Source organism: Lynx rufus, unplaced genomic scaffold, assembly GCF_022079265.1.
Source record: "Lynx rufus isolate CCGP_SWC_20201006 ecotype Redwood Valley unplaced genomic scaffold, mLynRuf1.p SCAF_10, whole genome shotgun sequence".
NCBI classification, from domain to species: Eukaryota; Metazoa; Chordata; class Mammalia; order Carnivora; family Felidae; genus Lynx; species Lynx rufus.
Window position 1 is genome coordinate 3,327,764 of NW_025814824.1, and position 69,895 is coordinate 3,397,658.

Genomic DNA, 69,895 nt, shown 5'->3' on the forward strand with positions numbered 1-69,895 from the left:
CTAACGACTTCATTTGATCGAAAGGAACATAGAGTCCTGGGGATATTTTAGACAAGTGGTTTGTCAGTCCCAATAGTTAATGGCTAGGTCAATGCTATGATTCTATTTTATAATCCATCCTAATTTACGGAGCTTTGAAATAAAAATAGAAGTAAGGTAGTGAAGAACTACCCACCACTAAGTCAAGAGGTTTTAACCGGAGGCAAATAGACCTCCAGGTAGCTGAGAAATTGTGTGCAAAAATTCGAGGGGGAGGTACACATGTTAATCACCAATTACTTCATGTGGCAGAGACTGTAATCTGCCCATCCAGTACCCAAGTACCCACCTGCTTTTCTGCCGTGGACACAGAACCTTTATTTTATTGGGAATAGCAATGACTCCAGCTACAAAATCCAACGTTCTCAGCCTCTATTGAAATAGGTGTGTCTGTGTCTGAATTCTGGCCACTTAGTTAAGCAGCAGGTGTTGGATGGGGCTTTCAGGAAAACACCTTAAAAGAGGGAAGGACGGGCACGTTCTCTCTTGCCCTCTCACCTTTATCCTTCTTCCTACGTGGAATGCAGACATGATGGCTGTGCTCCAGCAGTCATCTTGGACCAGGAGGTGGCCTCGCGGTTGGAAGCCACCTACCAAAGTAGGTGAAATAGGACTTTAAAAGGAGCCTGGCACTGCCTTCTTAGGTCCTGTTTATGCAAGATAAGAAGTCATCCTTGTCCTTAAGCCGTTGTCATGTGACTTCTATTGTATGCGGTTGAACCAGATACATCCCACTCAAGCCCAAGAAATGTCACATCTTTTTCTAAATCAATGAAAAAATGAAATTCAAATCCCACTAAGCTGACTGGTAAGAAATTCCGTCTCAGCCAGGGGTACAGGATGTTTGTGAATATCTCTGGGCTTCCTGTTATGCCCAGAAAATGTGGTGAAGGCCTCTAACGTGTGGTTCATCGGCATGGCTGCTAAGAGGCTCAACCAAAAGGAGGAAGAAATTATCTCAGAGTTGCCGGGCCTGGTGTGGGCACTGGGGTCTCGGGCCAGGCATGCAGTGGGGCAACTTGATCCAGAGCCCATGGGTGCACGGAGCACCCATGCTTGTCTGCCCCTGTCAATCCCTGGGGTTTTCTCCGGGCCCCAGGGCTGATCTGCACCACCCCAAGACCTCGCAACTCACGCCCCTCCCTAGAATTGGGGGTCCCCCAGCCCCTGGACAGCCCTCTGCCTGCCTCCCTCCAAGTTTTCCCCTTCCCTTTCCCTCCTGGAAGACCCCACATTGTCACCCTCGGGGACAGCGGTTTTGAGCCACAAGCTGGACCTCTTCCCTGATGGTGGGCAGGCCCGGAGAGGGACAGGCTCACCCTCCAAAGGGGCTTCTCACCTTCTCCTGCTCACTCAATGGGGAGCGCTTCCTGGGAAGGGAGTCTTTCCACTTTCTCTGGATTCACAGAGGAGGTCGGGCATCCCGGACAGGACCTGACATTGCCTTCAGCATTTCCGTGAACATCCACACCCACACCCTTGATCACGTCTGTTCTCGTCTGCACAAAACGTAGAATAGCTGTAAGGCGGAAGAGCCTAGAAAATTGAAGGACGAAGCAAGGACAGCAAGGAAGGTAAAGCGGAAAACCAACAAGGTTAAAACGGAAGGACTTTGATCTTCGTGCGGGAGAAAGGGGGAACTCGGTCCCTCCTGTGTGGGTCCACAGCCCGTGCCCTCACACAGTGACAGCAGCAGCCTGAATGAATGACGGCCTGAGCCAGACATTGGTGCCCTTTTGTGATAACTTCTATTATTGAGGGGGCGCCTGGGGGCTCCGTCGGTTAAGCGTCCTTGAATTCAGCTCAGGTCACGACCTCACAGTTCGTGCGGGCTCTGCACTGACAGCACGGAGCCTGCTCGGGATCCTCTCTCTCCCTCTCTCTCTGCCCCTCCCCTGCTCTCAGCCACGCGCGACATCTCGCTCCCCCTCTCGAAATGAATAAATACACATTAAAAAAGTAAGTCGCGTTATTCAATATTCTATGCCACCACCGTTGTACGAAGCAGCAAACGTCAGACATAAGCAGATCCGAGAGTCCTTGCGATCTGCAGTCACGGATGATGTGGAGTTTGGGGTGAGGCGTCCTTGCACGCCGGTCCTTACACAAATCCAGCAGCGGCCTCTCACTCGAAATTGAGAAAGAGGCTTTCTTCCCCAAATATTCGAAACCACTGCTGGGTCTGGCCTGGGGTTCCTTTTGTCCCCATTTCTTATCATCCTAATGCAACTGACCGTTTTTCTTCAGAGAACTCTGCCTTGGTTTTCCCATCTGCAGAACGGGTCACCCTAAAGAGCCCGGGCCAGCGCCGTGCCTTCTGGAGGCCGACTTGGTTACTGCTGTGTGCACAGCGGTGGCGACTGTCCGGGGGCCTGGGCGAGGCGGCTCACGTGCTGACGGGCCGGCTCCCTGGAACAGCGCCTGCCCCGGGGAGCGGGTGATGGGGTTCAGGCCTGTTTGGGTGCGCAGCGCATAATGACGGGGTCCCAACAGCTTGTGTTGCTGGATGCAGAGCTCGGTTTTGGGCGTTCGCCATCTGAGTAATGTGCCCGTCTGACTCACTCGCCCGTCTAGAGAGAGGCAAGAACCGAGTCTGAAGCACAAGAAACTTAAATCCCCCCCCCTTTTTTTCCCCCCGCAGGCAAACCAATCCAAAGGCCTTCTTTTCTCTAAGTGGTACCTGCGGTCACGTCGAAAGGAAGCCCAGGCGTGCCTGCCCGAGTCAGCCGCCTCACCCTCCCGTTTCTTCGCTTTTGCAATCTTTTGCACAAAAAGACAATTAGTCCACGGAAGGAGCTCGCTCACACGGAACCCGGGGAGGTCGCGAGACAAGTCACGGATGAGTCGGGAAATGATCTTAAAGCAGCACTTTCGGATGGGGGACAAATACGTTCAAAGAGAAGGCCCTTGGGGCGCCTGGGTGGCGCAGTCGGTTAAGCGTCCGACTTCAGCCGGGTCACGATCTCGCGGTCCGTGGGTTCGAGCCCCGCGTCGGGCTCTGGGCTGATGGCTCAGAGCCTGGAGCCTGTTTCCCATTCTGTGTCTCCCTCTTTCTCTGCCCCTCCCCCGTTCATGCTCTGTCTCTCTCTGTCCCAAAAAAATAAATAAACGTTGAAAAATTAACAAAAAAAAAAAAAAAAAAAAAAAAAAAAAGAGAAGGCCCTTGATCTGCACAAACCGAGCCTGAGTTTTCAGACTCGGGTGGACGCCCGGGACCGTGGGCGGCGAGAGGGCCGAGAGGGGCCAGGAGCCAGCAGGAGAGTGGCCGCCCGCTGACCCCGCGCAGGCCCCTTCCCCACGCCGAAGGCGGACTGTGGGCTGTGGCAGGCACCCGGCCTCCGGGCTGCGCGCCCCGGAACGCAGAAGGACGTGGGACAGCTGGCCGCTTTGGGGCCTGCCACTCGGGGGATTCCGGGCTTGGTTCTTCCCTCTGCGGATGTGGGGTTCGTCTCCCTCACGGAGGGGGCCGTGCCGGAGTGAGACGGCGCAGAGGGGCCGCGGGAAGGCGGGCGGGTGGGACGGAGGCCAGTGCCCCTTGGGGATCCTGCAAGCGGGCCCGGGACGAAGGGGGGGGAGGGCCACTGGAGGTCGCTCTCAGCGGAGGCTGCCGTGGCCTGCCCGCAGCTCCTGACTCAGGTCTGTGTTCTCTGATGCAGGATTCCCTGGGGTCTGAATGAGTCAGATCACGTGTTCCAGAAGGTTCCCCGGCAGGTAACCTGCTCAGGAGGGGCCCTTCCAAGCAGGCAAATGCTGATGAAACCTCAACAACGGGCTGTCCAGGAAAACACAGAGGCCCTGAGTGTCGCATCTGTCGGTGTCCACTGTGCGAACGTGCCGCCCCGGGGATCCTCACCAGGTACCCCCCGCGGGGTCGGGACAGAGAGAGAGCATGAGCAGGGGAGGGGCAGAAAGACAGAGGGAGAGAGAGAATCCCAAGCAGGCTCTGAGCTGACAGCCCCCTGACCCTGACTCGAGGCTCAATCCCACAACCGTGAGATCATGACCTGAGCCGAAACCGAGAATCGGGCGCTTAACTGACTGAGCCACCCAGGCGCCCCGACAGGCCTTTGTTTTGATGTAATTTACTTAATTGTCGGTTAACATAATCTAAGTCTATCAGGTTTGCTTCGGGCCAAGGCTGCTCCCGGCAGGCGGCCTGCAGAGAGCAGAGAGACCCGGGGGGGCTGCACCCACACTGCGGCCTGGGGGACCTCGGGCCCGGTGCCACCCATACCGTGCGGTCTTTCCACAGTCGGCGGTGTGGCCCCTCCCGACTCCTGAGACCCCGCCCCTGCCCGTGTCTCCTTTCCTAGACGTGAGCGGTGGCCTGTCCTCCTGAGTGGCCGGGACCACCTGAGGGCCGCTGAGCCGCCCACGCCTGGCGCACGTTGGTGCTTCCAGCAGCGAGCACAGCCACGGAGCCCTGCCTCCGTGTGCCCCAGGCTCGGGACAAGTGTCAGCGTGTGTGTGCAAGGGTGTAGGTGTGTGTGCGTGTGTGTGTGTGTGTGTGTGTGCATGAACGTGTGTGTGTGTGAACTCTGCCCGGGTCCCAGCGGCTGGCTCGGGCTTGGATGGGTTGCTGAAAGAAACGGAGAACCACACGATCTCGCTGCTCAGGGGTGGGGCGTGGGGGGAGGCCGGGAGCAGGTCAGCACCCCTGTTACCCCGGAAAGGGAGCAGGGACCCCGTGCTAAGCAGGGAGCCTGTTCTGCAGAGAAGGGGGTCGGGCTGTGTCAGCTGCTTCCCGGGGTCTTCAGCCCCGCAGGAACCCGGGCTCGTACAGCCCCTCGCCACGTGAGAGCCACTGTGGTCAGCATGTGGTCAGGACGTCGTGTCTCTGGAGGGGGTGCTGACTTCTCTGCGGGGAGGGGGCGCAGCACGGATGAGATGGGACCCGAGAAGGAGCCAGGTCCCGTGCCGAATCCCACCCCACCCATGCCTGTCCCGCCCTGGGCCGTCAGCTCTGTTCCGGCACGCTGTCCTTGCTCAGGACCCGCGACTGCAGGAGCCCTGACCCCAGGGGAGTCCTCAGCCCAGCTCGCCAGCTGCCCTGCAGGGAAGGGACAGGCCCAGGGTGCAGTGTGGTCCTGACTTCTGAAGGCGTCTGTGCCACATGGGAGGCTCTGCCCCAGCCTCTCAGTGGGGTGTGGAGGGGCTGCAGGGACAGTCCCACCCGTGCTGCCTGCCTCGCCGGGGCCCAGAGCTGTCCCGTCCTGTCCTCAGCCCTTCCTGAGATGCTCTAATGGCATTTCATAAATGCTTTTCCTGCTGCGTCAGCTGGAGCGAGGAGGGGGTGTGCGCAGATGAGGCCCCAGCAAACTCCCGTGCTGCTGAGGGGCCCCTGGGGTCCCAGCACGAAACACCGCCTGGGTGGTGGCCTGGGGGCAAAGGGCAGGCTGGGTTTCATTCGGTCACTCAGCTCAGCTGGGGGCAGCGTCGGGGCTGGGCCATTCAGATGCCTCAAGGGTGCTCACTTAGGAAGATTTCCCTGGAAATCTTGTGTCCTGGAGAGGGCTGGATCCCACGGGCTTGGAGAGGCACGTGATGCTTTGTCACATTAACAAAAACCAGTACCTTGAGTACCGACTATGTGCCAGGCACGTGACGTTGCATCACTGGGAAACTAACAAAAAGGCCGTTAGTGTCCCCGGGGTCCACCCAGTGCCCCTAACTTATGTAATCTCGGGCACACAAGGGTAACAAAGCTGAGGGGTGGGGGGGCGGTATTGCCTGAAGGTGGCCCCCTTCCAAAGTTCCCCTTTGGGACTCCCGGGGGAGGGGCACGGCGTCGGCATTGTGACCCCAGAGGGTCGCCTGACCTCAGTTGGAGAACCCCTGCTCAGTGTGGAGCCCCCGATCATCACATTGCAGACCTGCTTTATTCCAAAGCACGCCCCCTGCGTCTGGCTTCTGAGGGTGTAGGCAGCGGGGATCCTGCCCGGCCCCCCCCGAGCTGGGCAAGCTCCCCCCGCCAGCCCGTCTGGAACCCTCTGGGGTGCTCTGGGCTTTCTTCAGCCCTCCTCGGGGTGCGTCGCCTGCACGCTTGTCTCTCAGGCTGCGTGGTTGCGGGAACCTTGACGAAGTCAGTGCGCCCCCGAGCACGTCCCCGGCTGTCCGCAACCGGTAAGAGGGAAGCCGGCCCGGGCTGGGACAGCCGCTCCATTTGGACCCGGCACACAGAACGCTCAGCAGAAAACGGTCAGCAGCTGATGGCACCGTTTGTTTTGCGCCCGGACTGAAAGGAACAGACCTGCAGGGACAGCCGTGTCGTTTGGGACAAAAACAAGCTGTGGCTGAGACCTTCAAATGCTACCTGATTGTGATTTCCAGGGACTGTTGTGCCCTGGTTCTGTTTGTGAAAGTCCCCGTTTTCTGGATGGAAAACGCGTCTTCCAGCCCGCCTTCCCTGGTGGGGGAGAAAACACACTTTAGACGTGTAGTTTATGGCCACTGTACGGACGGCAGTCAGCAGCTCGGGCCTGGGTGCTGAGAGCCGCAGCCCCCGTCCTGCTGCACGCTTTCCGTGCGGGGAGTGTCAGGGGCCTCTCTGGTAGCACAGCCTCTCCCCATCGGCTTTACTATTTTGTTCTGTTTCGTTTATGTGTCCTCTCCCAGCTCCCTTGGGCCAACTGCTTCTGAGTGCATGCTCGACTGGGGTCCCCACGCAGGGGCAGGGCCGGCTGGGGTCCCGTGGGTCCAGAGTGGCCCCGGTCATGGGATGGCCTCACCTTCCCTTGCGGGTCCTGCCTTTCCGCCCCGGGCCCTGGATGTTCCTCGCGTGAGGGGCTCAGCAGGAGGCCCGCTAAGGCTGGGGCCCGGGCATCGTGGGAGCAGGCCGGAGCGGGGACCCTGGGGACCCCTGGGACCCTGGGGGTGTGGGCCGGACACAGGGGAGGGGAGGGAGGGGTGGGCTGAGGCTTTCCGGACCTTGCAGAGCCCCTCTGTAGTGATGGATGGGAGGGGAAGTTTCTGGGGCCTGCTGGGCAGTGGGGAGGGCTGGGGGGCTGTCTTCCAAAGTCAGGCCGGAGATAGCGGGGGCCCCCTTGACTGAATGGCGGCAGACCCAGGGCTCTGTCTGTCCCTGCCCTAGTTCTGGACCACGATTCCCGGTTCTCCAACACCAGCTGCGCGTCCAGTGATTCGGCTCAATTCCGACACAAATTAAGAGTCAGCACAGGCTTTGCAGGTCAAGGGCTCAGCGCCGCAAGGCTGTGCTCCCGGCCGATGCTGGTCACAAGTCCCAGGGGCCACCGTTCTTCTGATCTGCCAACCACAGGTTCGGGGCTCCCAAGACGCTTCCCTGGGTTCGGTGGTTCACAAGATCAAGTCACAGAGGCCACAGAACTGCTTTCCTTACTATTTCTGGTTTCTGGTAAAGGATCGAGTTGCAAACAGCCATACGGAGGGGAGGTGTGGCAGGGGTGAGGGTGGGGGTGGCGCGGGGCATCCCAGCCCTCTCGGGCACACTTCCTGCCAGCACACGATATGCTCGCCAGCGTGGAAGCTCTCAGAACCCTATGGTTGAGGGGATCTTCTGAAGGTTTCATCACGTAGACGTGATTGATCAACTCATTGGCCGTCGTCACATAACTCAACATCCACCTGTCCTATTTTCTCGCTCCCTGTTGTACCACAGCGCGACTTCCAAACAGAGATCGGGACACCAGTAAGCACGAGAACCGCCTTGCTACCTGGAGCCTGACATCCCCAGAGGACAGTATGACCAAGAAGGAGCCCAGCAGGGTTGGGTGCCGGGGGTGGGGGGGCTGGGCAGACGCACCCTCATTTCCAGGCGAAGCAGACATCACGAGTTGCAAGGGGTGCCGGGAGGGGGAGGGGGCTTGCAGCCCTGCTGCCCACCCCGGGGGAGCTGGGTTGGGAACGGCTGCCTTCCTGCCCCATCACAGGGGCCCTCAGAGCTGGGACCAGCCCTCCTGTGGACCCGGCCACGTCTTGGCCTCCCCCAGCCCTGGACTGGGCTCTGGGCCGGCCCACACATCCCCTTTCTAAAGTGGTGGCCGAGACGCCTAACTTGGAGCACCGCCCAAGGTCTAAAGTCAGGGAGACCGCCTCGAAAAATGCTTGGGTGCCACGTGTTCATCTTCAGTGGCCAGTGGGGTCCTGGTCCTGTGTGTGCACGTATATGCGCGTGTACATGCATGTGTGCGCGTGCGTAGGTGGGAAGGTGCCTCGTTTGTGATGTTCGCCGGTTTCCGCGGAGAAAATCCCGCACGTGGCCCGGGTCTAGCTCCCGGCACGGTGCCGAACCCGAGCTGGGAAGAGGAGTGTGGCAGCGACCATCTCTGCCGGACGGATACCGCAGACACGGACGACCTGAAGACCCCAGGTGACAGCAGCTCGTGAGACAGCGGGTGATGATTATGCGTATTTATCACTTGGATTTTAATATGACTTTTTTAACCGTCAGTGTATACGTTTTAATTCCTAACAACGGCCACGCCTGACCACCAGACCCCATTTGTTAGGGTCGGCTCCCACAAATGGACACAAGGCAGCCCAAGCCTCCGCGGGGTCTCCCTGGCGGGCCGTGGCGGTGAACCGCCAGTGCTGGCCTCTGCCCTGACGAAACCAGGGGGTGGCGGGAGGTGAGGGAGACCGTTTCTCTGGGGCCCCCAGGGGGAAATGTGCAAGGGAGTGACGGGGGCGCCCGTGGGGATCCAGCGGTTTTGGGTGCGGCTTAGTACTCAGTTGGGAAATTGTCCTCCGGCGGTCGTGGCTGAGGTCCCACGTACAGTCTGAGTTTTAATATGGTGATAGTAATTTATACCATCCACTGCTTATCCCGTTAACAGCATTAAAAGGAGCAGAGCACGGACGTAATGGAGGGGAGCCTTAGTTCTTCCATCCACGTGAAGGCACGCGCGCGTGTGTGTGTGTGGCCACGTGCGCGCATCTCACGTGGGGTCTCGTGGACGCGTCAGGCAGAGCCAGAGAAGGCAAAGCTGAATCCCTTTGTGTAGGAATGTGCACAGGTAACCATCCGACGAGGACAGGTAGGCAAGCGGTGGTCAGGACACGCGGCCTGGAGGTCCGTGGGGAGGGAGGGGGGTGTGGCCTGGGGGGTGCCCGCGGGGCGCCTGGGGGCTTTGTCACAGGTCACGGGCGGTGGTTACGAGCCCGTGTGCCTGGCGGGACAACTTCCGCCCGGGTCACGATCTCGCAGTTCGTGGGTTTGACAGGAACCCACGTGTCAGCCTGGAGCCTGCTTCACATTCTGTCTCCCTCTCTCCCTGCCCCTCCTCTGCTCACACCCTATGTCTCTCGGTCTCTCAAAAATAAAGAAACATTAAAAAAAATTGTGAGACGTACATATACCCACGCGTATGTGCAGATACACGCATATGCCTCTATATGTGTGCCCTGTGTCTGTGCACACTCACACTATAAATAACACACTGTCTCTTTTCCATCTCAGTTGGCAAAGGTCTTGCTTCGGGGATCTGCTGGGAGAACCTGTCTGTCCAGTTATGCCAGCCTGTGCCTCGATGCCTGCTTTGACCCGGAGCCCTGCCGGGCCTGGCAGGCGCTCCCGGGCTAGGACTGGCCCCCCTGCTCCCCTTTCAAAGGGCACCCTACCGCTCCGGGAGGAAGTCAGAGCGGGCTTCTCGGAAGGGGAAGTGGCTCGGCTCAGCGCTGCCGTGCGCCTCCCCGGCCGCGGGGTCACCCCAGGGGCCCTGCGGGAGCTCGGGAGCGAGCCAGTCTGAGCCGGGCTGCCCAGCCTGAAGGCGGGTCCGAAGTCAAGCAGGTGCAAGGGGACAGGCTGGGAGCTGCTTCGGCAGCTCCCGCCAGGTGGCCCAGAGTGTCCCTCATCCCGGGGAAGGGCCAGCGGGGCTCTGGGAGGAGCTCCAGAGATAGAGCACGAGTGTCTGCGGCCGCTTCCTAGCAAAGGGGTCTGGGGTGAAGGAAGCCACAGGCTTGTTCCTGTGGGGACAGCGATGTTCTTAAAAGCACGCGTTCACTTTCTAGGCCCGGCCGGGCCCTGTGTCTGGGGCCTCCTGCCCGAGGAGTAAAGATGATTGAGAAGGGCCGGGAGTCCCTGGAAACCCCACAGAAGGCTCAGATCCAGAAATCGCATTAGAGCCCCGAGGGGGACCCCTGGGAGCACCGGGTGGGCGGCCCTGAGCTCTCGGCCCCTGTCCCCTCCCGGCCACCGCGGCACGAGGCAGCACCAGGGACTCCGGTCTATCAGAAGCCACATGTGAACTTGGGTCTGAGGTTTGCGTCTTCCTGAGTGTGGTTTCTGCTGCCAGTTTCTCGCAAAGGGCAGTCCGGTGCTGCTCGGACTTTTGTCTTAAAGGCGAAGTGAATCACGCCTTTGTTGTTTGAAGACGTCACGGTATTTACAGTGCGTTTCTTTAAAAATTTTTTTTGGTTGGTTTACGTCACCTGTGATTCTGAAGGTGAATAATTTTCTGCTATTTCCCCGTCATGTGGGCCAGAGTTTTGTTTGGCTTAGTTTGGCTTCTGGAAGCAGAAGGGAACCGGTTTGTACGGAGGGCTCTCCTGGGGGCTGTGCCCCCATTTCTTTTTCTTTTATTTAATTAAATGTTTGTCCGCTTTTGAAAAAGAGTGGGGGGAGGGGCAGAGAGAGGGACACAGAGGCTCCAAAGCAGGCTCCGTGCTCACTGCAGAGAGCCCGACGCAGGGCTCGAACCCACGACCCGTGAGATCACGACCTGATCCAAAGTCGGACACTTGACCAACTGAGCCCCCCGGGGGCCCATTTATGTAAGAATTTCTGTAAAAATAATACAGGATAAATGGTGGTTCTCAATGGATCTTTTGCAGAATAATAATAATGTGATTTCTTACTTGATTGGTGGTTACAGGACATATCAGGATCTTGAAAGTGTGTTAAGAGTTCACGGGCCTCGGAGCAGCGTTTCGGCTGCTGTCTCTTCTGACTGTTGAACTTTAAGTATTTTGCACGGAAGAAAAGGGCAGGCAGGTTGCTCCGCGTGGGGTCAGAGAATTGTCAGGGAATGCAGACCACATTCTCCTCAACGTGTCGTCCCCAGAAGTGTTATGAGATGCCTTTCAACCCCACGTTCCCGCGTTATACTTTCAGTCAATATTTGAAGGCCTACTCGTGTAGATATCAGGACCGGTCAGGGCTCTCCAGCAGCAGGAAACCCGACCCCCCAAATGGACCGTGATAAGCAGGCAGGGCCAAAATAACAAACCGGCTTCCTGGAACATGCTTGCTCAGAACCGTCAGGAGAAGCCCTAGAAACGTCAGCCTGACCTCTGCCTCCTTGCACGCACTGCCTGACCTTCGAAGATTAAACAAATACAGCCTTCCTCCTGGTCGTAGCTCCCTGGTGTCACCAGAGGGCCAACCACGGGTTCTTCTGCAGAGGTGGCTCGCCGTGCTGGCCCAGGAGCCCAGGGGTTCTGGCGCGGTGAACCGCCGACTTTCACCTGGGTTTGGCTTCGCCAAAGTAAAGTCAAATAGAGGCTTAAACACCTCATAAAAGGTCTCATTTCCTTATATGGAATTAAAGATACACAGAGGAGGGGAGCAACGTAATTGAAAAGACAGGGCCCTCCTGGTGTTCATACTAATAAATAATAGTAACAAAAATAAAGATCGAATGGACAGGCTGTGCTGTCCCCTGCTCCGGGTGACACATCCCTGACAACATAGAAGCCAGAGGAGTGGGCGTGTGTCGTGGGGGGGAGGGGTGTCCCAGGCGGCAGAGAGAAGCCTCTGACATTTTGACTTTTGTTTTGTTTTTGTTTTTTTTTTTTTTTGGTGTTTTGCATCAGCCACGAACCTGGGGGCTACCGTCAGGATCATTTCTCACAGGGTTGTGGCTCGTGAGTCTTTCTGACCCCAAGGCCACTCTGGGTTTTCCGTGTCTCCATCAGGACAGACGAGATGCCGATATCACCCGCTCATAACCTCAGCGCCTTGTGGTCGACGATCTTGGCCCCTACTGCCCTGCTTTTGCCTGCGACACGGACGGAAGAGGCTCCCAGGTTCTGTTATAAAAGAAATGCTTTGGGAAAACGTCCATGAAGAAAGTAATCTGACCAAGATTCCAACAATGGTAGAAAAGAAAAAAAAAAATTGGTCTGGCTGCTGAGACCAGCGGACCATCTGGGCATCACCCACCCCCTGGCCTCTCGCCCGCGCCCTTCGCCGCCTGCCTTTCTGTGTGGCGGCACGCTCCTCCCTGGAAGGTGCCGTGGGTGCTAAGCGCCTAAACACTCAGCCATTTCATCCCGGGGGTGGGGCCCTCCTCTGCCGTGGCCCCCCATGCCAGAGCGAAGCGAGCAGGTGGTCTCCCGGCATGGGACGGGGATGCGGTAACTGCTTGTCCTTACAGTGAACATCGTTGCCATAGAAACCCCGCGGAGAGCCCACCGGGAGCCTGGCCGACGCAGGCAAATGAATGTTCCCCTCTTAGCGCCTGCGGTGTCTTTCTGCCGAAGCGGCGGGCGCTGTAACGAAGCTCGCTGATCACCCTGTCCCCACGCGCCAGACTGACAAGGACCCCTGTGTCTGTCAGTAGGGGCCGGCTGCCCAACGGCACCCACAGCTGCGGCCCCATTGCACCTGCCTGCTCAGAACAGGTGTTGTGTTTTAGGACCCAGACCCAGAACCTGCATTTACGGGGGGGGGCCAGCTGCTTAACTTGGGGTTGGCTGTGTTTCCTCTGGGGAGTGGTGCCCCTCTGGAGACATTGGGGCATTTGAAACCTTACCCGCACCCAAAAAATCCTGCCAGCATTTGCCTTTTGCCGGCAAGAAGGATAAGGAAAGGATTTAGGCCACTTGCGTCAGCTTTTGGACCAAAATGTCAAACAGACCAGGCCAGTGTGTGAGCTTCTGGTACGTCAGGAATGCAGGAGCTAAGAATCCGAGTGCCGGATGCATCGGCCAGCAGAGCGGAGTTAGCCCAGCTGCCAGACCGTGGGGCAGAAACGCACGGCGGCAAGTAGAAGCTTGCTTTTTCTGCCCAACTTCACATAACACGGTGCCTTAGCTTCAAAATATCAGCCGTGAGCCTTGCCATGCAAATGTACCTCCCAAGAAAAACACTGTGGGCAGTTTCTATTCTGGGAGGAACTTGTGACGGGCAAAAGCCTCATTCCGTGCTACTCATCATGATACTTAAGTCAAGGGGGAGTGTTTGAATAGCAAAAACGTGGCGTTCTGCTCATTCTTCCCCGTGCCCGCTGGTGGGGCTCTTGGCAAGATGTGATGCATGCATGCCACTTGGAACACAGCCGACCCTCAGACTCTGGGGTCCCATCTGCGTGGGCCGATTTACACACAGATTCTTTTGGATCAACGCGAGACGGTACTGTAAATGTATTTTCTCCTCCTTACGATTTTCTTCCCGTTTTTCTCCAGCGTATTTTATTTTGAGAATGCAGTGTATAATACCCAGACCATGAAAAACATGCGTTCAACTGTTTCTGGTAGGAGTAAAGCGTTCGGTCGTGGGCTCTCAGTAGTTAAATTCGGGGGGAGGCAAAAGTAGGCCTGCGTCGGCCAGAGCCATCTTGACAGAGAGCAAAGCTGGACGTGTCACAGTCCCAGACTTTGAGATACGCTACAAAGCTATAATAATCTAATCCGTGTGGTACTGGCACAAAAATAAGGCCGCGAATCAATGGAACAGAACAGAGGGCCCAGAAATGAACCCACACACTTATGGGAGATTAATCTGTGACGAAGGAGGCAAGAATATCCAGTGTGGAAAAGGCTGTCTCTTCCACAAATGGTGTTGGGAAGGCTGGACAGTTACGTGCAAAGTACAAAGTAGTGGAACTGGACCACTTTCCTACACCCTCCCCCGAAATAAAGTCAAAATGCACTGAGGACCTAAATAGGAGACCCGCAACCATAAAGTTCCTCAAAGAAAAACATAGGCGAAAATCTCTTAGACATTGGCTTCAGCGTCATATCTGTGGGTGTGGCTCCCAAGGCATAGGCAACAAATGACCTATTCCGTGAGGGATTAGCATCCAAGATATATAAAGGTAGACATAACTCACAGCAAACTCACAACTCACACCAAAACAATCAGCTGAAGAATGGGCAGAGGACCTGAACAGATGCTGCACCCAGTGGGTCTGGGCCTGGTCACCAGTGGCTGGCGGGGGGGGGGGGGCGGGGGTGCAGGCCAGAAGGATCTTGGGGGCCCAGGTCCCAGAGAGAAAGCTGCCCTCCACGCGGGCTCCCCCACACTGAGGGTGGCACGACGCCTGACGCCCAGGGGGATTAGAGAGCAGGTGCACAGCCCCAGCTCAGCCCCAGGCCTGCCGAGCTGGACGAACGGCTTACGTCCGGCTCTCTGCCTGGGTGTCTGTCCACGTGGCCCAGGCTGACCGCTGGGGCTCCTGCCGCCCTGCCCTCATGCTCTGTCTTCCGGTGTCCCCTTCCCGTCGACGGCGGCTTCCCGTGGCTTCTGCTCTCACCCCTCACCCCTGCGACCCCTGAGTCCTTCGAGCTCCCCCCAGACCCCCACCGCAGGATACACCAGGACCCACCCACCCCCACCTCCCACCGCACCTGGATTCCGGCACCGCGCTCCTTTGCCCAAACTCCGGAACAGCTCCCTCTCGACAAACCTATAAAGCTGGCTCCCTGCTCCCGGTTCTCCGTCCCCGGATCTGCGTCAGGTCTGTGGCTCCCTTGGCCGATAAAAGACAGCAGAGGTGAGGCCGTGATGCTTCCGGACTCAGCCTGGGGGAGGACTGGCAGCTTCTGCTTGTTCTCGCAAGGACCAGCGGCCTGAGGAACGACCTTTCCCGGAGCCCAGCGTCCTTTCCGTGGGGGGGCTCCAGCCTCACGCCAAGGCCACAGGCGTGCCTCCCCTCGGCAGCCCGCATCACAGCGGCCGTGGGAGCGGGCCCCGTCAGACACCCACGCCGGTGGCCCCCCACGGTGCCTGGAGAACTGCCCAGCTGAGCCGGGTGACCCACTGAATCACCGGAGGGGATAATATGGCCTTTTTTCTTTTAATCCACCAAGTTTTCAGGTGTTTGTCGTGCGGCCACAACTGAGGTGAATAGCATGTGATTTGTGTCTAGATTATGGTTATTGTTTATCACCTGTTTCCCCTTGTCCCTTGCCACAGAGAGGACACAATCCCCGCAGGGCAGCGGCGTGCTCACTGATGTGTCCTGAGCCCCTGTGGGGACACCTGCAGCCTTTTTAATGGGTTTATGTATTTATGGACTGACGGGGCACACTGTTCGTTTGAACTAATAAGGTAGACTCCCTATATATAGACTCCCGATAGATGGTCGACTCCCTATAATATTGCATATTTTTTAGAAGTATGATTCAATATCAAATTTATTTTTTTCAAAATTTATATGCCGTTCTACTTATTACTGTGGGTATTATATTAAGACACTTCCTAAGCTTATGTATCCAGTATATACCTGATACTCTTCAAAGGTTATATTTATAATGAGCTACATAATGTGACCTTCTTTTTTTTGTAGGATTCTTACGTGTTCTTTTTTTTTTATTAAAAGAGTCTATATTTATCTTCCCACTGTGGAAAATAGTTCGCTGCACATTGTTAGAGCTTGGGGCTGAGGCCGCTGGCTGGCCGATGAACTCACAGGGCAGGTAGTGCGCTACAGGAGGGGCGAGACTTCTGCTAACCCCACAAGGGGCCTCAGGCCCAATGAGTGGAGTTTGACAGCAATTCTTGCTACAAGTAAGAAAAAACAGTTTGGTGTGAGTTGATTTCTTTTACTTTTACCTGTGTAAAATATACACATGTAGCATTGGAAGAAGAAGAAAGAGGAGGAGAAGAAGAAAAAGGAGAAGAAGGAGGAGGGGGGAGAAGAAGAGGGGGAGGAGGAGGAGGAGGGGGTGAGGAAAGAGAAGGCCAGAAGAAAAGGAGGAAGGGGGAGGAGGAGGAAGGGGAGGGGGAGGACGAGGGAGAGGGGGAGGGGGTGAGGAAAGAGAAGGCCAAGAAGAAAAGGAGGAAGAGAAGGAAGGAGAGGAGGAGGGGAAGAAGGAAGGGGAGGGGGAAGGGGAGGGGGAGGAGGAGGGAGAGGGGGAGGGGGTGAGGAAAGAGAAGGCCAAGAAGAAAAGGAGGAAGAGGAGGAAGGAGAGGAGGGGGAAGAGGGGGAGGAGGAGGAGGAGGGGAAGAGCGGAAGAGGAGGGAAAGGAGGAGGAGGGATGGGAAGGGGAGGAGGAGGGAGAGGGGGAGGGGGTGAGGAAAGAAGGCTAGGAAGAAAGAGAGGAAGAGGAGGAAGGAGAGGAGGAGGGGAAGAAGGAGGGGGAGGGGGAGGGGAGGGGGAGGAGGGGGAAATAGGACAAAGAACCCAAGCAGCTCGCTCAGCAGCAGTGAAGGGCAGAGCTGCAACTGGAGTATTTCCTTGAATGAGCTGTTCTGGGAACGAGCCCTTCTCTGAAGATGATTCTCGAGAAGTGTCACAAATATGCCAGCTGCTATCAAATGACAGAATCAAGTGCATTTCTTTCAAAGGATCGTGCAGATACGACACAGGCCAGAACGTAGGAGGAAGATTGTCCTTGACCACGGCTCACTTTGCCCGTTGGTTTCAGAATAAGGAAAGAGGGGCGTGTCCCCACGGCTCCCGTGGCCAGAAGCCATGGGGAAGATCTGGGAACCCCCTCTCCCCGTGGGGCTGAGAGGGGCGTTTGGCGGCTGCACCTCCCGCTGTACAGACTGCCTGGGGACGAATATCGCCGTTGAACGACAGCTTTACCTTGGGGGGATTAACGTCCAAAGCGTTGCTTCCACACCTGCGAAATGGCGGTGGCCACGGTACCTGCCCACGGGCCTCCGATGAGACTTGTCTACAGGGCGTGCTCAGCCCCGATGCTGACCCTTCATACGTATTTAGGAGCTGTTACGAATTTTATACCTGGTCATGGTTCCATTTTCCCATGCTTTCCGCAAAGGTTAGGAATGGTACTCGAAGGGAGAGGGTTTTGATAGTCTCTCTGATGAACGTTTAGATTCTCTAACTAGAAAACAAAAGCGCACGTGAACACGAACTTCTAGATTCATTTCAGACGTCCCAATCCCATGTTGACATCCATCGCCGGGTAAACTCCCGGTTCCCTCCCCAGGTACCTAAGACGTGGTTCTCAGGTATAGAATGATGGGGGCACCTGGGCTCACTTCCCTGGAAACCGAACCTGGAACAAGTGTCTCAGTGTTTCTGACGCTTACGGAGAGCCCGGCTTTTTGTTCCTCCCGTCTCTGCCCCCTGCCCTCGATTCCCTCGGGCTGTGCTTCCGTTGTTTATTTGTATTTTATTCTCGCCGGAGATGCTGCGTGTAAGCCATCCTGAATCTTTTTCTGGGGGCGGGAGGGCTCACTGGGAGCCGTGCACGTGGGGCTCACACATGCCGCTGCACGCCGCTGGTGGGCCTGTGGGGCTGCAGCTGTTAGATCTTGGAGCTTCGGTGATTCCAGAAGGTTTTTCTCCACCACCTGCTTGGATGACATCACACCGGAGTTACGGAGCAGTGTGCTTGCCTCACGGCCCACAGGGGATTTGTGATCTGTCTTCAGAGTTAGGCCCTGTTGACTCTCCTGTGGTTCCTGGGTCTCTGGTTCTACGTGTGTCCCTGGGCGAGCACATCCGGGCCAGATGCCATCATGACTCCTGTCATGGGTGTCCACCGGTCCGGCCAGGGCAGAGAGCCCCAGGGGCCACCGTGCTGGCTGGCCGGGGAGAATCCCTAGGCCCTGTCTTCCCTCCCTCCTTGCGAAGTCTTTCCTCCCAGGTTCCGGCATCACTCGGTTCAAAAATCCTTAACGGCTCCCTTTGGCCACAGAGTTAAGTGTTAATGTAATACAAACCCACTTGGCTCTTTAGAACCATGTGGGGCTCCGGCCTCATAATCACTATACTGTTCACATTCCTGGTGGGCCCGACGCCCCCTTTCTTGATCATTCCCCCCTCTGCTCCTACTCACTTATAACCTGCGAGTGTGCGGGTGGACGTTTAACACCGTCGTTTAGGACCCTGGCTTGGGGTCGTTGCTGAAGTCGTTAGTTTTTCGGAGCTGCCAGCTTCCAGAGGCTTCCAGAGCACAGTCACTTCTTGCAATGCCTTGGGGCTCCCTTTCCCTCAGGAGGGACCCTTCCAGAACCAGCCCCAAGGTTTCGAGGATGCTTCTGTGTCAACGGCAGGCCTCTGTCCCCACCTTGTCCACATCCGTCACGAGTCTCCACGCTCCTCGTGCAGAAGGAACTGTTTAAACAATGCTCAGATTTACTTGTGTGGACATTTTTCTCATCTATCGATATCAACCCAGGCACAGATGGGACCGGATTTCTTGCCTAAACAAGTTCGTCACATAGGAACCAACCTTTCCTTGGAGATGAGATGTTGGAATTGACTTGGCCTCTTCCAGACGCCGCCAGATGGGAAACGGATTTGGAAGGTGTCCCATGGAGGGACAGCCCTTGGCTTCTCCCCTGGGGACTGGTGTGTGATCCGGGAGGGTTGGAAAGGGTGGGCTGGTGAACACAGTGGTGTGGAGTCGAGCACCAGAGCTGGAGCGCCGAGGAGACCGTCGGGTTGGGCGTGAGCGGCTGTCACAGGCACAGCTGTGCTCAGTCCGAGGGTCAGCAGAGAAAGAACGGCGACAGCTCCCGCCAGGTGGGCACCCATGACCCCACCTCCCTGAAGCTCACCTCCCTCCGTGAGCAAAGCAGGTGCCGTGTGTCGCTTCACAAAACACATTTGAAGAGAGCTGCTGCTCAAATTTCCCCCCTACCTTTTATTATACACATTTTCAAATATGCCAAAAGTTGAAATAGTTCCACAGCACACACCCATCTCCCCGCACCCAAACCAACATTCGGCCCTACGGTGGTGGCTCTGTCACAAGCCTGCCCTGCCCTCTGTCCACAGTTTGACACAGACATGAGTTAGTCTGTTTTCAATCATGGTATTTGATTCATTTTAAAATTTCAAAAGTAATTTAAAAAGGGCATGGGATCTTATCATTATCAAAAGGGCACACATTGAAACAAAATGAAGCTGAAGGCTGAGAGGGGCCATCCTCACAGAAGACAGGGTGACCGAAGAAACACCACGGAGGTGGCCACTCTGAGCTACACAAGTCTGCAGGTCAGCAGGTCAGCAGAGCCTTGGGCCATGTGCTGGGGGGTTGTGGTGGACCAGACAGGGGAGAAAAGGCATGAGGCCCAGAGACAGAAATGCAAGCTGGAAACCAGGCTGATGGTCCCCCGGGGGTTTCTCCCTGAAGGGAGTGGACAGACAATGCAAGGCTGGCTTGGGGAGGCATGAGAAAGAGAGCCTTGTACCACACGAGGGGCCAAGGTAAGCAAAGGACTAGGAGGAGCCCAGGTGCTCTGGACTGGCCATCCAGTCCCTGTCAACCCCCACAGTCCACGAGCCAGCTCCCGGTGACACACGTGGGCCCTGCGCATGGGGGGAGTGGATGCTTTACTGTGTGGTGATGAGCTGGGTCTGGGGTGACAGCATGACCCGTTAGTGGCATAGGGCACATTCATTCATCGACCCATCCATCCATCCATCCACCCACCCATCCACTTGCCCGTCCATCCATCCATCCATCTATCCATCCATCCATCCGCCATCCACCCACCCACCCATCTGTTTGTCCATCCATCCATCCACCCATCCGTCCACCCATCCACCTGTCCATCCACCCACCCATCCACCTGTCCATCCATCCATCCACTTGTCCATCCATCCACATATCCATCCATCCATCCCCCATCCACCCACCCATCCACCACCCACCCATCCATCCACCCATCCACTTGTCCATCCATCCGTCCATCTGTCCACCTGTCCATCCGTCCATCCACCCACCCATCCATCCATCCATCCACCCATCCACTTGTCCATCCATCCATCCATCCGTCTACCTGTCCATCCACCATCCACCCACCCACCCACCCACCCAACCATCCATCCACCCACCCATCCATCCATCCATCCATCCATCTGTCCGTCCATCCATCACAGAGACCTTGTCACAAGGGAAAGTTCTGATAAATGACTATATACTGTGAGATTATGTTATCAACTCATGGCCTTAGATACTCTTACTTTTCTTCTTTACTTTGTTTTGAGGTCTTAAGATGAAACATCCTGTAGGTGTCTTTCCCAGAAGCGAGCAGGGGAAGAAGAGGTGAGCTCTCATCCCGTGCAAAAGCCAGGGATGGGGAAGAAGACTGGGGTCACCCTGAATGTGGTTGGGGGAGTTTTGTGTGTCCCCATCTCATGTTGCCAAAAAGCACGCCAAGCTGGCAGACGTCATTCCTTGTATCTAATTGTGACTAAATCAACATTTGTTCCCTAAACAAACGATGCTTCCAGAATACATAAAGTTGCTTTGTGTGTGGCCATTATTAAAGTACCATGAAAACTTGCCTTTGTTGTCTTGGATGTGCAAAGCCAATATAGCTTATTTTTTTAGTAACCTATTGGGAGGTCCTTATGGGATCCTACCTCAGTGGGTAAAGGGGAGATGGGTTCTTTTTAAAGTTTATTTATTTATTTTGAGAGGGAGACTAGGGGAGGGGCAGAGAGAGGAGAGAGAGAATCCCAAGGAAGAGAAAGAAAAGTCGGCATGGAGCCTGACGCGGGGCTCGATCCCACATCCTAGGATCGTGACCTGAGCCGAAATCAAGGGTTGGACACTTAACCGACAGAGCCTCCGAGGTGCCCCGGGGAGATGGGTGTTAATCATCGTGCTCAGGTTGCCCAGAAGAAAACTCAGAAGCAAGGAGGGGAGAGCAGGTAGTTTATTTGAGAAGTGATCCAGGAAGGTGGGAAAGGCAGGCGCCAGGGGACCGTGTGCTGCCAACGCCTTAAACTTCGTGGGTCCTAGAGCTCAGCCCCTTGGGGGAGCTCTGCTCCAGCTACCCCTCCTGGCCTTGGAGGGGGCTGGGGCGTAAATCCGAGGACATGCCCGCCCCGCTGAGCGCCGCGGACGCTTCCTGCCCCCTCCACGTGTGCTCACAGTGAGCCCCGCCCCCGCACCGCAGGAGGGGACGCGAGCAGGATGTGCTGACAAAGCCTACCGCACTGGCACATTACGATGCAAGTTCACAATGTCAGCATCCCGTTAGATAAGCTAGGCCGTGTTGACGAAGGTCTTTTTGAGAAAGTGCTTCTGGATTTCTGCTCTTTTCCCTGCTTCTCTCCGATACGACAGCGAGGCAGGTACATTTTTGAGGGCTCCTGCTAAAGGAGACAGGGCATTGGATCTGGTGCCCTTGAAGTCCCGCCTGGTTTCTCCTTCTCATGTGGCTTGTCTGTGGACGCTGGTCCCGTCTGGCTTCCTGGGGGTGTGTCCACACCTCCCGCTGCTGTCCTCGGTTCCAGCCTTTTGTGCTGCCCCCTCCCCCTCTCCCCAGGCCCTGACATCCCAGAACATCGCTGGCTGGTCTCTGGGGTCCACTGTGCTTGACTGCATCCCTTCTCCAGGACACACGGGAACCTCTGGGCACCTTGGGGACACACAGGGACACTGCATCAGGCTGGTTCATCTCTGCATCATCATTCACCAAAGCGACTCTGTTTCACTGCTTCACTGGTGCACAGCGCTGGGGTTCTAAGTGGGGGACGTGTCCTGCGTCCACGCTTTCTCTTTCCACCACCTAGCCTGCCTCCTCGTGTCCCTGAGGGCCTGGGGAGAATGATGGGACTCATTTGCCTCTCTGCCCACGTCCTCCCTCTCTTTCTCTCTCTCTCTGTCTTTACAGGAACCTGGAACGATGGAGGTTGCTTTATATCCTGTTCTCTCCAGCCCTGGCTAATGCTAAACCCGAAGGGTGCGTTGCCAAGGTCAGACTCTCAACGGAAACTTAAAAGAAAAAAAAAGAGCATCCTTGGCTTACAAAACGAGTGCTTTGCTGCAAATCCTTTTCTGGATGCCGAGCGTAAGATTGAACCGTTCTTCCTATTTGTCTAGTGGCAGACCTGACTATCCTTGAAGCAAATGAATGCCTCCACCAGAGAAAGGACCTGTCAGTACAAACCGATGAGGGCAAGACACCGACATCAATATATTTCAGCAGCACTATTCCCGTTTCATTTCGCACCTAATTTTTATTTTTTTATTTTTTAGTGTTTGTTGTTGAGAGGGGGCGAGGGGCAGAGAGAGAGGGAGACACAGACTCCGAAGCAGGCTCCAGGCTCCGAGCTGTCAGCACAGAGCCCGATGCGGGGTCGAACCCACAAACGGTGAGATCATGACCTGAGTTGTTTTTTTTTTTTTTTTTTTTTTGTAAGTGCAAGACCATGGTCAGAAAATAAATTCCATCAACCTGGCTGATTCTGTCTTCCATTTTCTCCAGGTGTCACTTGCCCTTTCTATATTTTCAGTTTGGAAAGTCGATGGCAGTCAGAACGCTGGTCTCCTCGAGGAAGAGAAAACCGAGTCGAGCTGGTCTGTCCCAGCTCCAGGAACGCAGCTGCGGCCCCTCCACGGAACCACAGGACGCGCTTCTCTCTGTCTCTGTCTTGGCCGTCAGCGGCCTCCCTCGGGGCCGGCGTGGCTCTGGTCCTTCCAGGCACCACATCCAGACAGGGCAACTTCCAGAGGGAGAGGGGGACGTTGTTCCGCGGCACCTCCCCCTCAAGCGTGAGGGGTGTGCCGCGGACCCTGGGGTGTGCACCCGGGCACTTCTTTTCAGGAGGGGAACCTCACTTTCCAGCTGCCCGGAGTGTTGACCGGTGAGGTCTCACCGCCCAGGCCCTCCCCAGGGATCGCACTTGTCCGAGGGGGGCCCGTTTCTCGACAGCCTGCCCCTCCCTGGGTCCGAGCCCTGGGACGTCCCCTCCGCAGTGACTGGCCCAGGGGATAGACTGGCATCTGTGCTTCCCACCCCGCCTGGTCTTGTTTTCCTCTCTCCTCCGCGGGTTGCGTACTTGGGAGCGCTCCCCGATAAACCTCTTGCGCACAAAACTCGGTTTCGGAATCTCCCTCCCACGGAACTCACTCGGAAAGAATTCGCACGAGGAGCCGTCCTGAGAAGCTGATTCACAACACCGTTCGGGGCAGAGACCCCCTGGCCCCCAGCTGGCCATGAGGACCCACCCGTGGGACTGGCCCTTGCGGGTCTGTGGCAGTGCAGTTGGGAGAAGCGTTACCAGTGACACAGTAGAACAGAGGAACCAGGGGAGAGAGTGCAGGGCAGCTTGCCTCTCCCGTCCTCCTGGCCGCCAGACCAGTGACGGGGGTCAGGCACAGGTCACGCATGAGCCTGATGGAATCAGCCGCCACCAACCAAGGCTGACACGGCTTCTGTCGCCGCAGAAACCTGCCTGATGCTTGCACACGGCGTATCCCTCGGACGAACCTGCCGCTTGGTGGCGAGTTCATTACGTTGGATCCCTTCCACCCTCGAAGGGGACAAACTCATCTTGACTGAAATGGACTTCTATTCTAGTTAAAGGTTTGACTTCCTCGTCTGTGAAGCCTCAGCTTCGGATGCCTTACCGAAAAGTCTCAGACCGAGGGGCCCTCTTGACAACAGGCGAGGTGCCTTGGCGGTGGGCACACAAGCGTGGCAAGGCTTGGCACTCGCCGCATCACCGGGAGCAGATGGCCCGATGGAACCGTCACCAAGGCTCGGGAAGGCCCAGCAGGGGTACCAGCTCGGACATGACGCCCTGCAGGGATGGGGCGCCACCCTCCAGGACGCATAATCGGTGCGCGGCGCTGGGTCCCCGGCGGTTGGAGCACGTGTCTGGGAACCAAGGGGGATAGCAAGCACGCACCTGTTCGCCATGAGTCCCGTGGCCCACCTGGGGAGTAGTCTGGGTTTCTGTTCCCAGCACCTTCAGGTTGTGTGGTTCTGGGCATCGTATTCCCAGAGGAGAGGTGTCCACCCGGGGTCATAGCACCCCGGCAGGGTCGCTGGCCCTGACCATCAGGAGGTAGGCTGCTTCACGTGTGGAGGCGGGCAGAAACCAGGTATGTACCCGGGGCATCCCCTGGGGCGCCACTGGGTGCTGCCTCACCTAACTTTGATGGCAGGTAGACAGACGTGGCACCCGTGGCCCCAGCAGGTCTTGGCGGGAGAAGCTCAAACCCTCAGGGAAGCGGGTCTGGGTCACTGCACGGCGCCTGGCCCTCGGACTGGCAGAGGTGGTAGCCGGGAGCGGGGGCGGGGGGTCTCGGATGGCTCGTGGAGGAGGGAGATTTAAGTATCGGTTGTGGCTGGGAGGCAAGTCGCAGTGTCTGGACTACGGCACCTCCCGCCGATTTTCTTGGGGCATTTTCCCCAGGAGGGAGATAAGCCGGAGAACACGGGAGTCCCGGCTCCCGGGTGGGTGGGTTACTACATGAGCTAGTGATCTGAGCCGTGCCGGGCACAGTGTCGTAGACGGTCGTGGGCGTCCCGACGACCCCGTGTGACCGAGGCTCTCCTTCTGTGCTGCCTGTGGCTCACCGCCCAGAAAGGGGTCACGAAGCCGGTGGCGCCCGCTCCCCGGGGACAGCCCACAGCAGTGACCGGGTGGCCTCCGAGGGCTCACCTCAGTCACACAGCGCCCCTGGGGTTGCCTGAGGTCTGTGTGAGGATTGCACCCCGGCCGAACTCCCCGGGGCCAGTTCTGACTCCCTCACTTTCTCGTAGTTGCTGTTCCCAAGAACGCTCCTCGATAAATCACCTACACACGAGCCTCCCTCCCTGAGTTCTTTTCCAGGGAACCCGCCGAAGCCATAACTCGTGCCCGGAAATGTCCCCAAGGCAGCACCTCTCCAGCCTGACTGGATAGAATTGAGTGTTGCGCCTGTGCAACTGATCATTTGGGGGTGGGAGGGATGTCGGGGACAACCAAATGGCCACTCTCCGTGGGATGTGGGGAGTTGGTGACCAGCACGTAGACCTCCCAGAGATGCCCCCAGAGCTGCGTCTGCACAGAGATGGGCAGGATGGGGTGCTTGTGGCACGGAGCCTGCGGGCTGGCACCTGCTTCCCGGAGGAACAGAGCAGCAGCTGCTGTGGTCAGCGTGTGACACAAGGCTCTCTGGCCTGGCCCCATTTCGGAAGCCCCAAAACACGTGCGGGGGGATGTTGGCATTTCTAAGGGCTATCGTCACCCTCTGTAAAAATTAACCTCAAATCTTCGGTGCTTTCTTTTGTGAAGGACTTCCATTACATTTAATTCGAAAAGTCCCAGGCAAACCCCGGGCTCGGGGCTCCTTCTGAATGAGAACTTGACTCTCGCGTTGGGATTCTAAGGGCACGGAGCGGGCAGTACTGCGTGTACCCTGGGACTCGAGTTCGAAGGATGTAATAACAGTTGTAGGAAAATAAAGCAAGGGATCTGCGGCCAAGTACATTCGGAAATGGCGTGGTTGACAAGGGAGAGAGGTCTCTCTTTTCCACGGGCTCTCGTCGCTACCTGTCCCACACAGCCCTGGGTGGGGGGGGGGGACTGCCGGTGACCTCAGGGCACCTCTGGTGGCCACGGCGGTGTTCTCTTTTTGCAAGTTTGCAAGTGCTTATCAGCAACTGACGGCACGCAGCCTGGTGCGGGCTGCGCGGGCCATTCTCCCCGTGGTGCACAACACAATTGAGTTTTGTACCCCCGGTGTGAGCAGGAGAACCCCGGAGTAACAGAAACCCCCACCGGGTACTTCCTGCCAGACGGTGGGTTTGCAGCTCTCCTGACTGCCTTCCCTTTCCCAGCCTGGGATCCGAATCAAAGGATCCTTCGTTCAATTCCATGCCCACCGGTGTTCTCTCTCAGAGCCAAGGAGAACTGTGGCTGAGTCACAGCCGGCATGAGAAACTCCTGCTGACTCAGTTCAAGTAACCTCCGTGAACGGGGCTCTCACTTCTCGCCAGGACACGCTGCCCAGAATGCCTGCCAGAGCCTCTATTTTAGGTTTGTCTTGTTTTTGTCTCTTGGCAGTGTATTCAATCAGGATATTCGTAGGAATGGCGAGTGCTTAAGAAAATCAACAACGGGTGTCTTGAAAAATTCTTAAAGATCCAGTAGTTTAACTCGACACGCAGACCCCCACCGATGAGAAGCGCGTTCTCAACCGTGCGTATTATTATAACTGGATGCAATGAAAACGGAGTTATATTAGGTACGGTTTTCTGGAGGCTCTGAGTCTTTTGATTCCCTTCTGGCATTTTCGGTCCCTTCTTGCACCTCTGTGAACTGTTGCAAGTTTCAACGACTTCGGGCAAGGGCGTGGGGTACAGGAGCATCAGAGCCGCCGTCCCGCAGTGGCGTTTGAGGATGGCCATCGGGAGGGACGGCAGAACAGGCCGTCGTGGGCGGCGTGTGCAAAGGGAGGCCCGGGAAACGGAGCTACCTTGGAGGAAGACACAAATGCAGTTTGCTAACAAGGCTCCTCCTCGCACCCCTAAGCAGGTCACGGAAATAGCCCCCAAGTGCAAACAAGGCTACAAGGTTGGTTCTAGATGTCTCGTGACCTGAGAACGCCCCGTGTTGCCCAATGCGCTACCCGTCCTCTCGGATCTGGTCCCAGGATGTTATTTCGAGCAAGGTCTTGTAACTGCTGGCTTGGAGGGGGGGGCTCCAGCGTGTCCCCGGTGCCCCCAGTTTTGCACCTGCCGGGGAGTGCCGATCAAAGCCCGTCTCCAAGGCACACGGGGAGGGAAACCGAAGGAGCTGCTTCCTTCCTCTTGCTCATGCACAGTGGCTGGCGCACAGCGGGAGTCACATGGTGAGGTGTCAGCGTGCTGAGGCCCAGCAGAACTGGTACTGACAAGCAAACAAGAGCCACACGCAGGGAAAGCACAGAATGTCTCTGGGCATCCTCTCCCACAAAAATACAGTCCTGCTGGAAGTGGTCACGAAGCTAAGGTGAATGTTTTCGAGGAGACAGACACCAAGACCTTCCCAGTGTCAGTGAACGAGCTGGGGACACGGGGCCTGGATGACCAGGTACTGAGTGCCCCAGGGCTCGGTGCTGGAAAGCATGAGCAGACAATCCCTGCAATTCCCACCCCCCACCCCCAAGAGGTCACCTACAGGAAGAGGGAGACTGGAGTCGTGACCACAAACCACACTCTAACCTGGATCTACAGAAGGCCGTGAGTTCATCTGAAGATTACTTCCCCATATGTTTTTTTCCTACTACTTTTTGCAAGTGTAAAAGATAGTTCCAGAATAAAAAAAAAAATCCAGTGGACAGTCTACAGAATCCCACGGTATCCTAAAATTTTACCAAACAACAGATATATGCCTACTTGGCCTTGAGCCAAGTAAATTGTGCATGCGAGGTCACCTTCCAGACGAAGGTGTCCATCATTAGGTAGTGTCAGAGCGGTGCCCCTGGCCCGTGCCTACGTGTGTGGACGGAATGTTTGCACGCCCCCATCCATACGTGAAAGCCCAACCCCCAAGTTAAATGCAGCCACAAGGGTGGGGTCTTGACCCAATAGGATTAGTGTCCTTACACAAAGAGAAACCAGAGAACTCTCTCTCTCTGTCTCCATGCTCACAAGAGAGGTCATGTGGGCACATCGCGGCAGCCACCTATGAGCCCAGGGAATGAAACGTACCTTCCAGCCTCCGGAACCATAAGAAACCAGTCTCTGCCGTGGAAGCTGCCCAGTCTTACCGCCCGGTGGTATTTTGTCATGTGGCCGGGACAGACTAATGCAAGCATATCTCGCACCACCCACATGGTGCCTGGAGTGCTAACAGTGAATATACGGACTCTGATCGTAGATTTGTCATTTAGCAATTGCTTGCTATGTGCTTGACATTGTTGGTCACCTTGGCCTTTACTTATTGCCCCTTGTGTTATGGTGTTGTTCCTTCCCTTTTATTTTTTTTTAATTAAAATTTTTTTCCAATGTTTATTTATTTTTGAGAGAGAGAGAGAGAGAGAGCTGGGGAGGGGCAGAGAGAGAGGGAGACACAGAATCCGAAGCAGGCTCCAGGCTCTGAGCCGTCAGCACAGAGCCTGACGTGGGGCTCGAACTCATCAACTATGACATCATGACCTGAGCCAGAGTCAGGCTCTTAACTGACCGAGCGACCCGGGCACCCCAGTTTCCCTCCCTTTCCTTGGTGAGTTCTGGGCTATAATGGTAGGTAGCCTTGGGTGTCGCCATGAGGACACATGTGGTGTCAGGCGAGCTGACATACTGTCACTGAGGAAGGCCCCCAGTAGAACCTGGCTACTGCTTGGTTTTCTCTGCTTCACTCTCTTAGGATTCACCCAACTTGGATGGGTTGTATTTCTGCTTCATTGCATACTGGGGGCGCGTAGAACCTTTGGGTAAAACCTGATCACCTGTCTCCTGGGTTTGCACATTAACCACCGTGCATTTGGAACAGGCCCATCCCAATGGCGAACTGTGCCGTGGGGGCACTCATGTCACAGGAGTTGAAGGAACAGAAGGAAGGAAGTCCCATCTGGAGAGCTGACTTCCAGTGATACCACTTTTTTCCATACCCACCTCGTTTGAGCCTAGGAGATTCTAGAACCGTCTACCTTGAGGAGGTGATACCTTGCCTCACTCACTACCTGCTTACATCCCAATGGGAAGCTGAGCGGTAGCTGGAAACAGGATATGCTGCCACATGTCCATCGCCATGGAAACTGTATTTCTCCCCCCGTGGTCACAGGTGGCCTATTTTGCATTGCCGTGTGGTTGACCCTACAGGACTGCTTGTTACGGGGCAGCATGGCTGTACCCATCACATTTCTCCACACGAGACGCAAATTCTCCTGGGTAGACACCAGTGCCGCCAGAAAACTTTTCAGGTGTGGCTTGAACTTCAAAGTGGAGTCAATTTGCAGAAGGAGCCCTTAATCTGTGAACACAAGCCACTAATTTCCCCCTTCTTTTCTAAACACAGTCCCAGGGAGGGTGTGATTACCGGGCAGACAGCAGTGCGGGTCGGCACCACTTTGCTGAAGAAGCCGAGGCTGATGGGTAGACCTATCAGCCGTCAGTGGTGCTAAAATTAGACTAAGAAGATCAGTGCTCCATTCTAGAATCAGTGACTAATCTGTTTATTATGTTGGTCCAGCAATTGAACAAGTAGTTTTTCCTCTCTTGATCTGCATCTAGATAAGAGCTGGAGAATTAGACCGGCCTCAGACATCGGGTCTAGAACAGGTTCAAGAACGAGGGCTCTCAAATCCATTGTCACCAATAGAAATTTGTCACCTGTAGCTTCAGGTACAGTTAATATATTTTATTAACGTATTTATTATGTTTATTTGTTAAAATACATTTATTATGTTAATACGCTAATATACTTTCTCCGTTCCTATGTCATCTGCCACTTCCCCCTTCAGTCTTATCTTCTCCCATCCTGCTCTCCCTCGTTCCTTTCCTTTACTCAATCAGTACATCTGTTTTTTAAATGTTTGTTTATTTTTGAGAGAGGGGGAGGGGCAGAGAGAGAGGGAGACACAGAATCCCAAGCAGGCTCCAGGCTCTGAGCCGTCAGCACAGAGCCAGCTGCGGGGCTCGAACTCTTGAACGAGGAGATCATGACCTGAGCTGAGGTCAGGAGCTTCACGGACTGGCCCCCCGGGTGCCCTTCCGTCAACACATCTCATGTGCCAGTTCCGTGCTGGCCTCCCGCAAACATGGAAGCTCACGTTGTCGTCCTGGCTGGGCTCCTTGCCTTGTCGGGGCATCTCCACTCGACACATGAACGCTGCTAGAGGCTGGGATGGAAGTTTGGGCAAGGGGCTGAGGAAGCACAGCTGAAGGCCAGTTGGTGCAGGACTCACGAGCGTCGGTGGGCTTGCTCCGGAGGGGTGCTGAGTGCGTTCGCGAAGGCTGCCGAGGACCGGCCGGCCGAAGGGCCAGGAGGGGTCAGGGTGCTCCGAGACCGAGGAACGGCACACACAGAGACGCGGACCAGGACACGGCGTGTTTGGGACACACAGTGGCTCCTTGCGATGGAGCTTGGGGCCCAGTGGGATGTGGAGGAAGGGAGGCTGCAGACACGGGCAGAAGTCAAGACCTGAAGGGCCTGAATGCTGCCACCATGAAGTCTGGACTTTGTTGCAGCGGGAGCCCGGGAAGGACTTGAGAGGAGGAGGGGATGGCCGCTGCTATGCTTGGAGATGTGGTCGGAGACGTGGCCGGTGACGTGGTCAGAGACGTGGTCGGAGACGTGGTCGGAGACGTGGTCGGTGACGTGGTCGGAGACGTGGTCGGAGACGTGGTCAGAGACGTGGTCGGAGACGTGGTCGGAGATGTGGTCGGAGACGTGGTCGGTGACGTGGTCGGAGACGTGGCCGGTGACGTGGTCGGAGACGTGGTCGGTGATGTGGTCGGAGACGTGGTCGGAGACGTGGTCAGAGACGTGGTCGGAGACGTGGTCGGAGACGTGGTCAGAGACGTGGTCGGTGATGTGGTCGGAGATGTGGTCGGAGACGTGGTCAGAGACGTGGTCGGAGACGTGGTCAGAGACGTGGTCGGAGACGTGGTCGGAGACGTGGTCGGTGATGTGGTCGGAGACGTGGTCGGAGAAGTAAGCGTTCCAGGAAACCTGCCAGGAGGCCACTGCTCAGTCCCGACAGGAGACCAGGGTGTCAGCAGCCAAGCGGCTCTGGTAGAAGATATCTCCCACGTAGAATCCACTGACCTTCGGACCAAATGGGCCAAGGGAGGGAGGAGGACTCTGCGATCCTCTGAGCACCTACGGAGGTTTCTTGCTAAGGAGCAGACAGCTCACACGGAGCGGTTTTAAAGGCCATGACACAGCCCCAGTTCCACCCAACGTCTTCCTCGCTGGATTCCCCAGGAGTCTGGAGGGCCAACGTCAGTATTTCATGTCTGCACACACCTAAAATGAAAACCTCCCTCGCGGCGATCAGACCCTCAGAGGAGGCGATGGGGCCGCTGCAGGTGGATGGACACCGGCGGCCGGTCCACCTTGTACGTGGCCCGGGTCCCGCACGCCTTCTCCCAGTGTTCCGCAGGAAGGGACTCTGCCCCCAGCACAAAGCACGGATGCAGAGACTTGGAAACAGCATGTGGTCTAGACACACAAGAGAACACGGGCCCACGAGACCGTCCAAAGTCTGGAAACAGCAAGGCGAGGGTTGAACACATCGATCAGAGGTTCCTCCGGTCCATCAGAGGCCCCAAGTGGCGATGGTCTGCTCCGGACGAACGGTCGCAAATGTGGCCTTTGCCCTTTGGATCACCTGAAGGACGAGCAGAATTGCCTAGAGAAGAAGCGTCCTCCCGGCTGCCCCGGCTGCGAGGGCCGCATTCAGCCCCCCAGCGGGGAGGGAGCGGGACTCCGGGCCACTGGCTGGTGTGCATGTTGAGACGCAAAGGGCGGCAAATTCGTTTGCCGCGAGCCCCAGGAGAGCGGCAGTGGGGGCGTGGCGGGGCTGGTGACCCTCCCTTCCAGTCTTTCGGTCTCAAATGTCCAGCAGCGGGTCCCACTGCTTTCCTTGGCCACGTCTGCAACTTGCCCAGGCCGTCCACCCACGCTCATGGCCCATCCATTCCTTTCACGGCAGCGTCCGGCCACACGCCACAACCTCCCCTCACTTAGTGACTCTCCGTGACTCAGCATCTGTCTGGAGGCCGAGTCAGTCCGGCGTGAGGCTGGCAGACTCGAGAGGGAGCGGCTGACCCTACAGAGGGCCCCTCTGGGGCAGGCATCCCCACCTCGGGCTCTCCTGGTCCCATACCGGTGAGCAGAAGTCGGGAGAAGGCAGTTTGGGGGTCCAGAAAGTCCTGAAGGATTTGCAAACGAAGCAGGTGCATCCTGAGAGGCGGGAGCTTCCGTATTCTGCAAATCACACATTTTTCGTTCATCTGCATGTGTGCTGGGGGCTCCCGCCGTGAATACAAGGGGGCCCGAAGGCCCCTGGTCTCCCTCACACACACGGTGTGCTCGGAAAGACCTCTCTGGTGTGGGTGGAAGAAGGACTTGACGCTTAGTGAGTTTTTCAAGTTTTCCCTGCTGGAATTAAGTTAATGCAGCAGAATTATAATATAGAAGACATTTGCATATGTGTCTATATGCATGTATAAACATATGCATATCCCTATATGTATACATAGGCGTGTGTCCCTTGAAAAATTTTTTAAAAAGCATTTCGGGAAGAAATTGGCGAGGAAACCCAGCACACGCCTCTGGCAGGGTGGGCGGACAGGTGACTGCCGCCGGTGTCCCCCGGGTCCACGAGTGCCCTGCAGGCCCGTGCTCAGCCACCAGGGCTGGCCCCAGTGGTAGTCTCTCGTCCACGGGCTCTGAGCTCCAGGGATGGGGATGGGGATTGCTGGAGGGTGATGGGGCAGGGGGAATGGGGCGTGTGACTTTTCAAATGACAAACACACGAGAGATTCGTCCCCAGTTCTTTCACTGTGGCTTTGAGGCCACTTGCACGGAACTGGACCCACGCTACAGTCTACGTGGTGAGCCCACAGCGGTCTCACCCCTACAGGCCACCGCTGGTATTGCCGGCGGAGAGATTCTGGACGGGACTCAGACCGTGGGAGCCCTTGGTGGCTTAGCCGAGCCCAGCTGGGTGGGGACACGTCTCCCCAGTGGGCAATCCGGGCTTTCTGCTCTGCTCCCCACACTGGCTTTGGGCCGCAGCCACGGCCCGGGGCGGGATTAACTCTCTCAGCAGGGGTCTGCTCGGTTTATTAGATGAATAGCAACATTTTCTGGTAATCGTTTAAAAACTTTTTAAACATTTATTCATTTTTGAGAGACAGAGAGACAGAGTGTGAGCAGGGCAGGGGCAGAGAGAGAGGGAGACACAGAACCCGAAGCAGGCTCCAGGCTCCGAGCTGTCAGCCCAGAGCCTGACACGGGGCTCGAACCCACGGACCATGAGATCGTGACCCGAGCTGAAGTTGGACACTCAACCGACTGAGCCACCCAGGCACCACCCCGGTAATAGTTTTAATGCTCCGTTATTTCTTCTGTGTTTAATTTTTTTTAAATGGCTTACAAGATTTTGGTAAAATAGACATCATAAAAAATTGACCGTTTAAGTGCACAGTTCAGTCGCACTAAGCACAGTCACACTGCCGTGCGACCGTCACCACCAGCTGTCTACAGGCTTTTTTTCTTTTTTTTAGCTCGCAAAACTAAAACCCTGTCCCCAGCAAACACTAACTCTCCAGCCTCCGGCAACTGCCGTCTACTCTCTGTGTCTGTGGGTATGACGACTGTGGGGACCTCACAGAAGTGGAGACCCGCAGTATTTGTCCTTTGTGAGTGGCTTACTTCACTCAACGTAGTGTCCGCCAGGCTCATGCACGTTGGAGCAGGAGACAGACTCCCCGCCCTTTCTTTCTTTTTTTTTTTATTAACTTTTTTTAAAATTTATTTTTGAGACAGAGAGAGACAGAGCATGAACGGGGGAGGGGCAGAGAGAGAGGGAGCCACAGAATCGGAAGCAGGCTCCAGGCTCCGAGCCGTCAACCCAGAGCCCGACGCGGGGCTCGAACTCACGGACCGCGAGATCGTGACCTGAGTTGAAGTCGGAGGCTCAACCGACTGAGCCACCCAGGCGCCCCTCCCCGCCCTTTCTAAGGCGACTGCCGTCCCATTAGAAAGATGGGCCACGTTTGGTTTATCCATCCAGCTGTTGGTGGACACTTGAGCTACTCCTACTTTTTTTGCCGTTGTGAATAGAGCTGCCGTGAACAGGGGTGTACAGACAACCTCTTCACGTTTTCGCCTAATATGACGTTATTTCATGCCCCGCTCTGAGACGAGAAAACTCTGCATTTAGCTCCGCTCCTTCTCCTTCTTCCTACAATAAATGCCTCTGATCTTGGGTAATAACTCTTTATTAATGTTTCTGAGAACCAAGCCTGCACTTTTCCTTTTTCAAGAGCTGAATAATAAGACATATTCTGGTAAAGTTCTAAGGATGCTTGAAACCAACGGGACATCATTTCACCCACTAAATTCTCGGGTATAACCACTTCAAAGGACTTTTTAAGCATGAGCCCCATTAATTGCAATTGGACCACACCACTCAAGTACACAATTCCAACCCTCTGAGCCCTATAAGGGTGGCCCACACACCATCTTTGTGTGTAACCAGCTGGGGGGGGGAAAGACACCCCATGCATACTGCAGTCTCCGGGCCGTGAGGAAACGTCGACCTGGGGAAATCTCACTTGCCGTGCTGGCCAGAACAGTAAAGACAACGTAAAATTTTTAGCGGGGTAACAAACCAAGCACATTGCTTCTCATCAAGGCCCCACTGACTCAAGAGGGTGGACTGAAATGGATCCCTGTATGGTCCATATACCAGGTTCTCAGGAAGCCTTTGACTCGGCAAATCGGTGGGCCCCCGAAGACCAGAACTGGCGTCACTGAGAGGTCATGGCCAGCAAGTAAGTCACGGTGGCAAGAGGGAAACCGCGTGGCAGGTGAGGTGTATGGGTACAGGAGACCAGTGTTGCTCTGGGTTTTGTGCAGGTCTGTGCAGTGTGCTGGACGGTGTCATGGGGCCCCTGAGCTCCAAGGGATCACCAGGTGCCTGCAGGAGATCCAAGGGCTTGAGAGTGATCAGAGGTCTCCACCAGCCTTGCCAGCAGCGTCCTACAAATCAGCCTCCAGTATCCGCCCAGGTAATGATGACTACAGGTCAGCCAGAAGGCCTCTTGTTCTCCTAACGTGACCACAGCTGGGACCATAAAACACACTTATCAAATTTCAATGAATAGAAATCCTACGATGTCTGCTCTCAGGCCACGATGGCATTAAATTAGTAACTAATGGCAGAAAAAAGAGAAAGGCCGTAAGTTGCTGATATCAGACATCAACAAGATGTCCTGGACATTAAAATGACAATAAAAGAATACCATGAGCGACTGTATACCCACAGATTTCATAACCTCGAGGAAGTGGACCCATTCTTTAAAGGACACAATTTAACAAAGCTTATGCAAGAAAAAATGAACAATCTAGAGTCCTATTTCTATGAATGATATTGAATCAACCATTAATAACCTTCCAAAACAGAAAACACCGGACCCAGATGAATTCACCTGTGAGTTCTACTAACCACTTAAGGAAGAAATTATACCAATTCTCTACAATCTCTTCCAGAAGTGAAAAGCAAAAGTACGGCCTCCGAATTGATTCTGTGGGCCGGCATTACTTTAATACCAAGACCAGACAAAGACGTTGCAAGAAAACTACAGACCAACATCTATCAGGAACACAGATGCAAACATTTTCAACAAAATGTTAGCAAATCGAATCCAATAATGTCTTCGGATAATTACACACGACAACCAAGTGGGATCTACCCCAGGTATGCAAGACTGGTTCATATCCTCTACAAGATGCCTTCACCCAACATCATGCCTCATGGTGAGAAACTTCAGTCCTTCCTGTTAAAATCGGGACCAAGGCAAGGAAGTTCCCTCTCACCACACATTTCCAATGTGGTACTGGAAGTCTTAGCTAGTACAAGAAGACACGGGAAGGAAACCCTAGTGGTTTAGAACAAGATGTATTTATTAGATCAGTTTCCGTGGGGGAGGGATGCAGGCTGGATGGTCTGTTCGGGGTCTCTCAAGGTCGCTGTGGACTCGTGCTGGCCCACACAGCTGCCCCAGCTGGGGGGTGTCCTTTTCTGGAGCCCAGGGTCCCTCTTCTGCCCACGTGGTTGTTGGAAGAATTAATCTCCTAGCAGTTGTAGGCCTATTCACACTCAGAATCTCTCCGCCTTCAGGGTGGGCTCCGTCCTTTTCAGGCTCACCTGCTTAGGTCAGACCCACCTGGACCGTCTCCTTTTTGATGAACTCCAAGTCAACTGATTAGAAATCTAATCATGAGCGATGCGTGGGCGTCGTTTTAAAATTGTGCCTGCCACCGTATGTGTTTCTCATAACCACGCAAGGCAAGAAATTCACCACAGCCGAACGAAAGAGGCTCTGGAATCTAGTAGTTTAAAGGTTCTGCCCTGGAATCAGCCGGCTTGGGGAGGTATTGCTGAGCTATCGGAGGAAGTTACGCATCCTCCCCGGCTCTCCTATGTCTACGATGCGGACAAACACCCATGCCCTGGATTTCGTGGGGTCCCAGAGAGCCCTTACCGAGCTCATCCATGTGAAGTCTGGCTGGTGCTTGGCACCCGCTGAGTCAGAGTGAACGAGCATCTCTCACGACTGTTTCCTCGGTGGCCGCAGGGTCGCGGCCGCAGGTGCAAGGTTATCTTGTGCACGCAAATCCCACCACCATGTTGTGCTGGGAGGGAGCCAAAGACCTTACGGGGCTTGGGATGGGAATTCCCTAAGCCAAGCACACCCTGCAGGAGGGCCTGAGGGGTGAGCCACAGCGAGGGTTCAGGGACCCAACAGCCCCTTGTACGTGGCCGAATCGTCAGCCAAACTGGGCTGGGTGGAGCGTTAGTCATGGGACAGGGGCCAACGTGGCACGGCAAACACACGCACGTGAGGCTGCTCCTGTCCCCACTGCCGGCTTTGTGCTTTGAACAAGGACGACTGGTGGCTCTTCTGGGGCCATCGGGGCTGAATCTTGTCTCCAGATTTCCCGGGCTCTCCTCCTGCTTCTCCTACCGGTCCCGCACCAGGCCTGACAGGAGTGACTTAAGCCGCTTTCCTTCTGAGAAACAAGTTGCATAAACCCCACTCCCTGTATGGCCCCATGCGGGTTGAGTTACTTAAAAGCTCTGCTTTGAGTCAATCAAAACAGGGCCCGCCCAGGAGGGCGCTCATTAGCGGATGCTGGAGCAGCAACTTCTGATGTTAATTACTGTTATTGGGATGTGTTCATTCAGAGTGGTGAGAATTATTTTGCAAGAGGCAGTGTTTATTAAAATGCAAATTGTCCCATGCCAGCCTCTTCCCTTCCAGCTTTGGAAATCAAAGAGAATTCTGGAGCGCGTGTTTATTTTAAGACAACTTTTCCCACCAACCTAGCCTGTGGCTTGCAGGTGAGGTCTTGGGATGCCTTATGCCTTTTGGCAGTGGGCGCTCTCTCGTTCTGAATTACCCTTTGAAAATGAAGTACCAGCAAGTAAGGCCTTCAGACCAGTTCCGGCCAGAATAGGGAACACTTATCTCTGACGTCCAGACCCGTGCCGGCCCCCGTGGCTGCCACCAGCCACGTGTGGTTACTGAGCGCCTGAAATGTGGCTGGTCCAATCGACACGTGTTCTGTGGGTCAAATACACGCCGAGATTCAAAGACTTACTGTAGAAAAAAGACAGTGAAAATTAATTCATTAGTGGTATTTTTTTTTTGAGGGAGTTTTAAGGGGGGTCGGTACTGATTACGTGTTGGAATTATAATATTTTGGCCTCACTGCATAAAATTGCTTTCCTTGTGAAATTTCCCTGTGTTGCTCTTTGTGTTATAAATGTGGCTTCTAGAAAGTTGATGATTACACCTGTATCTCATTTGCTCGTCCTGTGGCTCAGGGCTGTTCCCGATGGAGCGAGGGTCCTGGTTCGACCTATGCCTTCTTGTTGAGAATAACCTCCTTCCCGGGCTCTCTGCCTCCCGCGTGGCCGCCCGCAGCCCTCCCACCCCCGGACCAGAGGGCTCCCGCTGGCACAGCGTCGGGGTCACGCTGTATGACTGCCGTCGTCCGGGCCCGTGCTTGCTTGCCCGCTGCACCTTCTCGCCTGCCAGCCACCTCTGTGTCCTGGCCCCGGAGCCCCGCCACGCCTGTGGTTTCCCCAGCCACCTCGTGCACCTCCATCATCAAGTCTCCTGTGACCCCTTGTCCTTCCCCCAGACCGCCTCCCTCTACGCCTCCCCTGTGTCCTCGATGCCCCTGCGTGCGGACAGACTCAGGGGCTCCCTCTCTTGTCCTGACACGTCCTTATGACCCAGGGACCCTGCATCGAAACCCTCTGCTCCCCACCATCTCCTCTGGCCGCTCCTCTAGGGAAGGGCGCCGCATCTTTTCATCTGTGTCTGCGCGTCAAGCCGTAAATATTTGTCAAACACAGTGGAGGGGCCGGAGGGGAGAGCCCTTGGTGCTCACGTTACGTGTCTGTACCCACGGCGTGCAGCAGCAGCTGGGTCCCTGCAGGCTTTGTTTTTATTTTTATGTTTAATCATGACTTTCTTAATAGCAATGGAAACCAGGGTGGGGAGCGAACCCAGTGGCACTCTTTGCAGGTGGGAAGGAGCCCCAGGTGCTCCTTCCTCCCTCTCCAGCCGTCCGGTGCCCCTCGGGTCACGCCGGCTGGCGGTGGGGGGACACTTGGCGTTAGGGCGGGTTAAGCTGAGGCACCCAGCGCCCCTTAGCCACCTTCTGGGACGGCCGTCCCGAGAACAGAAAGCTCAGAGGGCGATTGGCCGTTGGCCCGTTTTCCCAGGAGATAGAAATCTCCGTTGTGCCACGCAGGCCAGCGTCTGTGTGGTTTAGTGGCCAGTCTGTCTGGGGTTGTTGAGGCCACGTTGCCTCACCCCACGGCTCCCTGGGGCTCCCCCACGTGAGGAGGCGTCAGCTCCCGGCGGCGGCTTGGGCCCCATCTGCCCTCCCTGTGCTGGAGCCCTGGGCCGGGCTCCCGGAGCAGGTCAGCCATGCGGACAGGGTTCTTGGTTCGGGGATGCGCCCCTCCAGAACGCTCCTATGTGGAAAGCTAAGTGAGCAACCTGCTGGTTGTGGCCCATTCCGGCCCCGAGAAGGGGGCTCCCTGGGGACTGGCTCTCGGTCCCTACAAGGCATCAGCCGACACTACTCCACTGAAAAGTCTTTGCTCTGTAATGTGCTTGGCTCTTGGGTTTTCGGGAACGCACATTTTGGTAGATGGAGACCCGGCTTTGGTCAGAAGAGCAGAGAAAATCTGGCCTGTCCGGCAACCCAAACCCAAACCATACGCAGAGTGGACTCTCTCACTTACCCGCCACACTACCAGGACGCGGCGCGTGGAAAGCCGCAGGGTGGGGAAGACAGGTGTCGCGCAGTCGGGCAGGTGGGGCTGTGGGGGGCGAGCTAGAGGCTCGGGCACCGCGGGCCTTGTCCTGGCTTTGGCCAGCCCAGCTCTCCCGGGGGTCGCTGCCCACGGGGCCTCACCGCGGCGTCACTGTGGGGCCGCCCATCACCATAACGCAGTCCTCCATCAGGCACTCTCAAGGTTGCTTTTTGCTCAGCGAGACCGGGTTTGGAACTTGAAGATCTACCTACTTTTCCTCTGAGAGATCCAGGTGATTGTGAGGCTGTGGGTCGGGCCACTGGGCAGCCCGGTCTAAGACCTCCACGGCCCTACGCCCAGCCACCCTCCTTCCCCTGCAGCTCCCAGAGGGACGGATGGGAGCCCCGGCAGGCCCCGCGGCCAGGGGCCCCGGGCAGGCGTGGTCTTAGAGCCGAGTACACAGCAAGCATACCTGCTACTCCTTCGGAGTCTCTATGACTCAGGTTTTCCAGGGTTTCCTTGTCTTTTTTTTTTTTTATAAAACATTTTATTTATTTCTGAGAGAGAGAGAATGTGAGCAGGGGAGGGGCAGAAAGAGAGAGAGAGACAGAGGATCTGAAGTGGATTCTGCACTGACCGCAGCGAGGCCGATGTGAGGCTCGAACTCACGGACCGCGAGATCATGACCTGAGCCGAAGTCAGCTGGCGAACGGATCCCGGACCCTCCGGGCCCTCAGGGTCACATGACCCTTCAGGCCTCGGATTAACCATCTGTAAAATGAACACAGGACCCTACATCGTCTCAGGCCCAGCCTCTCAAACCGAATTATTAAGCCCATGAACAAATGGAACCTCCACGCAGAATCGGTTGTCAGAGCCCAGGGAGCCCACGCGCGCTCCCGGCGGGGACGGCAGGTCGCACCGTCTCCCCACCTCGTTAGCCACCGGCCACCGTCTCCCGTCTCCTGCTGGATCTTCACAATGTGAAATATCGTATCTTGGAAAAGCACAGTTTTGTCTGTAAGCTTGTGGTGGTTTTGGACTGATTGCGTTTTATTTTTATTTTAAAAACTTTTTTTTAACGTTTATTTATTTTTGGGACAGAGAGAGACAGAGCATGAATGGGGGAGGGGCAGAGAGAGGGAGACACAGAATCTGAAACAGGCTCCAGGCTCTGAGCCGTCAGCCCAGAGCCTGACGCGGGGCTCGAACTCACGGACCGCGAGATCGTGACCTGGCTGAAGTCGGACGCTTAACCGACTGAGCCACCCAGGCGCCCCATGGACTGATTGCATTTTAAACAGGCCGCTGGTTTTCGGACTTCTGCCCTTGTGACATCAGAGTGTCCCCAGTCGCCAAGTGTCTGGTTCAAACAGGCGATCCGCTGTGCTGTCTTGGTAAATCGGAACGCCCAGCCCGATTTCTTCCTCCCGTAAGCTGAACGGATGGCGGCCAGCACGTCGAATGGAGGTGCTCGCCTCCGGGCCAGAGGCAGGCTCTGTTCTGTTTTCATTTCGGGACAAGCCAGGTGGATGTATTAGCATGTCTGTGTTTACGCTGAGGTTGGAAGTTTGGGCGGGAGCGAAATGATATCATGTTTAAGATGTAATTATTAATCTCACCACGGCTGATAATAGTCGCAACACAATATTTTCGCATGCCTTATCTCCCCGGATCACGCCGAAAGCCCGATGGGGGCCGGTGTTTTTGTTTATTGATGAGGATCCCAGTTCTCAGAGAACCGAAGTGACCTTTTCAAGGCCGCTCGACTGCCAGGCTTACGACCTGGGTGTTCAAGCTGGAAACTGTTCACTTCATCACGTCTGTGCCTTTACGGACGTGTCGGTGACCGTTTTGTGGTGACTCCAACAAGCAGAAGTCAAGAACGCAGTGGTCTAAACACTTAAAGCCAGCAAGTTTACAAAACTGCTAGTAATTTTTTTTTTTTTTTACCTTAAGCCGTTCCTCGAATAAAGATGGTTAGTGTTATTCCACATCGACGGGCCGCAGTCTTCATTTCCGCGGACTTCTGGAGTCAGCCGTAACCATTTATTCCTTTAACAGCAACCTCTGCATTTTACACAAGTTCCTTCTGAGAGCGAAGAAACCTGCCTGACACGCCCAACTGATCATAAAGATCAAGGTTTCCCAGACTCACCCTCCACAACTGAGTGTCTGAAAAAGTCTTCAAGTGTCTTATCTTTAAAAAAAATTCTCTATCGGCGGCTTTAAATTTAGTTGAAACTCACCTCCCCCCCCCGAACCCAGGCTGCTCCTTTTGGGGGTCGATGTTCCCCTAAAAGGGTTTCAGCTTGCTCCACGACCCAGAAGGGCGTCTGTTAGAAAGGACTCCGTTAACTCACAGATCTGGCTGAAATACGGAGGGATGCCCCGTGCGCTCCTCACCACTGTTGCGGCAAGGCCGTGGGGACGGGACGCCCTCTGTGTCTGGTTATCCCGATGAGGTTTTCACTGTGTCCTTCAGGTCAGTGCTCCTGGCTGGGCTTCAGAGAAGGATCCGTGTCGGGGCGGGAAGCTCTCACCAGCCTAGGCTCCTTTACCAATGGCTGAGACACCAGAAGAAAGCGTGAAGGGCAGGACATGGGGTCACAGCGAGCCCAGTGAGCTGGCAGCATCTGTGGTCAGCCAATCAACTTGTGAAGCTTCCGGTAAACTTGTCCCAGGATACTCCCCTGCTAGGGCTGGAATGCTTACCTCACAGGAGTGAGGCGCTTTTCTCTAAGGGTCTGATATCAAGCATTTTGCAGAAGTAAGCCAGAATCATCAATAATAGGGCACAACAGACTGAAGTATAAGAGTTCTACTGGATTTTATTATTTTATTTATTTGAGCCTTCTCTCTTTTCCTCTTGGTAACAGTAGCTAAAGTTTTATCTATCTATCTATCTATTTATTTATTTATTTACTTAGTAAAGCAGCTCTTAGTTTCATTAATTCTTTCTATGGTCTTCTTAGTGTCCATTTCATTGAGTTTTGCTACTTCTTTCCTGCTACTAACTTTGTTCTCTTTCCAGTTTCTTCCGATATAAAGGGAACCCTCCAGTACTGTTGGTGGGAATGCAAACTGGTGCAGCCACCTCAGAAAACAGTGTGGAGTCTCCTCCAAAATTAGCAAGAGAGCCACCCTACGACTCAGCAATTCCACTCCCGGGAATAGATCCAAAGGAAATGAAATTAGGATCTGGAAGAGAGTCCTGAACCCCATGGTCACTGTGGCAGCATTCACAGCAGAAGGTACGGAAGAAGCCCGCGTGTCCGTCCGCAGATGAGTGGATAAAGACGGTGTGGTGTACGTTCAAGGGAATATCACTCAGCCCCGAGAGAGAAGGAAATCCTGCTGTCTGCCACGACACGCATGGACCTTGAGGGCATTATGTTAAGTGAAATACGCCAGAGAGAGACAAATGTTGCACGGTCTCACTTATGCGTGGCTCTTGAGGTCGGTAAAAAGGTGCAAAGCGTCAGCTGAAAGATGAGCGAGGCCTGAGGATCTAATGTATGTTATAGGGACTGTAGTTGAGAACATTGTGTTGTGTGATTGAAATGCTCACAAGAGTAAAACTTAAATGGTCTCGCCAAAAGGAAAATATGTATATAGGTGAGGTGGTGAATGTGCTAATTAACTAGATGGAAGGATCCTTTCATTGTGTATACAGGCTTCAAATCATCACGATGTGCACTTGAAGCATCTTACAATTTTATTTGTTACTTACACCTAAATAAAGCTGAAAATAAAGTGAAATGAATGCTCATGTACATTTTGAGCATAAGAAAGAAATAAAAGAATCAATAAAAATGCAACAAAAACAGAAAGACAGCGGAAGACGTCTACTCAAAAAGAGAGAGAGAGAGGGAGAGAGAAGGATGGAGAGAGAGACCAGAGAGAGGAAGAGAGAGAGAGGCAGAAAGAGAGAGAGATGGGGAGAAAACGATCTACAAGAGTCAGTTCTCACTTTGGATCGTTGGGAGTGAGGACACAGCGTGGAGGGCAATGCCTGCCCCGGGCCCGTGAGGAAAGGGGACCAGAAATGAGCACGGCTGGTGAAACACACACGTGCACACATGTGCACACGCATCCTCATGCACAGAGACCTACAAATTCACACACGCGTTCGCCCACGCAGAACTCACAGCCCCCACAGATACACCTTACACACCCAACCGGGAAAGCGGATTTTTGGATTTGGCTTGTAAACTGTTCAAGTAGGAGCTCACCTAGAGGCTTGCGCAGGGTGGGGCCTCAGTCCTCTGCACAGCGTGGGCTTTCCAGACGTGGCTAAGCTGGTCTGCGAGCACAGGGTTGAGACCTATTCAGGTAACTCCGTATATTTTATCGTGCCTCTCTCCGCGGAAGTCCGTATTGGGTGGCACGGATGGCTGACCCTTCCCTGGAGCGACCTGGCCGCGCTGGGCCTTCACACGCCCCGGCTGGGCCCTCCCTTCTCGAGGGCACCCCTTGAGGCTCCTGGTGCCGGGTCCCCGTCTCTGCCTGCCCCCCAGGATCCCCACCGGCGTGCAGGTGGATGGAATCCCGACAGCCGACTTGCTGTCCTGTTGAAGTTGCTTGTCCCCACCCGAGTGAGGCTGGAGCTGACCCTGAGATGCACGAAGAGGGTGTCACCGATGAGCAACCGGAAGGGCTTTCAGGGTGGGGACCGTCGAGGGGGGCTAGGCAGAGGCGGGGGCACGTCCCAGAGACACAGTTCCGGGGGTTCCTGCCGGAGGAACAGAGGCCCATGGGCCTGAATTACAGGCTGTAGGACGGAAGCCCACATGCCCCCCTTTCCCTCTTGGTTTGACAAGCGGTGTGCCCCTCTCAGGTCGCGAGGCATCTCTACTTGCCCCGTGAATGTCTGTGAAGGAGCGGGGAGGGGACAGAGTCACTGCTTCCTGACACTCACGAATTCTGTCCCTCTGTTAGGGCTTGTTATGGTTTTCTTTCAAAGCCACCTGCCACACGCAAATAAACACGATCACCCTCCCCTCGATGACACAGTGCGGAGCATAATGGCAGGAATATACGAAGGGTGACCGGATCTCGCAGATCAGTTTCGTGGGGCTAGTGAGAACTGGCAGGGATTCGGGCAGCCTGCTGCCAGCTCCCGAGCTACAGACAAGTGGAGTCTGCTTGGTGTCGTAACCGCACAAAAGATCGGCGCTAAGCAGACTGATGGATACACAGACGAATGCGGAAACACATACGTACAGGTACGCGCGCGCTTTTTTAAGTTGACGTCGCACGGAGCTAAGGATAGCTGCCGTGAGATTTCTGGAAAGATTCTAGAACTTCACAAGGGCTGTGGAGGGCGTGCTGGCCTCGTTCCCGGTGGGCACTGGCCGCCAGCACAGCCCCGGCCGCCTGCAGACCGCTGGTGCGCTCAGGGGCTCAGGACGGCTCACACGCACCCCTCATGACATTTACAGTCGCTGAGTTAAGTCACCTGCCGTAACCCACCCTTCTCGCCACCCTGGTGCCAATGGGGGCTTCTACAGGGAGTCTGGGGACCCAACTAGATTCCAGCCCGGAGTGTGGGTTCTCAGGAACGTCTCTGGAAACATATGGTGACTCCACCCGCAGGAAGTCTAGCCAGAGGACAAAGCAGGGGCGACTCTCCTGCTTGTGTCTCTCCTCGGGGCGGGTGGGGACGTCATTCTTCATGCCCAAATTAGTGTTCCCCAAGATGGCCGGATTGATTCTGGGACAGAAAATTATTCTGAAGGTCTAGAGTATAACTGAGCGATTGAACGACGGTCTCCTGGAGTACGGTCGTGAACCTCCCACGGGCCCTATGATTTCTTGCTTGGACCGTTGCAACAGCCTCCTGGCCGCCGTCCCGCCTGCCCGGTCACCCTGACACCCACCCCACGGAGAGGAGACAGCTGCACAGGCCATAAAGGAAATATTAATCCCACACTTGTAGGAAACAGTGGGGCTGACTTTATTCCAGGGAACCCACAGAAGGGGTTTTACGGTGGGCTCTGTTCATAGTATAACAAGAAGGGGGATGTGTAGCCGAGAAGCGGGGTGGGGGTTGGGGGAAGCATCGGGGCTAAGGGGGATTCTGGTTGAAGGGACCTAACAGGATTCCTGCTGAAGGCAGGCCAGGTGATCAGACATCCCCAGGGTGCAGGGGGATGAGGGACCAGTTCGGGTAACCGGGTGACTAGACCTCGGGGGTGCGAGCTTTCTGGCTAAAATGGTTCAGCAGGATTCTTGCCAAGTTTGGACAGCGCAGAGCCCCCTAGTGGTCACGAGGCGCTCAGAGGCGCCCGAGCACAGTTTGGGCAGAGTCGCCTTGACCCTCCACTTGACTTTGAGAATCCCATTTGCCATCCACGAGGGAAGGGACAGCCGCGTGGAGCAAGCTGTTGTCAGGACTCTGGGACATTCAGGCTGCAATTGAAAACAAAGGGCCCACACCCTCTAAGAGAGGGCGGGCTTCCCAGGGGGTCCCCTGGACCTGTCCTGCAGCCTCCGCTCCCTGTGACAAGGGTGTGGAGGTCCCGAAGGGGTGCAGAGTGGTTTTCCTTCCCAGGGTGTGTTCGCCCCGGTGAGTGTCAAACGGGGGGGGGGGCGGGGAGGGACTTTTGAGAGGATCTCCGGAAAGCTGGGTGTATGCACCCCTTGGCCAGTGCCTGCCCCTGGCTGTTGGAAGCTCAGACTCGACGGCTAGCTTCAGGTTTCCTGAAAGCAGATTGGGAGACCGAGCAAACGTGGGTGCGTGGGTGGGGGCCCACGAGAGGTGTCCCGGGAGAAAACACCCAAGAGCGGGGGACAGCCCCATGCAGTCCTTGACTCTGCTGGGGTCACAGGGACGTAGGGTTGTCTTTTGCAAACCTGAGGGAATATCAGCTCAAATCCAGAGAGACAGAGAGGACAACGGTGGGTGCAGGGGGCTGCGGGAGGGGCCCTGCAGGGGTGGGGAGTGGCTGTTCAGTGGGTAGGGAGATTCAGTTTGGGAAGATGGAAAAGTTCTGGAGATGGTTGGAGGTGACGGTTGCACAGCCTTGGGAATATACTTAACGGAAGGTAAAAAGTGTATTGATCTATACGCTTAGAAAGAGTTAAATGGAAATTTCATAGGACATATATTTTAGCATAATTAAAGGAAAAGAGAGACAGCATGTGGGCACCAATGTCCCACTGGAACACTGCCAGTGAGATAAAGAAAGATAAGGCGTCTCCCTCTCCACTGGGCTTTCTGTCCTGCCTGCCCCGGGAGACCTGAGCCACACAGGGAACGTGCAAAAGGAAGAAGGTCAGGCCTGATCCCCTCCCCAGGGCGGGTTTTGAGGGTCGGTCCTGGAACCCCAGAGCTCCAGAACCCTGCTTGGAGTAAGAGGGGCTGAGGCTGAGAACAGAGCCTGGCCATCAGCCAGGCGACTGACACCTGCAGGCTACCTTGACGGGCCTCAAAGCTGCCCCAGATCCCTTCTCGAATCTGAGAAAAGGGAGATTTTGACATGTGGGGTGCAAATCCATTTCATAACTTTGCCCTCCAAGTTACACAGATATGACTACCAAATTTCTCTTTTCTGTTCTCTTTTTTAATTTCACAACAAAAGATAACCCAAAGTCAAAGGCAAAGATTAACTGGGAAAAACACAACTCTAGCTAAAATAAAGGGTTCCTATCAGCAATGTGCCAGGAACTTTTGTAAAGTGAAAAGGAAAGTTAAATAATTTACAGAGAAGTGGGCAAAGCCTAGTAATAAATAATTCACAGAGGAATAAATGCAAATGATTGATAAACGTATTTTTTAATTTTTTAATGTTCATTTTTTAAAAAAATTTTTGATGTTTATTTATTTTTGAGAGACAGAGAGACAGAGCACAAGTGAGGGAGGGGCAGAGAGAGAGTGGGAGACGCGGAATCCAAAGCAAGCTCCAGGTCTGAGCTGTCAGCACAGAGCACGACGTGGGGCTCAAACTCACAAACCGTGAGATCATGACCTGAGCCGAAGTCAGAGGTTTAACTGACTGAGCCACCCAAGCGCCCCATTTAATGTTCATTTTTGAGAGTGAGAGACAGAGCGTGAGCAGGGGAGGGGCAGAGAGAGAGAGAGACAGAATCTGAAGAAGGCTCCAGCCTCTGAGCTGTCAACACAGAGCCCGACGTGGGGCTCGAACCCACGAGCTGTGAGATCGCCACCTGAGCCGAAGTCAGATGCTCAACTGACTGAGCCACCCGGGCGCCCTGATAAACATAATTTTAAAAATGCCAGCCCTCACATTGGAGGCATGGCAAACCAAATGAGAGTAAGGAAATCATCTTTTGCCCATCTTCTTGGCAAAAATTATGTGAACGACAGCCATCGTTGGTGAGGATATAAAGAAAAGAACATTTCACACATTTTTCTGTTATATAGTTACACACACTCTCTTTCATATAGTCGTCCCATTTCTGCTCCCTATTGCACAGCAACAAACCCATTTGCACACCGTCATAGGTATAATGATATCGCAGCACAAAACCACAAATCCTTCTAAAGGGAAACGTTTGGATAAATTGGCTGCGTACCTTCTAGGGAACGGTATCCAGATATTAAAATATTGTGTTAGAGCTACTTTTATTGCATTATAGGGATGTCCATGTTGTGAAGTAAGGAGAGAAGTTGCGTAGATAGATAGATGATAGATAGATAGATAGATAGATAGAGATAGATGATAGATAGATAGAGGTAGATAGATAGAGGTAGATAGATAGATAGATAGATGATAGATCGATAGATGATAGATGTATTTGTCACGATCCCTTGTTTACAGCCTCAGCAGACACGTGGCATCCGGGTATGTCTGCACATGTCTGTAAGTGAGGGGCTGGGCACACTGAAAGGTGTGTAAGTTGCGTACCAGGCTGTTCACACTGGTTCCACGACAGTGTTAGAAGAAGAGAGGGGAAAGAGACAAGAAATCAAGGGACTGAAACCAAGTGGGGGATATAAATATGTGTCAAGCAAAACTTCTGATTGCAGGGAGTCCGTTTGGCAGATTTCTTTACATAAACAAAAACGAATATGCACCGTAGAGCAAGATACAAGAAAAGGAGGAAAAAACATTGATTTGATTAAAGAATAAATGTGTGGGCTTCCAAGGCCTGCATTTTTTTTATATTAAACTTATTTTGGATGAATTTTAGGTTTAACAAGCAAGTTCCAAAAACATTAGAGTTCCCATAGCATGCCCTTTACGGAGTCCTTCATTGTTAATATCTTCCATGATCACAGTGTAGTTGTCAGAACTAAGGAATTGACCTTGGCACATGACTATTAACTAAACTGAGGATCTTACTTGGAATAACCACGTTTTCTATAAAAATGGACTCTCAGTCCCCAGGACCCAGGCTAGGCAAGCACACCGCATTTTGTCAGGTTACCATGGCTTTTTTTTTTTTTTTTAACGTGAAATTTGTTGTCAAATTGGTTTCCATACAACCCCAGTGCTCATCCCAACGGGTGCCCTCCTCAATGCCCATCACCCACCCTCCCCTCCCTCCCACCCCCCACCAACCCTCAGTTTGTTCTCAGTTTTTAAGAGTCTCTTGTGGTTTGCCTCCTTCCCTCTCTATAACTTTTTTTTCCCCTTCCCCTCCCCCATGGTCTTCTGTTAAGTTTCTCAGGATTCACCTAAGAGTGAAACCATATGGTATCTGTCTTTCTCTGTATGGCTTATTTCACTTAGTACAACACTCTCCAGTTCCAACCACGTTGCTGCAAATGGCCAGGTTTCATTCTTTCTCATTGCCACATAGTATTCCATCGGGTACCATGGCTTTTTAAGACTTACCTGGGCTGTGAGGTCATAGCAGCCTCTCCATGCTCTTTGGTCTTCAGGGCTCCGTCACCACTTTGGTCTATGTTTGCGACAAAGCAGAAAAGTGGTTTCGACCGCCTCACCATGTTTTTCCAAGACACAGAAGGTCATTCTTCATGTGCCTCGGTCTCCCTTTCTAAGGGGGTCTGTCTCAACACCCACCTTCGTGGTGATTCGGTGTGCTCGTGTCGGTTCCAGATCGATCTGAAAGGCCTTTGCCCGTTTCCTGCGAGGTGCTGGGCCAAGTCTTCCAAGAGCTGCTGATTGCTGTCAGTCTCTCCCATGCTGAGCCATCCCCTCTTTCTGAAGAGTTCGGCCCAGCCCTGTGCCCCCAGCCGGGCGTAGCTCAGTGCCTTGGACCTCAGGTGAGGGATCTATTAAAAAAGGAAAAGAAGGAGGAAGAGAAAAGTCAAGTCAAGCCCATCTTCCAAGTAGTAGCCTTGTTGCTATTATTTCTTGGTCTTCAGTGAGGACTAGAGGGGCACTCGGCGCCCCCAAGGTAGGGGCGCCTCGGTGGCTCAGTCGGTTAGGCGTCCGACTTCGGCTCAGGTCATGATCTTGCAGTCCGTGGGTTCGAGCCCCGCGTCGGGCTCTGTGCTGATGGCTCGGAGCCTGGAGCCCGCTTCGGATCCTCTGTCTCCCTCGCTCTCTGCCCTTCCCCCACTCATGCTCTCTGTCTCTCTCAAAATTAAACATTAAAAAAAGGTCAATTTTATGTCATGCATATTTTAGCACAATTAAAAAAAGAAAAAACAAGTGTCTGAAAATAATCTTTGGAGACCAGTCTGCACAGCGTCGGAGCGCTCTCTTGTCCTCGGCGATTGAGAGCGGAAACTCCATCAAAGTCTGTTAGGTGCACGCTGCCCGGTGACCGGAGACACACGGGGGCCCCTGGTGACTGGTGTGCTTTCGTTTGTGCTGTGACCACAGAGAGGAAGTGACAGAAGTGACAGCCAACAAGGGGGGAGAAAGTTCATGAGAAGGACGGACTGGAGTGCGGAGTCTGGAAGACAATGCAGGAGGAGCCGGTGGCCAGGTCCTGGGTGCTTGGCCCCGGCCGCCGCCTCTTTGCCTGGATGAGTGAGGACACGTTCCATCATCAGCCTGCCGGCACAATCGTCCCCCGAGGCTTCGCAGAAAGGCAGTGGGGTGATTCACCCAGAAACCCTACGGCGTCCTGTGGGCACGCGCGCATCAACGCATCAGCACCGGGATGCTTTGACAGCTGGAGGTATTGTCAGAGGCACCCTCGTTTCTTTCTTTCAAAAGCCTAGCCCCGTTGAAAAAGAAAGAGAAGTAGAAAAGTAGATTAAGAAGCAGTGGGATGTCGCCTGGTGTGTGAAAGGGATCAGACCGTGACGGCGTGATGACGTGGGACCCGTGCGCTTAGGGGTGAAAATTTCATGTCCCATGCACTATTTATTTGCGCTCGTGAGAGGGTTTCAGCGGGGGGAATAAAGATGAACTTCACAGGGTTTTCGGGACGGTTGACGACCCTGCACGGTGGTCCTAGCCACGTAACAAATCGCAGCGGCTTTGAACTGCAGACCTTTATTAGCTCGCAGTTTGCGTGGGTCCGGAGTCCTGGGGGCGCTGGCTCAGGGCCGGGGTGCCCACGGTGTGCACTTCCTTCAAGGACCGAGGCAGAGGGCAGGCTCCTCCCCCCACTCACTCCCGTGCCTGCGGCCAGGACTCTGCCGTTGGCACGCGAGGGGCCCAGCGACCCCGTCCTACACCGGGCACGTGCCAGCCTCCTGCAGAGCAGAACGAGCAGGGAAAACCAAGACGGGGGCCCCTGGGTGGCTCAGTCGGTTAAGCGTCTGACTTCGGCTCAGGTCATGATCTTGCAGTTCGTGGGTTTGAGCCCCACGTCGGGATCTGTGCCGACAGCTCGGAGCCCGGATCCTGCTTCGGATTCTGCGTCTCCCTCCCTCTCTGCCCCTTCCCTGCTTGTGCTCTTTCTCTCAAAAATAAATAAACCTGAAGAAAAAAAAAAGAGGGAGAAAAACCTTATCAGGAAGTGACCCCTCCTCTGGAAGCAAGTCACTGGGTCCAGCTGTCACTCAGGGAGAGGGGACCACAGGGAACTGTGGATTACCTCAGGTCCTGGGGGCCCTTTTGGAAGCTGCCCGGCCACGATTAAGATAAGGACGGATACTGGCATCGTTGGGAACAGAGGCTCAGGGTGAGCTATGGCGGGTGGAACGCACGCGGACTTGGCTGCCCTCTTCTCTGACAAGGCACGGGAACACGGGGGTCGCTTCTAGCAGGTGGAGGGGAGGTGGCGGGCAGGGGTGCAGGGGCAGATCTGGGTCCTCCTGAGGGAGCCCTGAGCTGAGCGGCCGGAGCCCCCTCTGCTGCGAGCGGGGTCAAAGGTGGGTCTTCGCCTCCATCAGGAGTCATATCTGTGCTTTGCAAGGGTGGCCCCGGGAGCGCTTTGGAGGAAAAGATGTGAGGGCTGGGGAGGAACCGAGGTGAGCAGAGAAGACACGTCCGGAGCTCCCTGTCCCCGGGGGGGGGGGGTTCCATAGGCACGTGGCTCGGCCAGGGAGCCTCGCTCGCAGGCACCTTCACCTCCACCTGCACTGGCCTCCCGGGCAGTGCGCTCAGGCTGCTGGAGAAGGAGGCAAGGGGTTTCTTCTCCCGTCTCACTATTTTCTCTTTTCCCCTTCTTCCCACTTTGGAGTTTCGGGGCCCGCAGGTTGAGCCGAGGGGAGCGGGGGGAAGGAGGAAGCCTCCGTCTGGTGTGCTGGTGTGGGCACCTTCTGGGTCTGCTCATGGGCCCTCCGGGGCAGGTACAGGTGGAGAGCACGGCCAGGGTGCCCTCTGTGGCTCTCCCGGGGACGTCCCGGGCTGGGTTTTGTAGCTGGCGGCCGCCAGGCCGGCACAGCGCCTCGCCTCAGGCCCCCGTGTGCCAGGTGGGGCTGCCCTCGCTGGGCCTTAGCTTCGCGCCTGCACCGCCGGCCTGTGCCCTGCTCTCACCATGTCCGCCGTCTCCAGCCCACCCTGTCCCCCCGCGTGTCCCCAGCTCCACCAGAAGCCCCCGGAAACTTTGACCCACCCGGGCAGGGGAGGGTTGTTCTGTGACCCTCACAGAGAAGTACGGTTCCCTGCAGTGACAACGCCCCGAGGGTGCCCGGAGGGATCCCGCTAGGATAGATCTCTCACCCCCGTGAAGCGCCCTTCCGCTGAGTGGGGACGGGACCCGGCCACTCACTCCTGACAAACAGATATGGTTGAAGTGATGGGATGCCACCTCCTAGTTCATGTTACAGAAAGACTGGGCGGAGGGGCGCCCCGGGGACTCAGTCAGCTGAGCATCCGACTCTTGGTTTCAGAGCAGGTCGTGATCTCACAGTTCATGAGTTCGAGCTCCACTATGGGCTCTGCAGAGCCTGCTTGGGATTTTCTCTCTCTCTCTCTCTCTCTGCTTTCTCTGCCCCTCCTCCACTCTCTCAAAATAAATAAATAGACATAAAAAAAAAAAAGAAAGAAAGGCTATGAGTTCAGTCTTTTTCACTCTGATCTCTTTGGGGACTGATCCAGCTTGTTGCTGTATGCTCAGGCCTGGCCCCTTACTGATGCACAGTACTCCCCCGTGTGATGGACCTTGCTTTATTTAATTATCCACCCACTGAAGGGTATCAGAGCCACGCCCAACGGTTGGCGACTAGAAGTAAAACTGCATGAACATTCATGCACAAGTTTTTAGGCGAACTTAGTCTCCATTTCTCCAGGGTCAACGCCTGGAGGTGTAGTTTCTGAGTCGAACGCTATTTATTGCGCGATTGGTTTTTTTTTCAGAAACTGCGAGAAAAGCAAGATGCTTGTATCATTTTCCGTTCCTGCCCGCAAGGCGTGACAATCCAGGCCACCACGTCCTCACCTACAGTTGCGCCAACACCATTTTATCCTATTTATTTTTTTTATTTAGCCATCTGACAGCTGTGTGATAACGTCTTCCTGGGTTTTTGGCGCGCATTTATTTCCCTAAACGCAAATGACGTTGCACACCTCTCCATGTGCTTGTCCGTCATCTGTGTGTCCCCTTCACGTCTTTTGCCCGTTTTCTTTTTTTAAATTGTTTATTTTTGAGAGAGAGACAGACAGAATGTGAACAGGGGAGAGGCAGAGAGAGAGGGAGACACAGAATCCGAAGCAGGCTCCAGGCGCTGAGCCATCAGCACAGAGCCCGATGCAGGACTCGAACTCATGGGCTGTGAGATCCTGACCTGAGCCCAAGTCGGACGCCCAACGACTGAGCCCCCCAGGCTCTCCTCTTTTGCCCATTTTCTAATTGGATCATTTTACTCTTCAGTTCTGAGAGGTCTTCCTGTCCTCCAGACAGTAGCCCTTTGTCAGATGTGTGACTCGTGAATGTTTTCTTTCAGCGTGTGGCTTGTCTTTTCATTGTCCTGGAGGGTCGTTTGCAGGGCAAATGTGTTTAAATTTTGATGAGATCCAATTGAACAGTCTGTCCTCCTGTGCGCCAACGGTCTAAGACACCGTTGCCTGGCCTTGGATCCTGAGGCCCCCCCCGCAACCTTTTCCCCTAAAAGTTGTTCGGGGGGCTTCCTGTTCATGCACACAGTGGAAGGGAGAGGGAGACGGGCGTCGACTTCAGCTTCCCAGCAGCAGGATTTAAATAAACCTGTTTGCCACCACCCAAGACCGTGTCCTTCTGGCACTGCACTTTCTCAAAAAAGGGCGTTCAAAAGATGGCCCTCAGCAGAAGGACCGGGTGGCGGGGGGCGGCAGAATTATCCCAGCTCCCAAAACCCAACACGCCAACACGTTTCCAGGAGGGTGCGTGTCTCCAGTTAGAAATCACGACTGGAGCCACGAAGCTGTATGAGCAAATCTGGGGACGGGGCGGGGGGGGGGCGGCAATCTGTTTGCAAGAGTAAGTATTGTTTATGGAGCCAACATGGCCAAAATGAAATTGTGTTGGGGAGAGATTATCATCATAAAGAGAGCTTGATCTGTTCAAGGTCACGTCCTCAAGTGGCTGTGAATTGTTTCCAGCTTCTGTTTCTCCCCCCCCACCCCTTAAGGGGAGTTTTATTATTTACTTTATTTGGAAAGTATGTTCTGGGAGTTTATCTATTTTTTTTACCTTTATTTAATCAGTAATGAATTGGTTATATAAAGGAAAATAAATCAAGTGTTTTATTTTTTAGTTTTTTTAAGTTTATTTATTTTTAGAGAGAGAGGGAGAGAAAGAATCCCAAGCAGGCTCCACACTGTCAGTTCAGAGCCTGACGTGGGGCTTGAACTCATGAACCGTGAGACCATGACCTGAGCCAAAATCAAAAGTCAGAATCTTAACTGACTGGGCCGCCCAGGTGCCCCTAGATCGAGTGTTTTATTAATCAATTTTTAAAAATGGGTATTCTGAGCGCAACTCAAATCTTAAAAAATGTGCTTTTATTAACCCAAAGTGATGTCCTGCCGGTCCCTGGCGTGAACAGGCAGGAAACTATTCGAGGGCGTGAGGGCCAACAAAGTTCAGCAGTCTGGACGGCTTCAATAACAGAAACATATTTTCTCCCAGTTCCGGAGGCCAGGAGTCATAGGTCAAGGTTTCAGCTAGGTTGCTTCCTTCTGAGGCCTCTCTCCTTGGTGTGTAGATGGCCGCCGTCTCCCTGGGTCCTCACATGGTTCACTTGTGTGTGCCCGTGTCCTGATCCCCTCTTCTTATAAGAACCCCAGTCACGCTGGGGTGTGGCTCACCCCCAATGAGCTCATTTAACCTTAATTACCTCTGCGAAGAGCTCACTCCCAGTACAGTCACATTCTGAGGCACTGGGCTTAGAACTTCAACACATGAATTTCGGGGAAACACATCTATCCCATAAGAGAGAATGAGCCCAACTGAGGCCATGGCCCACATCGTGTGCCGCCATCTTGCTTACGTGGCCTTCTGCATGGCTTTCCCACCATCTCGTAGCTCCTTCTTGAAGTCACCTGGCCCCTTCACCTTGCCCAAGTCTGGACGTTTGCCTGATGAGAACTGTCTTCTATCACGTTTTCGGTGTGTTTGTTTGTCCGTTGTGTAAAGATTCACGCATCATGAATACCACGGACAGGATCTCTCTAAAAATGCTACTGTGACCTTTGACATCTTTCCCCGGCTCCCCTTTCAGGGCCCACCTGCCGGCCCTCTGACCCTTTCCTCGTCCTCACAGTCAGGTCTTGCTCCGCACAGTGTGCTGCAAACCGAAGGGAGAAGCGCGCATTGCTGTCTACACTGCGTCTACCGCCCCGGCTTCAGTGGTATCGCGGGGGATGAAAATGTGTTAAAGGAGCCTAACTCAAGGCTGGGCTGTCGTGCACACACTACTCTCCAGAGTCTGCCCAGCCCAGCAGGAAGGAGAAAGATTTCCTCCTGGCCGACAACAGCAAGCTGCTTTGCCCGTAGCCAGCGCGAGGCGGCCATCACCCCGGTGGCCCGCAGCCAAGGAAGAATGACCACCGCTTCAAACGCGCACTGTCCTCTAATAAACTGACACCTCCCAGCTTCCTCCCTTCCGTTATGAAAGGACTCTCCTTTGTTCTCCAGTCTCGTCCGTGTTTTGTCCACCCGCGCTTGCCCGGAGTTCCCACACTTCCGCTGTTCCAAATAAACTATATTTTGCTGGCTGAATAGCTTACCTTTCCCTTTTAAATTAAAAAAAATAATAATGTTTATTTATTTTTGACAGAGAGAGAGAGAGGGACAGAGTGTGAGTGGAGGAGGGGCAGAGAGAGGGGGGAGACACAGAATCCAAAGCAGGCTCCAGGCTCCGAGCTGTCAGCACACAGCCCGACACGAGGCTGGAACCCACAAAGCGCGAGCTCCTGACCTGAGCCGAAGTCGGACGCTCAACCGACTGAGCCACCCAGGCGCCCTGGGTCTGTAGCTTTGATCCCGAGGTGCTTTAGAGGGAAATGCTGGCCCAGAACACAATTCCGTCAACATTTGCATCGTCAGTGCAGCCTGGACATCCGCCTCCAGGAAAACAGCTGGAGGACGAAGCCGTGGTAACTCCGGTCTCCTTCTTTTCTTCCGCACCAAGGTGCTGGATACACAGTGCTCCCTAAGGACGAAAGCCCACTTTGGAGGGAGCGCCAGACACACGAGGGCACCTTGGGTCTGAGTGTGTTTGAGTAGGAGCATGAGTGTCTGGGGCCACACACGCCCGGGAGGTGGTGGTTCATGGGGAAGGCGCCCGGAGCTGGGGTCTCACCTCCTCCGGCCAGCGTGTGCACGAGGTAACTCTGAGCAAGACCCAATGTCTTTGCCAAGTGTCTTCACGCTTTTGTGATTCTTGTGGTTTCCTGGTTAAAAGGTTAATTTGTCCACCTCCAACGTCTCTTTTTACCAACGGCCCTGCTTTCGTGGGCTCCAAAGACTGCTCTCTTCCCCCTTCCTCCGCACAAGACCCAACCCCCATCCATCTTGTCCCATCCTGGAGACAACTGTGGACGATGCAGATCCCTCTGTGATGAGCAGAGCAGGTTAGAAGTGTCTGGGTCCCAAGGCTAACTCGCCTGCCCTCACTCGCGGCTCGGGGGTTCCATCGAGCCCCCTGTGTCGGTGCCTCGGCTGAGGGTGCAGACCCCAGCCCGAGCCGGGTCACCGCACCTTGTCCTCAAATAGCCCTGTGTGCTGGGCGCTGCGGTGGACCTCATTCCACAGGTGGGGAAACTGAGCCACCGAGAAGGCAAGTAACTGAGGGACATCACCCAAGCCGTGAGTGGGATTTGAGCCCTTCCTGGTGCCAAAGTGACCCTGGCTCTTTCTTTCCAGAAGCCTCTGTGTGGGAGACTTTGGGAAGACCGCTTTGGTGGGAAATGCATGGAGTAGATCAGAGGGTTCTCTCTATCTTTCCCTCCTCTGTCTTCAAAAATACAAAATCATCTGGTTTTCTGTGGGGCAGGGATGTGCCTTCCAGGGGTGGAGGGGGAGTCCCACGTAGGCATGAGTCTTGAAGCAGCGAAGGCACGGGACCCGTGGAGGCAGTGAGCCAGTGTGGACGAAAGCCTGCTCGCTGGAGCGGGACAGACCCTCAGGGTCAAACAAGGGTGGGGAGGGGGAGTCCCTTCACGAGGCCGGCCCAGAGTTGCCACCAGGAGCCCCACGCCACTTGGGGGCATCGGGCCCCTCCCCACAGAGGTCACCGCGAGGAGACCCTGATAGATGGCCCCGGAGGAAGACACTGGCCAGCCGGGGGCCACAGCTCCAGAGGGGCAACCAGAAGGCCTTCCAGAATATATTCCACGTGGAAAACCTGGTGTCAGGTTTCCCTGTGGCTCAGGCTCATGCCGACACCCTGCCTTCCCTCCTCTCGGCCACGGTGGTCTTCTCCCCCTTGGAATTCTCATGGCCTCCCCACCTCCAGCCTGGGCACCTGCTTCTTCTCCTTAGACCTGGGATCCCTCCCCCAGCCCTTCCTCCCCCAGACCTTCTCCTGAGTAACTCCTCTTCCCTCGTGACACTCGGCTTAAATATGGGGTCCTCAGGAAACCCTTCCGTCCCGCCCTCCCAGCCCGCCATCGCTGACCCATCGAGGATCTCTGCGTGTTTCCCCCCGAGCGCCCCCTCCTGGCCTGCACTCCTCCAGAAAGGCGGAGGCTCCGTGCTGCTTGTGGCTGTGACATTGGTCAGGCAATGAATGACGCGCAGGAGCCAGGCAGGGCCCGGGAACCCACCCAGCCTTCACTCCCCGACGCTGCGGACTCTCACAAAGTACCTAAATCCACCCCACCAAGGAGACGCGGATACCCCCACTTGCGCCCGCGACGCCCCTGCTCCAGGGCTTACAGGGGCCCCACGCCTCCCTTCGTGCGGTGCCTGGGCGGGCCTCTGTCCCCCCCCACTCCCCTCCTTGCCCCGTTAGTGCTCCAGATGTCCCCACGGGCCAGCGGGATTGGTTCCCACCCCATCCTGGCGGTCTCCATGGAGGCGGGGGCGGGGGAGGAGGCTGGGACCCGCCCCCCCTCCCCGGCAGCCTCCTTGGGCCCTGGGGGGCCTCTCCGGTGCGGTGGCCAGTGTAGCAAATAAAAGTGGAGGACACCTCGTGAAATATGAATTTCAGCGACATCGAGCACCGTCTCAGTACGGGTATGTCTCATGTAGGGTTTGGAACACACTTACAGCCATAAATTAACCATTGACCTAAAACGTAAATGTTAGTAGGCCGGCAGCCTGCACTTTGTCAGGGGACCCTGCCCAGAGGCCGGCGACATGACTGCTCCGCCGATCCTGCCGCTAAGCCAACTGCACTTAAGGCGGAGACTCCGGGGCTCTGTTCTCAAAGTCTCCTGGCGGGGCCGCTCCCGGGGGTTCCTCAATCCCTTTAGCCCCCCGGGCACAGAACGTGAACCCTGCTTCTCGCAATCCTCCTTCCAGACGGGGACTCGGGGCCTCCAAGTCCCCCCAAAGCGACCGGTCCCACTGGTTCGCTTTAAGCAGCCCAGCGAGGTGGAGACAAGCCTCACGGGGAGCCATCCCAGGACCGGCCTATGGCTCGCGTGGCCTAGTCCTGGTCCTCACCTCGCCCCACCCCCAGACTTAGTTACTTAGTTATAACTAGACACACACGCACACACACACACCCGTGCACAGGCTCGCACAGACACACATGTACACGCAAACACACACGCGTGCGCCCGCATACAGGTGCCCCCCCGCCATGTGCACACGTATGTACCTGATTCAAAGACACAGACACACAGGAAGGTGATGGCCATATGAAGACAGGCAGAGACTTGGTGGGTCAAGGAGGGGTTCCGTCACAAGCCACGGAACAACACAAGCTGGAAGAGGCAAGGAAAACCCTCCCCTGGAGGCTTCGGAGGAGGTAGGGCCATGAGGACTGCTTTATTTCACACTTGGGGCCTCCAGAACTCAGAGAGAATAAGTCTCTGTTGTGTAAGCCACCCGATTTGTGGTGCTTTGTTATGACAGCCCTGGGACACTAATAATAGCCCCTCCAAAACAGAGTGGTAATGATCAACCCGTACACGAGGTCCATCACCCGGCTGACCCAGAAAACACGGCTAAAATTGGCAAGTCTGATAACAAGTACCTGGGGACTAAGCTCTCACTTAGACACATGAAACCAGGCGGGATCTGACCCCCAGGCTGGGCAGGAGCCGGCGAACCGTCTCGAGCCGCACGAGAGAAAACCGCCCTGGCTCCTGGCGCCCAGAGTGGTCCCAGAGAACAAGGCTCAGGAAGTGTGGGGCGGTGCGCATGGGCCGGGCCGCCGGGGGGATCACAGGGGCCCCGGGAAGGTCTCCTGCGGGGAGCAAGGGGACCCCGCCAGGGACGGGCAGGGAGTGGGGCGGGCTGGGGGCAGATTCGGGAAGGAGGGTGTCGCAGGGTCCGGAAGGGTCCCGCGGGGGAAGCACCATGAGCAGAGAGAGCCTTCTGCCAGCCCCTCCCGCCCCGGGCGAGCGGTCCCTTGCACCACAGAGAGGAACGAGACGGAATCACTTGGACTTGACCAGCCAGGTGGGGGGCTTACCCAGAACAGGCTTCCCTGTGACACTCGCCTCGACGAAGCGGACGCCAGCTCCCGTGTCCTGGCCGGCACAGGTCTATGCGGGTAGAACGCGGTGCCCTCTGCCTGGTGTTGGCGCCCCTCAGCCCAGACAGACAGCTGCCTGTCTTACCAGCATGCCCCAGCGGGCCCTGTGGGGGCAGGGGCCTGAAGGTGCAGGAGATAGGTCGATGCACGCCGTGTCCCTGCCCACGGAGCCCTCCATGGCTCCCACCGCCTCGCCCAAAGTCCCACCGGCTCTCCCCTCCGCCCTTCCCCAGCTTTTATCTGAAACGCAGGACCCTAAGTTCATGAAAACTTTTGATACAGATCCTGCTGTGACGATTAAAAAAAAAAAGTTAATCCCTATGTTTATAGAGATTATCTGTTCCCTTCTGTTTTCTATCCTGGTAAAAATGGTCAGCGCTATTTATAAATTCTGGAGTAAAATGAGTCACGGGCTAATTCAGGAGGCATTATTAAGACCATTTAAGCAGCAGGTAAAGATTTTGAGGCCAGATTAAAGGAGATGTTCCTTCTGATCCCCTTAAAATATCCTGCCTGGGGCGCCTGGGTGGCTCAGTCGGTTAAGCGTCCGACTCGGGCTCAGGTCATGATCTCACGGTTTGTGAGTTCGAGCCCCACGTCGGGCTCTGTGCCGACTGCTCAGAGCCTGGAGCCTGCTTCGGATTCTGTGTGTGTGTGTGTGTGTGTGTGTGTGTGTCTCTCTGTCCCTCCCCTGCTTATGCTGTGTCTCTCTCTGTCTCTCAAAAAAGAATAAACATTAAAAATTTTTTTAATATCTTGCGTGCTTGTCATCACGGTAAACACGCGTGTGGCTCCCGAGTTACTTTGCCACCAGCTCTGTCCCCTGCAGCTGTGTGGCCACGAGATTTCACTTGCACTGTTTGAGCCTCGGTTTGTTCACAGGGGACCGTGAGGCAAAACAGCACCAAGCAGCGAATGTGGCTGTGGTAAGGAGGGATGAGATGGCCAGTCGCCGCTCTGGGGACCGCGAGCCTCCCCGCCCCGCTTGCAACTTTCCTTAACCAAGAACGTGTTCGTTCTCCAGTGTCAAAACCACCCCCTTCCTTTTTATCAGGAGTAAAAGGCTCACACCGACCTCTGTGGCGTGCGGGATGGGAGCGTTGACTTGCCCACCTGAGCGAGTGACGCCTGAGCGCGTTTGTCTGCTCGCGGCCGGGCTCGTGTACCTATCCCGCTGAACCTCTCGTGGGGCACCGTCCCCGTCACAGGGCCCATGCAGCGCCCCCAACATCAGTGGCCATCCTATAAAACATTCCCAGCCTTCCCTGTTGTGTTTCATGCTCACCGCCTGGATCTTCATTCACTCGTGTTATTTTCTTTTTAACGTCCTGTCTTCCTTCTGTTCCCTGTCTAGGCCATCTTACGTGCTCTTGCCAGAATAATCTCTTTAAATACTGTGATGGTGGCCCGTCCCATAATCCTCCAGCTCAGTATTCTGGTCAGATTTTCCCAGTCCAAGGCGGTTTCCTGTCGTCCCCCAGCGCTCTGCTGTCTGCCCAGCCACCTCATGTCTACAGGCAGGTGTCTGAAAACCAAGCTCCGTAAGTGTGCCTGAGGCAAGAAGACAGTTTGAGATGTCCTGGACCCGAGTCTGCGGCTAGACTGTTCCAAGTTTATTTCTGCAGCTCCGCGACCGCATGATGGTGTCGGGCTTCAAGTCCCAGCAGCGCTCTCCTGCCCAGGTCACCATGTGCAGCGCGTGCAAAGGTCCTGTTGCGGCTCCTGCCCTGACCTCCTTCCCCTCCTTGGCCGTCATTCTTCCCAAGGTGGCCCTCCGATCTCCTTCCCCTTCTTGGCCGTCATTCTTCCCAAGGTGGCCCCCGACCTCCTTCCCCTCCTTGACCTTCATCCTTCCCAAGGCGGCCCCCGACCTCCTTCCACTCCTTGACCTTGACCGTCATCCTTCCCAAGGTGGCCCCCGACCTCCTTCCCCTCCTTGACCGTCATCCTTCCCAAGGTGGTCCTCTGGTGCTCTTACTGACGTAGAGTATTCCTTGACCTCTAAACCTCTCCTTTCAGGACACATCATGTCTCCTCTAAGCCTTCCTGGATCTACTATATTCTCTTACTGTCTGTATCGATGATGCGGTGGCATCTGGAGTCTGGCTCACCAGGGAGGGACTGTTTTTTCTAGGGCCACTTCATTCCCGGACATTGCAAAGGAGTCAGTGCCAGGAAGAGTACCTTTCGTATGCAAACCAGCCAGAAGGAGCCCATACCTCCTGTTTGAGGCTCTTACCCTCCAGGCCTATTTCTCTGTCCTAGTCATGCCCCCCCCCCCCCCACCGCCACCGCCCACCGGGGTCAGGTGCCAGACAGTTTGGGACAGTCCCACCACCCCAGAGTTCACAGAAGTGATTCACACCAGCCAATCCTACCCCTTGGGAACTGTAGCAAATAACCTTTTCAATGGCCTCACCATACCTAAATACCAATAATGTGTATGTTTTAAAGAATTTAACTTTAAATGCATTTTAAAGCAAGCTAACTTTGGCAATAATGGGAGGAAGGGGATTTCCCTTTCCTGGGCATTTATGGCCTGGGTTCAAAAGAGTAAAGAGAGGGGCGCCTGGGTGACTCAGTCGGTTGAGCATCTGACTTTTGCTTTCAGCTCAGGTCATGATCTCAGGGTCGTGGGATCGAGCCCCGTGTCGGGCTCTGCTCTGACAGCACGGAGCCTGCTTGGGATTCTCTCTCTCTCCCTCTTGCCCCTCCCCTGCTTGTTCTCTCCCTGTCTCTCTCTCTCTCTCTAAAAATAAAGTGAAGGAGCTGATATGCACGGGGGCTGGAGGAGACGGAGTGCCATGTGAAGGATGGTGGAGAGGGTCACCGTGTGTTACCAGGTAGAAACAAAAAATAAGAAGGCGAGAATCACTACCTTAAGTTAAACTGAAGGCAGAACGTGGGAGACTCCCTAGAAAGGCCGATTAACAGACTTGAGAGGGGAGAGAAAATGCACAAGGGTGCACTCTGATCACAGCCCCCAAATGTGGTCCCAGAAGCAGTAGTTCAACACTTGGAATCAGCTTTCTGACCCAGGCTCCTCCTGGAGGAGAGGCTTGCTGAGCCCGAGGGGGCTGGACTAAATCCATTACTCAGATGCCGCCTGGACCACACTGTTGGACGAGACTGACACGTCCCTCCGTTTCAATGTCTGTGCAAGAGCCAGTGAACCCCACCCCCACCCGCCTTCCCCAACACGGGCGTTACGTCTGCTGGGGGCACGGGATCCACGTTCCCGCCTCTGATCCATTTTCTTGACCGGGACACATCTCGTGGTTCCGTTTCCTCCCGAGAGCCCGAGCGTGCCCACCGCCCCTTCCACTGGCCGCCCTACACGGGTTTGGCTCCACAAGGGACAAAAACGGTGAGGGTGGGCCCAGCGGACCGAAAGAGGGGCCGAAATAATAGTAGCTCAACGCAGCGTGTCTCAAACTTCACTGTGCAAGGAACCACCCAACGATATTAATACGCAGATCCGCAGACTCAGGGAGAACGAGAATCCGAATTTCTGGCCAGGCCTGCCGGTCCAAGGCACGTGCTCTGAGGAGGAAGGGTGCCAACGACCCAGACACTGAGTTCTCTTTCCCAGGAAGGGCTGGCGCAAAGACTCTGCTCCACGGAGTGAGGGGACCCAGGCCACCTCCGTGTTGGCGCTCCATCACGGGGCCTGCGTTCCCAAAGCCACCTGACGGTCGGAATGGCCGCCTCGGATCCCGCCGTTGCGTCCACATCCGGTCAGCAGAGAGGAGGGACGGGGGTGAGAGGCAGAGGCCAGGCTGCCGCTCTGGGGTCCCCTTAAGGAAGGCTGCAAGCTACTCCAGACGCAGGCTCTCAACACATCGCTCAGAACAGCCAAGGAAGCCGAAGCATGTCACCTTTGCCACAGGGGTTCCGGGCCCAGCCAACAGCTGTTTGTTTTGTCCCTGTTTTGTTTGTTTCAGGTGAAAGGATCCTGGGGGAAAGACGGGGTTTTGTGTGTGCTTCTGAGGCTTGAGGAAGACGTCAGGCGTTCGTACAGATGTGTCTTGTTGGTTGAGTAAAAGTAACAGCCGTGAAACCGCCGATGATGGAAAGTGCCTGCGTGGCAGGAACCGCGGGTCAGACGATGTTCTAAGTGCCTCATGTGTTTTGATTTTAACGCCCCAAATAACCTCATGAGAAAAAGGCAGAAGGAGACGAAGTGACTCTCGGGTCACGCAGCTGGTTAATGACCGAGCGCGGACTCTGAGCCGCTGCTTCCCGGCACTGTGTCCCGCCCCCCCCCCCCGACCTACCCACGGGCTGGTAAACGTTTAACAGCCTGCTGTCTCGAAAGAAAAAAAGAACCTGCCCGGTGGGACGTGCTCGCCAAATCCTGCGGTGTACATATGTCGTGTGACCGACACGACGACCGAGCTCAGCCGGGAAGAGATCCCGTGCCCCACGTCACCGCGTGCTCCCTTCCTTCGGCGCCATGTGGCGTTTCCACACGCATGTCATACGTCACCTGTGCACTCTTGGGCTCACCCACACCTGTGCACAGCAAAACAGTTCGGAAGCGCTAGGTTCTGGGGAGTCGCTCCCTTGGTTTTCAATGTTTTATTTAATCATGAGTTTCTATCTTTGGATCTTGAATAATGTTAACGGCCAGCTTGTAAAACCCTCAACAATTTAACAACAGGCCCCTTGTGACCCAGCGCGAGCGGACTCTGGCCTCCACTGCCCACGGCGGGATGCTTTACAAACAAACGAAAAGACGATGCATCTGTGCTCCTTAAAAACATATGAGCTTCGTCATTTCAGCCGAGGGACGCCACGGCAACAGCTTATCGTGCTTTCTCATTGCTGACTTCTCGGTCCCCACGTCTTAGGAGCAACTATTCAAGATATATTTTAAGAATCTCATGTTCCAAAGGAGGAGTCAGCAATCTCTGCTTCTCTATTTCTGGCCACCTCGTTCTCGCTCCAACTCATGTTAGGTATGTGTGTGACTTCACCGGCAAATACAGCCCCACCTCCGAGGGGCATCTTGGCACCAGCTGGTAGGGTTCCTTCCACAGTATTCTAGAATGGTCCTTCTCGCAGGAGTTGGCAGTGGGAACGATCTCCTTTCAGTTACGGAGCTGTATCTGTGTCAGAGGAGCTGATGGGGGGAGAGGCCCCCTCGGCACGTCACTGTTCGGTGGGTCATCCTTACGTGGGGTTCTGCCAGGGTCAGGGGAGGAGACGGTGCTGTTGGGGTTGACGAGAGACTTGAACTCAGAGACCTCAGATCCCCAGAGCATCTTGGTTGTAGCTACTGCTCATTCCAAGAAGGTTCTCTTTTAAGCAACTGTTCTGCCTCCTTCAGAAAAGCTCATCGAAAACTCATCGATCTAGTAGATGCAACGAAGTATTCCGCAAATGTCGCTCCTTCTGCTTGAAAGACCTGGTTCCTTGGGCCACGAAACCCTATTCTCCACTCTGAAATTCGGTGCTCAACCAGCCAGGCATCCGACTCTTGATTTCAGCTCAGGTCACGATCTCACAGTGTGTGGGTTCGAGCCCCTCATTGGGCTCCAAGCTGATGGTGCAGACCCTACTTGGGATTCTGTCTCCTTCTCTCTCTCTGCTCCTCCCCGCTCACTCTCTATCACTCTCTCTAAATAAATAAAGATTAAAAAAAAAAGAAGAAAAGATTTAGTGCAGGGATCGCTTCTTTCAGGGGTCCTCCCAGTGGCTGTCGACGGGGCTGGGTGGCACTCTGTGTTCTAGGCCCAGCCCATATCTCCTGCTTCATAGCTACCATTTTTATTTTCTCACTAGACCATGAACTTTGTGACGACATGACTCTGACTATGGGTTTTGTTTATCTCCTGAACTGCCTGGCACCAAATAGATGTTCACTCACTCATTATTTAATTAATTTGATGGCTGGATAGAAAGCTGGGCACCATTTCACTAGCTGGTTATTGGGGTTTAGAGGGCAAATCTTCCATAAAAACCAGAGTTGTCTAGAAGTCAAAGGCAGCCCGGTGCTATTAGATGATGGAATTATTTCTTCTGAATCTGCTGGTTCTAATTCTGAATCAGGTATAGAATTAGCACATGCAAGATTCAAGAGGGAAGATTATAGTTGAAGCTAGGTGAAGGTTTTCCACATGTAAGCAGGTCACAAAATAGACAGAAGTGCTTCTGGCCGTATTGGAGTTCACACATTTTGCTTCCCTATAAAAATACAAAGTTATGCTCAAAACATTGACAAGCACAAGGTTGATGAACCAAAGAAAGGAAATCTACAGGTTCTGTGATCAAGTGTTGAATTCAGGAGGTTAACTGAGTTTGAGTTCCCCAAAAAAGCAGACTCAAGGACAGATTTTAATGCCTGGAGCTTCGATGGGTCACGATCCTGGGACTGACACATGTAAAGTAGATTAAATAGGGTTCATAGCAACACTGAAAATAGAGTAGGGGATCATGGTAGGCGTTCCCCAGTCTTCTTCCTCAGAACCTAGATTTGCTCCCAGACTGAAGCCAGATATACCTGCGTAGGAGGGCCTAGGGCTCCTAAAATAGCAGGTGTCCAAGATAAGGTCCTTTTCTGACATCTGAAGGGTGGGGGTGTCTGTCACTTTGCGCTCATCTGGCAAATTCGCCAGGTGACATAACTCACTTGGACTCATTAGTCCTGTAATTTGCCTGCAAATACACACTCCCCCCACCAAAAAGGAAAAGACATCAAGAGAAGAAAAGAAAAAAAAAGTGGGGGTGGTCGTGAGGGGAAGCAGGGCAGGGTGAGCAAACAGAACTGATCCCAGAGGAAACAAAGTCAATCCGGAGGGGGGGGAAGAAAAAGACATTTCTAAACCTCTAGGCAGAGATTTAACCCATAAGTTAATAGATTAATGTTCAGAAGATAGAATCAATAGATTCTATCAGAAAATACAATCAGTAAAAAAAAAATCAGAAAAATAGAATGGGTTCCTGGAATTCAAAACGTAGCACCTCAATAAAACAATCTAACAGAACTAACTAAAGGAAAAATTTGATGAAATTTCCCAGAACAAAGATATGAGGAACAAGAGGGAGAAAGCAAGAGCCGTTTCATTGCACAAAGAGGAAAACAAACATACTCAGAGCCTCCCCAAGCAGCAGGCATGTGAGACGCAGGGGAAGAAGACCAGTGGTGATTGACAGAACGGTCACCGTCAGCAACACCCGCTTTTGGAAGATGATGGCGGGACCCTTGAATGTTCCTGAGAAAATCATTTCAAACTTAACATTCTATGCCCGTCCCAGCTATTAGCAAATGTGAGTACACAATAAAAAAAGGCCACTTTCCAACGTGCAAGAAAGGATTGGCAAGTTCACTTCCCATCCGTGTTCCTTTGTGAAAATAATGTTTCTTGAGACTATACAGTAGCGAAACACACAAACAAGGAATCTGGCAAAGGGGGAAAAGGAGGAGGCGTGATGGTATTCCAGAAACAATGACCATAATCCAAGGGTGCATGGAAAGCAATCCAAGGATAGCAGCTTGTACACAGAGGCTAGAAAGTAGGTGGAAAAGGAGAAAAGGATCTTTTTCTTTTTCAGTGATTGCAAATTAGGCATTTTTCCCGATATGATAATAGTCATGCAAATATTCTGGACTCACGAAAGAAAATAAATGAATTGAATGGCTGCCCCCCACCCCCAAACACAGGAAATGTGTGAAATCTGCGAAGTACACTGGCATCTTGACAGAGCTTGCCTTGGGGCAGTGACATGGGCAAGGGATCGAGGGACGGGGGGTTGAGGGGAGGGATGTTTCCGCAACATTTTTAGTTCTTTTAAAAGAAGAGACATAGAAAATTCCAAGATATGATCTTGGCAGCGATGGAGACTTCAAACAGCCTTATGGAAATCTAATCGGCATACAATAAACTCCCTATACTTCAAGTATTTAAGGCACACATCTGGAAAGGTTTTGGCGTATGTGTACGTCCGGGAAACCACACGGCAGTCAAGACCATGAACACACCCGTCACCCCCAAAAGTTTCTTCGTGCTCCTTATTTTGCACGTCCTAGGGTTTTACACAGATGCAGTCATACAGGGTACGTGTCTGTTGTTCCAGTGTGGTTAAGAATGGCGTCTCCTTTCCAGTCCGGACTGCTACCTGTACTACAATCAACCTATTCACAGGCAAGGGACTAGCGTTTCTGAGCCTTGGCTACCTTTTGCTAACGGGGGAAGCAATGGACTTCTGCTTTACCCCGTCACTCCACTTGATGTGCTCACTCCCCAGCGGGCACCCTGGTTTCTGTGCGGTGACAATGATTCCTGAAGCCGCTCTGACTTGAACTGAAGGACGAGCGTGGACCACCCCGGCCATTTTGAATTTCCACTTTCAATATGGCTACCGTGATTGGCTGAGTCTTGAACATCAATAACCGCTGTTGGAAGCTCGGGGACACTTGGGGTTAAAGTCAGCCATCCGGAGTGTGTCATCATGGGGCACAAAATTGGGCAAAGGAACGAAAGTAAGAATGATTCCAGACTCCCTGTTTCAAACGCTGTCTTGGCTCCCCCACGGGAAGAGTTCTTCTCCCCGTGTTCACCTTGGCTGTGCCCCCATCTCCTAAGTCACAGTAGGATCCCCAGGGCCAGCCGGCCAACCACCGCTGAGGACATTTTACAGCAGGAAACCTCATGTTCCACTTACCCCCCTGCTGCACGCAAAAACCACCCCAAAGCTGATGGCTTCAACCAACCATTTTGTGATGCTCCCAGATTCTGTGGCCGGGAATTTAGACACAAAAAGTAACTCCTTTGCTCCCTTTTCCAGCCACACTCCAATGTCATACTCTCAGAGAAAATGCCGCTTGTTGGTTTAATAACATTTACACTTTGTGTCTAAACATGCAGCATCCTTTATTTCGGATAGCTGCTACCACCTTTTGCTCAGTTCCTCTTGATGGAATTTGATTTGCAGGGAAGAGCATGCCTTTTTTTTTTTTTTTTTTGTTTAAAGGTAAAACAAACAAATAACACCGTTGCCCCCCATCTCCTCTACTTCAAATAGTTTCCCAGCAGTAAATAGAAGGCTACAGTTTTAATTTTCTTATCAATGATGCCCATGGCTTCTCTCTTACCTCCCTCCCCCCTGCCAAGAGTCAAGAGAAGACTCCACAGCCAGAGAATGATCTCTGAACTGTGGGGGCCTCTGGACACCCCCAGGGCTCTGCCATGGTAGAGCTGTTGGGTCTGGTCCCTGGGTGTCCACACACCGGCCTGCTGAGGTTCCTGCCATCTGCCCCTGTGGGTGCTGGTGCCTGAACTCTGATCACGTGTGATCCTTAGGAAGCACTCCCCTCTCTGCATCATGAGCCCTGAGCCTCTCCTGACTCTCAGGTTTTCTCAGCAACTCCTGGAGTCCTACCCAAGGCAACCAAGAGAAGAAATTCCCTGTAGGCAATCCATTTATTGAATGAACAGGACTTGGTCTGGGCAATCTCAGAGAAGCATGATCCTTTCTTAGCCCTCCCTGCAAAGTTCACTCTGTGAACCTGTTCATTCTCTGCTTACCTCTCCGTTAACACTTTGGATAGGTGCCATGACTTTCTGGTGTGTTTTATGCAGAAGGACCGTCTCATCTCAGTAATTGTAGCCCCATGTGATAATCAACAGGGCTTTCAAGTTCCAGGAGGGGCAGGTCAGTCTCTCCTGATGGTTTGGAGGCCCCCTCCCACCTTCTTTGAGGGCAAGAGTGGAGGTGGAAAGCCCTCCTGCCTCATGGGAAGGCTCAGAAGCAAAGAGAGAGCTACACGAGGAGCTCCTCTCGCTGCCAACCTTTTGATTCGAGGAGACCCTAAAGGTGGATGCCGGGCTCATGATGGCCACATCAGTTTCATGTACTCACACTGGAACTGCATCTGGTTTTCGTACTTGACATCTGGTGAAGGTTCCAGACCCTGGTGACTGACGTGTACCTCCAGCTGCATGTGGCTAGTTAGCACTTGAGATGCGGCAGGCCAGAATGGAGATGTGCTATGATTTTAAAGTACATATTGGTTTCGAAGATTCAGCAAGAAAAAAATGTGAAAAAATTATCAGTAAGTTTTACACTGATTATGTGTTGAAATATTATTTTGGATATATTTGATCAAATGCGATATATTGTTGAAATTAATTTCACCTCTTTTTCTTGATATTTTTAGTTTCTTTCTAATGTTTATCCATTTATTTTTTTTTTTTGAGGGTGGGGGAGAGGATGAGCAGAGGAGGGGCAGAGACAGAGGGAGGGAGAGAATCCCAAGTGGGCTCTGTGCCGTTTGTGTAGAGCCCACGAACCATGAGATCATGACCTGAGCCGAAATCAAGAGTCAGATGCTCAACCAGGAGAGCCCCCCCCCAGCGCCCCAGGGTGAGAACATTTAAGATCGGCCATTCTAGCAGCTCGGAAGCATATACTACAGTGTGATGAACAATAGTCACCACGCTGCATGTTAGGTCTCCAGAACTTACTCGTCTTATAACTGGAAGTCTGTAGGCTTTAGCCAACTTCTCCCTATTTCCCCAGCCCCAGCCCCCGGTAACCAACACTCTACTCTGTTTCTGTGAGTCTGGCTTTTTTAGATGCCACACACAA

General features: G+C 54.4%; 5 long non-coding RNA genes and 1 other non-coding gene across 8 annotated transcripts; all 6 read left to right on the top strand.

Moving 5' to 3' along the window:
• Positions 1-15,596: 15,596 nt before the first annotated feature.
• Positions 15,597-15,750, top strand: LOC124505334 (small nucleolar RNA SNORA62/SNORA6 family). The gene has a single exon (XR_006960619.1). It is a non-coding gene; the product is annotated as a small nucleolar RNA SNORA62/SNORA6 family (small nucleolar RNA).
• Positions 15,751-21,141: 5,391 nt separating this feature from the next.
• On the top strand, positions 21,142-22,195 carry LOC124527716 (uncharacterized). Its single transcript, XR_006965948.1, has 3 exons — positions 21,142-21,248; positions 21,791-22,054; positions 22,156-22,195. It is a non-coding gene; the product is annotated as an uncharacterized LOC124527716 (long non-coding RNA).
• Positions 22,196-22,230: 35 nt separating this feature from the next.
• Positions 22,231-25,377, top strand: LOC124527720 (uncharacterized). 2 transcript variants are annotated; one of them, XR_006965951.1, is made up of 2 exons: positions 22,231-22,271; positions 22,385-25,377. It is a non-coding gene; the product is annotated as an uncharacterized LOC124527720 (long non-coding RNA). The 2 variants fall into 2 exon arrangements; XR_006965953.1 differs by having other exon boundaries at positions 22,232-22,271; positions 22,413-25,377.
• Positions 25,378-27,975: 2,598 nt separating this feature from the next.
• On the top strand, positions 27,976-42,654 carry LOC124527725 (uncharacterized). Of its 2 annotated transcripts, none has more exons than XR_006965957.1 (2): positions 27,976-29,218; positions 41,927-42,654. It is a non-coding gene; the product is annotated as an uncharacterized LOC124527725 (long non-coding RNA). The 2 variants fall into 2 exon arrangements; XR_006965955.1 differs by lacking the exon at positions 27,976-29,218 and adding an exon at positions 41,462-41,561.
• On the top strand, positions 33,502-37,354 carry LOC124527731 (uncharacterized). Its single transcript, XR_006965958.1, has 2 exons — positions 33,502-34,384; positions 34,470-37,354. It is a non-coding gene; the product is annotated as an uncharacterized LOC124527731 (long non-coding RNA).
• Positions 42,655-49,685: 7,031 nt separating the features above from the next.
• LOC124524883 (uncharacterized) lies at positions 49,686-55,371 on the top strand. Its single transcript, XR_006965333.1, has 2 exons — positions 49,686-49,956; positions 54,914-55,371. It is a non-coding gene; the product is annotated as an uncharacterized LOC124524883 (long non-coding RNA).
• The last annotated feature ends 14,524 nt before the right edge of the window (positions 55,372-69,895 follow it).